At 43.5% G+C, this 72,089-nt stretch overlaps 1 long non-coding RNA gene across 1 annotated transcript; it reads right to left on the reverse strand.

Annotated features, from left to right (window-relative positions):
- Positions 1-49,010: 49,010 nt before the first annotated feature.
- On the reverse strand, positions 49,011-54,388 carry LOC130272587 (uncharacterized). The gene is made up of 3 exons (XR_008843628.1): positions 53,752-54,388; positions 52,974-53,073; positions 49,011-49,613 (listed from the first exon to the last, which is right to left on the reverse strand). It is a non-coding gene; the product is annotated as an uncharacterized LOC130272587 (long non-coding RNA).
- Between the last annotated feature and the right edge of the window lie 17,701 nt (positions 54,389-72,089).

Raw genomic sequence — 72,089 nt, forward strand, 5'->3', positions numbered from 1 at the left:
CACCCTCAGCCGTTCCGAAAACTATTACCATTGCGCCTGCGCCACCGGTCCCTCAACGACATAAATAATGTGTGAAATTCCATTTACACACACTGCACTCAGTATAGCCATCTACTTAGGAACGTTCTCCTCATATTTTTTATGTATATTTCCTATTTATTTTCTCATACCCATTAGTGTCATTTTTCACTTTGGACCGTATGGTTCGGTTCCGGTTCGGCCCCGTTACCGGACCCGGAAGTAAAATACAAGTTTGTTTTAAATGTACATGTGTAATTACCTGTCTTTATTACTGCCTGAGGAAGAGCCCGGTACGGGCTGGAAACGCTGTTTTTATGTTGCGTTGCATATTTTAAAATAAATCATTATTTTAACTCAGCCTTGAGAGGTCTGCGCTCCTTCAGATGTTCCCCCCTTTTTTCTCGTAATCGGATCATCCGTTACATTTCTCTAATAACACTTAATTTAGCACAGAGACAGAAAAAAAGGTAGTATATGGCACGCTATTTGCTTGTATGTAGGCCCTTTGCAATGATAAGGCCACTGAAAAAGCGTATTTGTACGCAGGAAAACCTTTTTTTTTCTTTAATACACCGGCAGGTGTATAACGTGTGGTATAACACTGAATTTAGCACAGAGACAGAGTAACAGGTACAAAATGGTACAAATGCACTACAGTCCACTGAACAATCACGTATTTCTGAACAGCAGCAGGACCCAACAGTGCAGCACCACAAAAAAAAATCCAGGGATTGAACCCTAAATTGCACTCTGTCACACAATTCTGAGCAGCAGAAGATTTGTGGAGCAAATAAAAATAAACTCAATTGGGCTGAAAAATTTGGAGATAAGATGCTTCAGAAAGTTCAGGCATCTTGGAGATCTGTATGAGGCAGCTGACAGCTATCTGCCCCTCTCTGCTGCAATGCTTAATAACGTGAATAGGAGGTTTAGCTATCAATGATCCTTCTCAGTGTAACAGCACAGTACTCTGCACTCCTGCCTTTCCATAATGCTGATGTGACTAGCAGTTGCAGTGTAACGCTGTGGTATGAGCACATATATATATACACACACACAGTCCCGTCCTCTCCATCTGAGTGCATAGATGAAATGAAGAGAGGCAAGATGGCCGCCGATTATATAGGGGCTGTGACATCACAGGGGTCAGTGAACACTGATAGGCTGCATCTCACATGTGGTTCAGGGTCAGCCCGCCTACCTTCATTCCCTCCCCTGTTTCCCGCCCTCCCATAATCCCCTGCCCCATGTACTCACATGTGGATCCGCCATCTTAGGTCTCCAATAGGCTTAAACGCTGTAAAATTGAGTTTAATGAAGCGATTCCTGCAATAGAATCGCGGCGATATTTGTATTCGTTGCAAATCGAATTTTTCATGAAATTCGTAACGAATTCGGGTTCGTCAACTTCGATTCGCTCATCTCTAGTAACTAGAATACTATCGAAACACCAGATGCACAGAATTTCTAATGACAAAGCCAATCTGAAGTTCAAGATTGTAGTCAACATAAAACTTTTTTTAATCTTTCACTCAACATGTAAGTTTATGGGTGCAGGTGGTTGCCCATGACCAAGTTTACATTGTATCTATTCTTTGCTTATTTTTTGTTTGTATTTTTAATTTTTTTCTGTGAAGTATGTAATCAGGTATTTCAAATTCTGCGGAATAGCACTCAACTCATCGCTTTGGTCCCAACATTGAAGACCAATACAATGGCCCATTTTTTTTTTTTGTCCAAAACATTTTTTTTCGAACATTACTATGAAAGTAACTTAAACCAAAAACAAACAAAAAATGCTCTTTGGACAGAAAAGAATTCACAAGTACAGAAAGATTTGGTAATGCAATTTTTTAAGATGTTCACATATATACAGGCACTTAGTCAAAGTTAGCAATGTGTAGTCTAGGGTGTTGAGTGTTATAAAGATATTTTGACACTCAACTATATCTTGTCTGAATTGCTGTCAGATATCAAGCATGTGGCAATAGCACTGTGCGGACTGCATTGCTGTCCCCATAGACAGCAATGCATTTTAATACGGATATTTGTGTATATCTGCTCCAAAATGCTTTAACCTCTATAGGGACGGCAATGCAGTCTGTGCAGTCATAGTGACACCGCCTTGATCTATGACAGAAATTCTAACCAGACATTCAACACTGTGAAGCAAACAGTGTTTTATGCGGAAGGCAAAGGCAAGGAGAGGGTATCACTCCTTTTTGAAATCACACACATACTTCACCTTGTTATCTCACCTCAGTGTATTTAATTTTAGCTATAGTACGTTCCAAACGTATCTCATTATTTATTGTTTGCCATGACAAATTTGTATAATTTTTGCCCCAACACATTATAATGAGACTTTCAAATATGTTGAAAAATCTGATTCAAAATTTCCATGGGTAACATGGCAATGAGCCACATCTAGGTGCACTTTTGAGTTGGGATACACTTTACAAAGTCATGTCAGATAGTATCTTGTCCTAGGTTTTTGGTGAAGATTGTATTTTTTCTTAGTATTTTTACTTGTCATGCTGTTCAAAAGGAGTCTATATGTCAAAAACAAATCATAGATAATGTTTTTGATTTGACATTATGTAACAATGACCATGTTTTCATAATTAGTCATATGCCTTAGGCTATTTTTAAAATAAATAGGAATTGTTATGGCCAACCGCAAAAGTTTGTCTAGAGACATGTTGACTCACATATAAAGCAACATTGCGTTTCAAAACATCACGATACGTTCACACGGGTGGATTTTTTAGCGCCTTTCCCGCTGCGTATTTGAAAGGGGACGGGCTATTCTCGGCAGTCGGGAGCAGATTTTCGGCGGCAGAATTTATGCTGCGTAAAATCCAACGGAAGCCCCATTGAAGTCAGTTGGGACTGTGGCGGATTTTCCGCAGAGTAAATTACGCAGAGTAAAATCTGATGCCGACAGCCGAGAAGAGCCCGCCCCCTTTAAAATACGCAGCAGGAAAGCTGCCCAAAAATCCGGCCGTGTGAACGTACCCTTAGATAGTGTGTCTGAATATTTTAATTTGATATTAGTAGATTCATTATAAAATTTCAAAAACCTGTCCAAAAATATTCTACATGTTTGTGTGGATTTTTCCTTTTGAAACAATCGATCATTGAGGATAATAAGCTTACACTATATTTTACACTATCAACACCATAGATTTTACTTGGTTGGATAGAAAGCATGCCAAGCATTGTTATAATTTCCAACCTTTTACCTTTCCAAACATATTATTGAATCTGCCTAGCCAGAAATAACATGTGTTTGCCACACACAGCAAACGTGATAAATCCTCAAAAATGTATATAGTATAAATAATTACTTTGTTTTGTTAGTTTTTAGTTTTGTTGACACTCGGCTTTGCTGTATCTAGTTTTAGTTTTTTTTGGTCTTGCTCAAAAATATAGCATACAACAGACTATGTTGCTTTTGTAGTATGTGTAGAATTATTCAACATATTTTTATTTATGTTAGTGAACATACACATTATAACAAAACAAAAAATCTTGAAAAAAAAGAAATTGTCAAAAAGAATGCTTGTCCCTTATTGGCCATAATAAAATTATAAATACCTTTCTTGGTGCTAAGGATCTACAATAAAGTCAATATTCAACCGAACATAAATGTCCGTGATTCTTTACCAAAATGAGAAAATTCAACATGAAACAAGTGTATTAGAATGCATACACAATAGCATTTACTGGCTAAAACGTGATATGAAGTTAGCAAGCATTATTTCTTTATTTGGTCTTGGGATGGGAGCCATATTGTTGGGCAAGGTGTTCCTTTGAGACTGCCATGAGGTAGCTTCACCACTTGCACAAATTTGCATCACTGACTTCATGATGTCATATATAAACGTTTGCGAAGTGGGCTCGTATAGGGGCTTCAAGGTCCATGCCCTTCGTCCTTTAAAATACTCAATCCTATGCCTTAGTGTGCCCATGACACCACAAAATGGGTTATCCTGCTTTATTTTTGCTTGTTGACGGCCACTATTATAGTTGTGATCCAATGCAGCCAATTCAGTACGGGCAATCATTGAATCCATAAAATAATGTATCCGTTTGGGACAGTACTTCAAAGTGAGTGTTACGCCTAGCGCTCCGGGTCCCCGCTCCTCCCCGGAGCGCTCACGGCGTCTTTCTTCCTGCAGCTCCCCGGTCACTCCCGCTGACCGGGAGCGCTGCTCTGTCATGGCCGTTGGGGATGCGATTCGCACAGCGGGACGCACCCGCTCGCGAATCGCATCCCAGGTCTCTTACCTGACTCGCTCTCCCTCGGTCCTGTCCCGGCGCGCGCGGCCCCGCTCCCTAGGGCGCGCGCGCGCCGGGTCTCTGCGATTTAAAGGGCCAGTGCACCAATGATGGTGCCTGGCCCAATCTTCCCAATTAGCTTAATTGGCTCCCACCTGTGCACTCCCCTATATCTAGTCACTTCCCCTGCACTCCCTGGCCGGATCTTGATGCACTTGTGCCTAGTGAAAGCGTTCCCTTGTCTGTTCCTAGTCCGTGTTCCTGACCTCCTGCCGTTGCCCCTGACTACGATCCTTGCCGCCTGCCCCCGACCTTCTGCTACGTCCGACCTTGCTTCTGCCTACTCCCTTGTACCGCGCCTATCTTCAGCATCTTCAGCAGCCAGAGAGGTGAGCCGTTGCTAGTGGATACGACCTGGTCACTACCGCCGCAGCAAGACCATCCCGCTTTGCGGCGGGCTCTGGTGAAAACCTGTAGTGGCTTAGAACCGGTCCACTAGCGCGGTCCTCGCCATCCCTCTCTGGCACAGAGGATCCACTACCTGCCAGCCGGCATCGTGACAGTAGATCCGGCCATGGATCCCGCTGAAGTTCCTCTGTCAGTTGTCGCTGACCTCACCACGGTGGCCGCCCAGCAAGCCCGACTGATCGCCCTTCTAACCCGTCAGCTGTCGGAAATGTCCACCATTTCGCACCAACTTCAGTCGCAACTTCTCCAGCAATCTTCTCCTCCGCCAGCTCCTGCACCTCCTCCGCAGCGAGTGGCCACTCCTAGCCTCCGCCTGTCCTTGCCGGACAAATTTAATGGGGACTCTAAGTATTGCCGTGGCTTTCTTTCGCAATGTTCCCAGCACTTGGAGATGATGTCGGACCAGTTTCCTACTGAAAGGTCTAAGGTGGCTTTCGTAGTCAGCCTTCTGTCCGGTAAAGCCCTGTCATGGGCCGCACCGCTTTGGGACCGCAATGACCCCGTCACTGCCTCTGTACACTCCTTCTTCTCGGAAATTCGAAGTGTCTTTGAGGAACCTGCCCGAGCTTCTTCAGCCGAGATTGCCCTGCTGAACCTGGCCCAGGGTGTTTCTTCCGTTGGCGAGTACGCCATTCAGTTCCGTGCTCTTGCTTACGAGTTGTCCTGGAATAGTGAGGTTCTCTGCGCGACCTTTAAAAAAGGCCTATCCAGCAACATTAAAGATGTTCTGGCCGCACGAGAGACTCCTGCTGACCTACATGAACTCATTCATCTAGCCACTCGCATTGACATGCGTTCTTCCGGATGGCGTCTGGAGCTCCGCCTGGATATGGACTTTGTTCGCACGAAGCGTTTTTTCTCTCCGGCTCCTCTCTCCTCTGGTCCTCTGCAATCTGTTCCTGTGCTTCCCGCCGCGGAGGCTATGCAAGTTGACCGGTCTTGCTTGACACCTCAAGAGAGGACACGACGCCGCATGGAGAATCTTTGCCTGTACTATGCCGGTACCGAACACTTCCTGAAGGATTGTCCTATCCGTCCTCCCCGCCTGGAAAGACGTACGCTGACTCCGCACAAAGGTGACACAGTTCTTGATGTCAACTCTGCTTCTCCACGCCTTACTGTGCCTGTGCGGATATCTGCCTCTACCTTCTCCTTCTCTACTATGCTCTTCTTGGATTCCGGATCTGCAGGAAAAAATTTTTTGGCCTCTCTCATCAACAGGTTCTACGTTCCTGTGACCAGTCTCGCCAGACCCCTCTACATCTATTGTTTTTACAATAAAAGATTGGACTGTCTCGTACGTTTCCACACAGAACCCCTCCTAATTTGCATCGGACCTCATCACGGAAAAATTGAGTCTTTTTTCCTCAGGTTCTTTGGCCCCAAGAAGAGGGGGAGACCCAAGGGGGGGGGTACTGTTACGCCTAGCGCTCCGGGTCCCCGCTCCTCCCCGGAGCGCTCACGGCGTCTTTCTTCCTGCAGCTCCCCGGTCACTCCCGCTGACCGGGAGCGCTGCTCTGTCATGGCCGTTGGGGATGCGATTCGCACAGCGGGACGCACCCGCTCGCGAATCGCATCCCAGGTCTCTTACCTGACTCGCTCTCCCTCGGTCCTGTCCCGGCGCGCGCGGCCCCGCTCCCTAGGGCGCGCGCGCGCCGGGTCTCTGCGATTTAAAGGGCCAGTGCACCAATGATGGTGCCTGGCCCAATCTTCCCAATTAGCTTAATTGGCTCCCACCTGTGCACTCCCCTATATCTAGTCACTTCCCCTGCACTCCCTGGCCGGATCTTGATGCACTTGTGCCTAGTGAAAGCGTTCCCTTGTCTGTTCCTAGTCCGTGTTCCTGACCTCCTGCCGTTGCCCCTGACTACGATCCTTGCCGCCTGCCCCCGACCTTCTGCTACGTCCGACCTTGCTTCTGCCTACTCCCTTGTACCGCGCCTATCTTCAGCATCTTCAGCAGCCAGAGAGGTGAGCCGTTGCTAGTGGATACGACCTGGTCACTACCGCCGCAGCAAGACCATCCCGCTTTGCGGCGGGCTCTGGTGAAAACCTGTAGTGGCTTAGAACCGGTCCACTAGCGCGGTCCTCGCCATCCCTCTCTGGCACAGAGGATCCACTACCTGCCAGCCGGCATCGTGACAGTGAGACTATGGAAGTTTTCAAAGTCTCCAGTGTGGCAAAATGCTGACAATTGTTTGATGTCTTTGAGTAGTGAGGGATTAGAAATGATTTTTTGCAGGGCATTGTATGCAGGTGATTTTGGGATAAGCCATTTTGTATTGTTGTCTTTTTATCAGTAAGTTGTGGATGCTCACATTGTTTTTCCTCATCACCATCATGCCAAACATGCACTCATGCTTCATGAGTGATAACCACTTTTGCTGTAACAGGTCAGGATCATTATTGCATGTCCTGGAACTCCACCATAAGTGGTTTTTCACTTGTTGAACCCATAATGCTAGTATTTCTGTTTTTCGAGTTTTTGACGCAGCCAAAATTTTGTTGCCCACAGATTTGGCAACGTGCCATAAATCAAATTGATGATTTATGTCAGGATAGGCCTCTCTAAGAAGTTTTCTAACTGAAACATGGTGGTCTGTGGCTATCATTTCTATGTTTACATTTTTGGCTAAGCACATAATCAATAGTTCTTTGGAAGGCCTTCTTTTCTAGGGCAACTGAAGACATAGTTGGTCTTAGCTGCTCAACAGAGAATGCACATACCTTTTTTGACACCACGTCAAGCAATGTTTATATACAATATTTAGCGGAGTAGCCCGGGGAGTCGCATTGTCCGTCACCACTAACATAGGCAGGTGAACGTCTTAGATCACTGAGGACAGACTGCTGTTCCTGGGTCCATTCCTTATGTATAGCGGGAAAGATATATTTGTTTTGTTGTTCAAAAAACGTGGGTTTTGCAACCGTATGGATGTTCATAACATTTAGGAAGCTGGATATATTTTTAAAACTATTTCCACTTAGCACTATGGCTGCAGAGATTAGAACATTACCTGCAGATGTTTCTGAAATAGTAGGCTGATTATCCTATAATTTACATACGTGTCCCACATCACATTTCACATAAACTCTCAGAAAACTCCCAATACAAATTTTCCAGAAATAAGACAGTTTGGCCTGACAATTAGGGGTGTAAGGGCATGGAATCATAGAGAGTAATTTTTTTAAACAATTCTCAAATACTATATACTTTGAGTCCATTACCAGATGCACATCATGCTCAGGTAACAGTTAAAAACCATCATATTCATCATCCAACATTTCTGAGTGATGTGAGGGAGAGTCAAGGGATACTTGATCACCCTCACTTAGGTGGAAGCTGCAATCTTCTCTATCAGTTATTTGTGAAAAACTTGGTAGAGGACTTTGAAAAGGGCTGATTATGCCTTCAGAAGGATCATTGTTTACTTCAATAATGTTGTTATTTGCATATGTGTTAGGCAACCTACCTAATTGTTTTTTGGCTAGAAACTGTGTGAAAATGTTTTGAAAAAACTGGGATTCTCCAAGGCATTGTTTGCAGCATTACTACTCCATCCACTACATATAGGACTTTCTTCCACAACATTTTCACTGTTTGTTGGCAAAGGTGTTTGTTATTGGTGTTGTTCTTGTCTTTCAGAAAATATTTGGTTTGTTCTATGATGTGGTTGAGTTTGTAAAACTTGAAGTGAATGTCTGTTATATCTTTAGTTTTTGCCCCAAGATAACCTTGTCCTGCGTTGCAAAATATTTTTGACATGCCTGGGGCCCCTTCAGATAGAGAGAGAGAGACAAAATGGAAGGGAAACCTTTGCCTACATGTGTTTGTAAATCTGTTTGACGACTATCCTGTAGTTATCAACATGTTGCACATTGTTTGTTTATTTATTTTTTTAATTTTTACCTGTATTTTATTTTTTAGATGATGCTAACAGTATTAGTTGCAAAATCACGTTTACTAGAAGATGGCACAACATCATCATCATCATCATCATCATCAAGGTTTGTCAAGTCAAATGGTTCAAAAGACAAAAGAACACTTGAAGTCCCTTATGTCCCTGAACCCGTGTGTGTGTGTACTCATGGACAGACTGCTTCTCTGTACCTATTGGATTACTGTTGTTTGGACTTCCAATATTTCCAAGCTCCCTTTGTTGTTCAGATTGAAGATTGTCAACAAAAAAAAGAAAAGGCTGCACCTGCTGATTGTCATCAGTGTTGTTGGACAGCGTGTTTGGGTATGCATGGTTACTGTATGCACTATTTTTAGAATAAGATGATGTGGCAAAGTTGATTGTTGTTGAAGCATTTGTGTATGTTACCACACATGTGGTTGGTGTTTGCACTATTTTTGGGGGTAAATTTTGCAAAGCTATCCCGACTCCAAGAGTGCTTTTTTGGTTGGAGGTTGTGGCATTATCTTGCTGAAAGGATTGTCCTTGTGTGGGGAAGATGGATGGTTTGGCATTTTTCTTAAGATAACGTCTTTCTTCCTCATATGTGTAGCTGTCATTTGTAAAATGTAGGGAACAAATGCGATAATTATCATTGACTGTCCCCAACCACACTTTTTGGGCCATCTCTTCCAGGTTAAAAAAAAATAATAATTAGAGTTTGACACATGTTGGTGTGTGATGCCCTTCACCAAGTACTATTTTTAAAATAACACTAAACACCAATTGTGAAACTCTGTAATTACGTACAAAAAATGAACTATAAAGCAACACTGGGGATTGTTTTTTCAAAACATGATCATAGCTCCAATTTTTTACAAGTTGAATTTTCACATAGCAAACAAAACAATCGCTTGATTCATTTTGAACGAGGACTCTGAAAAAGGAAAGAAGCAATCTGATGAGTCGCTATTGGCAACTCCTAAACTTTACATCTGGACATGGTTTGAAAAATCTCCTCCACTGTTTTGTCAAACAGTGTTAGTAACATAATAATGTGTAACAAGACTCCTACACAAAGGATGAGTGTTTGTGAGAATGACAATGTAGTACATCATCTCCATCATCCATTTGGCTATAATTATTTATTTATTTATTTTTAAACTACATGGCAACTATCATCAACATGTTTGAAACTCGAAGACTGTGCCATAGCTGTACAATTATCTAAGTAATTCTACAAAAAAGCTGCATTACACACGTGTAGGTCTATTTTTACCATGGTGTATGGAGTTCCTGGACCCAGATCATATATACAGTGACCCCCCCCCCCCCGACCTACGATGGCCCCGACATACGATAATTTGAACATGCGATGGCCTCTCAGAGGCCATCGCATGTTGAAGGCAGCATCAACATACAATGCTTTTGTATGTCGGGGCCATCGCATAAATGGCTATCCGGCAGCGCTGACTGCTTCAGCTGCCGCCGGATAGCAGTTTACGGTGCCCTGTGTTTTCCGGTGATGGTCTCCAACCTGTCCTCGGGGCTCCGGAGTGTCCTTTTCGGGATCCCCTCTATCGCCGGTGCTCTCCATCGTCGTCATCACGTCACCACGCACGCCGTCCCATCATGCAATAGGAGCAGCATGGATAGTGACGTGATGACGGCAACGTGAGAGCGACGAGCCAGGGCAGCACAGACGTACCGGAGCAGCGGGGACATTACGGGGACGCGGCAACAGAGATGGAGCGCAACATCCAGGGCAGCGGTGACGGCTCCGGAGCGGCGGGGACAAGTGAGTACAATTTCCTATTCTTTACATTGCACGGATCCCTCAACATACGATGGTTTCACCAAACGATGGTTCATTTGGAACGGATTACCATCGTATGTTGAGGGACCACTGTATTGTAAATGGTCACTTTATTTATTGCATTACCCAAAATAAATCCACACACACAAACAGACCACATGTTGCTTGTCTGTGGCAATTTTTGTACAAAAAAAATAATAGGGCATGTGATCTGTCCTGGAAATTCTTGCATTGTCAGGTTATTTGGAATATGATCCAGGGTGGTTATAGGAGCTTTCAATGTTTACTATTGTCCCATTGAGATTATGTTTTGAAACTGTACTTTGTGGGCATAATAAAAATATGAGTGTACACAAAAATAAAAATTCCAAGGTGCACTTAGCCAACAAACTGAAATACAATTACTGTTTCAAGAGACTTTAGACAAAGTCAAAGCAAAAATGTTATGTTGCTAGGGGCAACTGTCCAAATGTTAAAAAAAAATTACTCCAATGGGATTTATTTTGCAAATCCTGCCCTAAGGTATAGTTGGCACGTTGACCATAGCAACATAGCAGATTACTACTTTCCTTTGTGCATAAAAATGATCCAAATTATAAAATTATTCTGCAGGGTTCATAGGGGGAAATTATGCAATTATAACCAAAATACACTCTCTGCCAAACAAGCCTATCACTTCATTCATTTATCATCATGAAAGAAGAAAAATACTGGGTTGCTAGGGGCAACTTCACCAGTCTTCTAAAATGTTTGAACAAAATAGATATATACTAACCAAAAAGTCTTCAGCGGGTTTGCTAAAAAGGATACAAAACACACAGACACATCCAACAAAATCAAAGTCAGACACAAAAAAAAGGTAAAGCATTTATTATATAAACAATTAACCGTTGATTAACAGGTTAACAGGTTTTAACATGAAAATTAATAACACCGGCTGAAACATCGGCGCTTGCAGACCTTCGGGCATGTGTGCCGACGACTAAAAATAGAAAAAAAGTCTCCAGCATACACAACGCTTCCTAGAAACACAGCGCATGCGCAAGGATTTCCCACACACGTCAGCAGTGACGTACACAATTGCGGATGAACAACCAAACTTAATCGCATTACAAGTGCGGCTGTGTACAGGCTCTGCTGTGATTGGAGTGCTGTAAGGAAAGAAGGTGTCAACAAAACAAAGAAAAAACAAAACAGGAGGAGCAACGAACAAGGGCTGGAAGATTCGGCCACACTGAAAGCCGCCCTAAAGCCTCCCATAAACAAGCCGAAACACGTCATGAGCACAATATGGCGACGGAAAGTGTGATCGCCAGTAAGGAAAGGCTGAAAAAACTACTGAACATCCGGATGATAAATAAGGTAAGATTGGGGGGCGTGGCTTGCCGCAGCCGAAGATGGCCGCCTGATCCCTGAGCTCCGCTCCTCGTGGCCTGGAAATTAGCCTAATTTGCTACCCGCAGTGCTCTTACCCATGAAGAGGGGTCTCCGCAGACGTCGGAAGCCTCAGAGGACCAGTCTCCCTTCGCCCCGAGAGGGATCGACCGCTACTTCAGGGAATCCCCCAGCTCAGCCCCGGCTTCTCCGGCACCTGTGCGCGCTCTGCGCTCCCGCTCAATGGGAGCTGCTACTGCGCAGTGCTCAGAAGATGGGGCCACCTCACCGGATTGTCTCCCCGGACCTCCCGACACCTTGCCTGGTCCTCACCTCTGGCTGACCGCAGGACTCTGTAAGCAGCTGGGCTTCGGCCTACCCCGGGCTCTCCACCTCCTCGAGCTTGAGCCGGCAGCTCAGGCTGGTGCTCAACAGCTGCACCAGTCTTCCCCGACCTCTCTGACCTGTGCACCGCTGCCGGTGCTTGCAGCCTGCTCCCAGTCCTCCCATTCTCACGACACCTCTCCTACTGAAACAGCTGGAGGTACTCCCACATCATCCATAAGGGGATCCCCTGTTACACAGTGCCCTGCTGTCCTTTGCTCCCCCCACTGTGACTGTGGAGCTGAGGGCCCCCCTCACCCAGCCTGTTGCTTCTGCCCTGCTTCCTGCCCTGCTCCCTTCAGCAGACGATTCCTGGTCCCCTGTGGCCCCTAGAGATCCGCAGCCGCAAGGACTCCTGGCCTCACACAGACCTAGAGGGGGAGCCTCTGGGATGGTACCCTTGCCGGGCCCCTCCTCGGCACTTGGATCTCCGGGATCCCCTCGCCTGGGGTCAAGTCGCCATGACTGGGACGGTGGTTCTGATTTAGTGTGCTCTGGAGTCCCTGCCTCTAATTAACTACCTCTGGACTTTAGCCAATTACTCTCTCACCTCCCCTCTAAGGAGGATTTTAAGGCTCTTGTCACTGAAGTCAAGGACGCATGCAGGGTAGAGATTGCCGCTATATGTCAGGATCTCCAGCATGTCTCTAGCAGGGTGGAGGACTTGGAGGGGGCTCATGATTCCACTAGATCCTACATTGTGCAACTCCAAGGTTCAGTGTCTGCCCAGACAGATTTTCTTAATGATATGCATTCTCATCTTGAGGACCTTGACAATAGAGGTCGGCGTAACAACATTCGGGTGCGGGGGCTCCCGGAGGTCACGTGGGCTGAGGATCTCCATGCCACCTTGGAGGGTATTTTCAACATGATCCTGAGGGAGCCCCCATCTCACAAAATCAAATTGGATCGAGCCCACCGAGCCCTCCGACCCTGCCCGACTACTGGCCCTCCCAGGGATGTTATCTGCTGTGTGACAGACTTCCAGCTGAAAGAGAGGATTATGGCCAAGTCTCGTTCTCTCAAGAACTTTGACTTTGATGGTGCTCCTATCCAGCTGTACCAAGACCTCTCGTGGATTACGCTGCGCAAAAGGAGGCTGTTGCAGCCCCTCCTCTCTACTCTGCGTTCTGCACAGATTCAGTATAGGTGGGCCTTTCCGTTTGCTCTGCAAGCTGGAAGGGATGGACGCTCTTCAGTACTGAGGTCCTTTGCTGACTTGCCGGATTGCTTTACGCTAAACAACGATTCTATGAAAAAGGCAACAAAGCACACACTATGTTAGCTAGACACTTGTGGGACCGTGCGGCGGCTCAGACCCCCTCTGCTCTGAGGGACTCGGAAGGCACCATTCATTATCACCCTGATTCCATCTCTCATCTGTTCCAAGACTATTACTCTAAACTGTATTCTCTCCCTTCTCAGCCCCCTCAGAACCCCGGGCCCCGGGGACAGGGCCGAGGTCTTGGACGCCTTTCTTTCTAAATGTAGCTTACCGACTCTCTCGGCGGCTAACCGGGAATCGCTTAAAGACGGTCACCCTTGAGGAACTGTCCGGAGTGCTTCAGTCCTTGCCGGCGGGTCGCTCCAGGGGGCATGATGGCTTTACCTACTTATATTATAAAACATATTCTTCTTCCTAAATTGATCCCTTTGTTTAACTCCTTTCTGAATGGAGATGGCATCCCGCAGTGCTTCCTACACTCTTTGATTACTCTGGTCCCTAAGCCCGGAAAGGACCCCCATGATTGTTCTAGTTATAGGCCTATTGCCCTGTTGAATTCTGATTTGAAGCTATTCTCCAAGGTTCTGGCGACTCGCCTCTGTGCTTTTTTGCCTACACTTATACATAAGGATCAGGTAGGCTTCATCCCCTGCAGGCAGAGTGGTGATATCACGAGACGAGTTGTCAACCTTATCGATCTTGTAAATAGGAGATCGGAACAGGCCTTACTTTTGAGCTTAGATACCGAAAAGGCTTTTGATAGGTTGGGCTGGCCTGGAGTGTGTTTGCCACACTCCAAAAATTTTGAATCACTGGTAATTTCCTCACGGCACTGCGGGGCCTCTATGCCTCTCCTACTGCTTCTCTCAAACTCTCGACTGCTTCTTCCTCGCCCTTCACTCTACATAACGGAACTAGCCAGGGCTGTCCGTTATCCCCCGTGATTTTTGCGCTTTGTATTGAGCCGTTGGCAGCTTTGATCCGGGGGGGATCCGGACATTTCTGGCATCTCTTTACATGATAGGTCCTTCAAGATCTGCCTCTTTGCAGACGATATTTAGCTTACCCTTACTAACCCCCTTGTTTCCCTGCCCTCGTTGTACAAACTGCTGCACATGTATGGTAGTGTCTCGGGGTATAAGGTTAACCTTTCCAAGACTGAGGCTATGCCTATTAATCTTTCTCCTTCTATGGATGCCCTTCTTAGGTCTAATTATTCTTTTCGGTGGTCTACCACAGCTATTCGATACCTATGGGTGTCGCTCTCGCCTACCTACTCCTCTTTATATTCTGCAAATTTTCCCACTCTTTTTAAGGAGCTGCGTGCGCATTGCGGCGGTTAAAATGACCATTCTTCCTAAGTTCCTATATTTTTTTGAAACTTTGCCGGTGCATGTCCCCCCTGGCTGCGCTGCGTTCCTTCCAGTTGGCTATTTTTCGGTTCATCTGGGACGCTAAGAGACATCGGCTCCCCATGTCAGTGATGATGGCGGGCTGACTCTCTGGTGGGCTGGGAGTACCTGATGTGACGAAATATTATTGGGCTACTCACTTGCGTCACCTAGCGGCTTGGTCCTTGTACCACGCATACAGTAAGTGGATGGAACTGGAAAAACTCTGGCTAGCACCCATTCACCCTAACTCTCTACTATGGTCTCTTCCACCTGCCTCCTTCTCTAGTCCTCTCTTGGGTCCCATGTCCTTCTCTAGATATGTATGGAGTTATTGCTCAAGGCGGTTTAGTCTCTCTTCCCCTCTTTCCCCCATGCAGTCTTTTCTATACCACCCTGACTTTCCTCCTGGGGTTACCTCTCTTATGGTTAGGGTCTGGGGTTCTCGGGGTGTTTTTAGCTGGGCTGATGTGGTGGACCCTATCACACGTACCCTCCTATCCTTTGATTGAATGGTGGAGCGTTGGGAGCTCCCTGCCTCTGAACTGGCCCACTATACTCAGCTTCGTCACTTCTTGCTCTCCAGGAAGGGAACCTTGACTGTGTCACTCCCGTCGAGCTTTGAGAGGCTGTGTAGTAGTGGGCCTCAGATGAGGGGTTTGCTCTCAAGTATCTACTCTTTACTCATCTCCCCGCCGGATAGTACCATCTCATCACTATATGACCCGATGGGAGGAAAGTCTCTCCACTACTATTACTACTCCCAGGGCCGGCCTTAGGGGTGTGCGAGCTGTGCAGCTGCACAGGGCGCCATAGCAACAGGGGCGACGGGCGGCCGACACAGCTCGCACCAAGTATATATAATTTGTATTGCCTGACGCCCGGGATTTAGCCCTGCTTCGTGCAAGCAGCGCTAAATCCTGGTGTAATGAAGAAAACTGTGCCCAGTAGCGGAATGTGACCCTCTGCACAGGGACACAGTTTTCTGCTTTGCAGGCAGCTCCCTCTCATTACATTCCCACTACCCTCCCTCAACTGTGTCCCTTTGCGAAGGGTCACATTCTGCTTCAGGGCACAGTTTTCTTCATTACACCGGAAGGCTTCACTTACCCCAACCTCCTCCGCATCTCCGGTTGGCTGGCGGCCCGAGTCTGAAGAGGGACGTTGCACATGTGACGTACCTCCGCAGACCCGCACAGGACGTCAGTGACGTCACTCGTCAGGGCGCCGCCAGAGAGAAGAGAAGCGTAGCGCAGGTCAGGTAAGGTTGTGTATGTGTGGGTGTCTGTGTGTGTGTGCATGTGTGGTTGTCTGTCTGTGTGTTTGTGCATGTGTGGTTGCCTGTGTGTTTGTGAGTCAGTGGGGGGAGGGTGGGGGCAATGGGGGAACGACAATGCTACTGAATTTGGGGAACCTGCTACTACCTAATGTGGGGAAACTGCTTCATCCTAATGTGGGGCTATACTGCACCTAATGTGGGGAGCTAAACTGCACCTAATTTCGGGAACCTGTATCTTCCTAATGTGGGGCTATACTGCACCTAATGTGGGGAGCTATACAGCACCTAATGTTACATAGTTACATAGTTAGTACGGTCGAAAAAAGACATATGTCCATCAAGTTCAACCAGGGAATTAAGGGGTAGGGGTGTGGCGCGATATTGGGGAAGGGATGAGATTTTATATTTCTTCATAAGCATTAATCTTATTTTGTTCCAGGAATGTATCTAATCCTGTTTTAAAGCTGTTAATTGTTCCTGCTGTGACCAGTTCCTGAGGTAGACCATTCCATAAATTCACAGTCCTGACGGTAAAGAAGGCGTGTCGCCCCTTGAGACTAAACTTTTTCTTCTTCAGACGGAGGGAGTGCCCCCTCGTCCTTTGGGGGGGTTTAACCTGGAACAGTTTTTCTCCATATTTTTTGTATGGGCCATTAATATACTTATATACGTTTATCATATCCCCCCTTAAACGTCTCTTCTCAAGACTAAACAATTGTAACTCCTTTAATCGCTCCTCATAGCTAAGATGTTCCATGCCCCATATTAGTTTAGTCGCGCGTCTCTGCACCCTTTCCAACTCCGCAGTGTCCCTTTTATGGACAGGTGCCCAAAACTGAACAGCATATTCCAGGTAAGGCCGTACCAATGCTTTATAAAGGGGGAGAATTATGTCCCTGTCCCTTGAGTCCATGCCTCTTTTGATACATGACAATATCCTGCCGGCTTTGGAAGCAGCAGCCTGACATTGCATGCTATTCTGTAGTCTGTGATCTACAAGTACACCCAGATCCTTCTCTACCAGTGACTCTGCCAGTTTAATCCCCCCTAAGACATACAACACATGCATGTTATTAGTACCCAGATGCATAACTTTACATTTATCCACATTGAACCTCATTTGCCAAGTGGATGCCCAGACACTTAGTCTATCCAAGTCATCTTGTAACTTATGCACATCCTCTATAGACTGTACTGTGCTACAAAGCTTGGTGTCATCTGCAAAGATAGAAACAGAGCTGTTAATGCCATCCCCTATATCATTGATAAATAAATTAAACAACAGCGGTCCCAGTACTGAACCTTGGGGTACACCACTAATAACCGGGGACCAATCAGAGTACGAATCATTGACCACCACTCTCTGGGTACGATCCATGAGCCAGTGTTCAATCCAGTTACAAACTAAAATTTCCAAACCCAAAGACCTTAACTTACCTGTCAGACGTCTATGAGGGACAGTATCAAACGCTTTAGCAAAATCCAGAAACACTATATCCACAGCCATTCCTCTGTCAAGGCTTCTACTCACCTCTTCATAAAAGCAAATTAGATTGGTTTGACAACTTCTATCCTTAGTAAACCCATGCTGGCTATCACTTATAATACAATTATCCCCTATGTATTCCTGTATGTAATCCCTTATAAGTCCTTCAAACAATTTACCCACAATGCACGTTAAACTTACCGGTCTATAGTTTCCTGGGGAAGACCTAGAGCCCTTTTTGAAGATTGGCACCACATTCGCCTTGCGCCAGTCCCTTGGCACAATACCAGACACCAGAGAATCTCTAAATATCATGAACAGGGGTACAGATATTACTGAACTTACCTCTCTAAGAACTCTTGGGTGTAGTCCATCCGGTCCTGGGGATTTGCTTACATTTATATCACTTAACTTACCTTGTACCATCTCTACATTAAGCCAGTTCAGTACATTACATGATGTGTTACCAGCACTGACCTGGCCAATGTCAGCTCCTTCTTCCATAGTGTATACAGAACTAAAGAACCCATTCAGTAGCTCCGCCTTCTCTTGATCGCCTGTGACAACCTCCCCATTATCATTATTAAAGGGTCCTACATGCTCTGTCCTTGTTTTTTTTGTATTTATATATCTAAAAAAATATTTAGGATTAGTTTTGCTTTCTTTGGCCACCTGTCTCTCATTTTGAATTTTTGCTGTTTTTATTACATTTTTACAGATTTTATTAAGCTCCTTGTACTGTTTAAATGTTATAGCTGACCCATCAGATTTGTATTTTTTGAAGGCTATTTTTTTGTTGTTTATTGCTCTTTTAACATCATGTGTCAGCCATGTAGGATTTAGTTTTAATCGTTTATATTTGTTCCCCTTTGGTATATATTTAGCTGTATAGTTATTTAGAGTTGATTTAAAGATGTCCCATTTACCTTCTGTATCAGTATTTGACAACACCTCCCCCCAGTCTATGTCCTGTAGTGCAGCCCTCAGCCCAGGGAAATTTGCCTTTTTAAAGTTATATGTTTTTGCCTTCCCCGCCTGTCTTTGTTTTCTACATTTTAAGTCAAAAGTAACTATATTGTGGTCGCTATTACCAAGGTTTTCCCGCACAGTTACATTACCAACCAGCTCTGCGTTGTTGGAAATGATCAGATCCAACAAGGCATCACTTCTTGTTAGGTCCTCCACAAACTGGCCCATAAAATTATCCTGCAATAAATTTAGGAATTGTTGCCCCGGACCCCAATCTATATCTGGATAGTTAAAATCTCCCATTATTACCACTGTACCTGCCCGGGCGGCCCTCTCTATTTGTTTATGAAGCCGAACTTCTATCTCTTCAGTGATATTAGGGGGTCTGTAGATTACACCAAATACTATTTTTTCAGTATTTCCCTCCTTTTGTAATTTCTACCCACAATGATTCCACATCCTCAGAATCATCACACACTATGGCATCGTTCACACTGACTTTCATACCACTTCTTACATACAGACAGACTCCACCACCTTTTCTGTTCATTCTATCCTTGCAAAACAATGTAAACCCCTGCAGATTGACAGCCCAGTCATGCGAGGAGTCCAGCCATGTCTCAGTGACCCCAACTATATCAATATGTTCCTCCAGTATCAAGGCCTCAAGCTCCCCCATTTTATTTGCTAGGCTTCTGGCATTTGTGAACATACACTTTACATTTCCATCCTTTATGTTATTGGGGTTAATGGGATTCAAGGGTGTAAGTTTTATTTTCCTATGAAGCTTATTCCTATTAACTATTCTAACCCCTCCCTCCGCTCCACCCCCAGGTACATTTATAATTCCCACCTCTCTATCTACACTATCTTCCCCCTCTTTGCTGTAGGTTCCCTCCCCCCAAGTCCCTAGTTTAAACACTCCTCCACCCTTCTAGCCATCTTCTCCCCAAGCAAAGCTGCACCCTCCCCATTGAGGTGCAGCCCGTCCCTACGGTAGAGCCGGTAACCGACAGCGAAGTCAGCCCAGTTCTCCATGAACCCAAACCCTTCCTTCCTACACCAGCTTCTGAGCCACTTGTTTACCTCCCTGATCTCCTGCTGCCTCTCTGGTGCGGCTCGTGGTACTGGTAGTATTTCAGAAAAGACTACCTTGGAGGTCCTTGCCTTAAGCTTGCGGCCTAAGTCCCTGAAATCATTTTTAAGGACACTCCACCTACCTCTTACTTTGTCATTGGTGCCAATATGTACCATGACTGCTGGGTCCTCTCCAGCCCCGCCCAACAACCTGTGAACCCGATCCGCGATGTGCCGAACTCGTGCGCCAGGCAGACAACACACTGTTCGGCGATCCCGGTCTTTGTGACAGATTGCCCTGTCTGTCCCCCTAATAATAGAGTCCCCCACCACTAGTACCTGTCTGGCCTGCCCTGTACTCCTCCCTCCCTCCTTACTGGAGCAGACACCCCCCTGGCGGTCAGAGGCGGTATCCTGCTGCAGTTCTGCTAGCTCTGTAATGGCATCCCCCTCATCTGCCAAGCGGGCAAACTTGTTGGGGTGTGCCAGTTCAGGACTAGCCTCCCTGACACTTTTTCCCCTACCCCTCTTTCTAACTGTAACCCAGCTAACTGCCTGACTGTCCTGCAACTCCGTCCCACTGTCCTCCCCCACCTCTATTCCCGAGAGTGCCTGCTCAGTGAGCAGGAGACTCCTCTCCATGTTGTTAATGCTTCTCATTGTTGCCAGTCGCCCCTCTAGATGCAGGATCTGGGCTTCCAAACGGACAACTAGCACACATCTTGCACAACAATATGCACCCTCAAACTGTTGTTCAAGGATTGCATACATTGAACAGGATGTACATTGGACTGCATTTTCCAACATGGAGGCCATCTAGTTATGGGGATTTCACAAATGTATAGGCAAAAACAGACATTCAAAATTACACTTAAAATTTTTTGTAGACCTTGTGGGTTCAAAAATTAAAACTCACAGCGATCTCAACCTCCTGCTTTCAAACTCCAGTTTTTGAAACTCCTCTTTCACGGCCCCTCTTACACAGCAACACTCAGAAAGAGCAAGCTCTCAATAAGAGTCCCAAGCTAAGATTTATACACCTGTGCCCAATCTACTCCTCCTCCCCCTAGAGGTGGAACAGAGAAAAAAAAAAAAAAATGAAAAAGGGTGTTTAAACTCTAACAGTTATCCCACTATGTGCAAAAGAGAAAAACTTACCCAAAATATGAATGTGGGCTATAGGCAGTCGCACCCACTCCACAGATTCACTCCGCACAACAGATAATGTGGGTAACTGTACTGCACCTAATGTGGGGGAACTATACTGCATCTAATGTGTGGAGCTATACTGCCAACCTAATGTGGGGGAGCTATACTGCACCTAATGTGGGGGAGCTATACTGCACCTAATGTGGGGGAACTATACTGCACCTAATGTGGGGAACTATACTGCACCTAATGTGGGGAACTATACTGAACCTAATGTGGGGAGCTATACTTCACCTAATGTGGGGGAACTATACTGCACCTAATGTGGGGAACTATACTGCACCTAATGTGGGGAACTATACTGCATCTAATGTGGGGAGCTATACTGCACCTAATGTGGGGAGCTATACTGCCAACCTAATGTGGGGGGGGGGGGGCTATACTGCACCTAATGTGGGGAGCTATACTGCACCTAATGTGGGGAGCTATACTGCAACTGATGTAGGGAGCTATACTGCACCTGATGTGGGGAACTATACTGCCAACCTAATGTGGGGGAGCTATACTGCACCTAATGTGGGGGAACTATACTGCGCCTAATGTGGGGAACTATACTGCACCTAATGTGGGGAACTATACTGCATCTAATGTGGGGAGCTATACTGCACCTAATGTGGGGAGCTATACTGCCAACCTAATGTGGGGGGGGGGGCTATACTGCACCTAATGTGGGGAGCTATACTGCACCTAATGTTGGGAACTATTCTGCACCTAATGTGGAGAACTATACTGCACCTAATGTGGGGAGCTATACTGCATCTAATGTGGGGAGCTATACTGCACCTAATGTGGGGAGCTATACTGCCAACCTAATGTGGGGGGGGGGGCTATACTGCACCTAATGTGGGGAGCTATACTGCACCTAATGTGGGGAGCTATACTGCAACTGATGTAGGGAGCTATACTGCACCTGATGTGGGGAACTATACTGCCAACCTAATGTGGGGGAGCTATACTGCACCTAATGTGGGGGAACTATACTGCGCCTAATGTGGGGAACTATACTGCACCTAATGTGGGGAACTATACTGCATCTAATGTGGGGAGCTATACTGCACCTAATGTGGGGAGCTATACTGCCAACCTAATGTGGGGGGGGGGGGGCTATACTGCACCTAATGTGGGGAGCTATACTGCACCTAATGTTGGGAACTATTCTGCACCTAATGTGGAGAACTATACTGCACCTAATGTGGGGAGCTATACTGCACCTAATGTGGGGAGCTATACTGCAACTGATGTGGGGGAGCTATACTGTACCTAATGTGGGGGAACTATACTGCACCTAATGTGGGGAACTATACTGCCAACCTAATGTGGGGGAGCTATACTGCACCTAATGTGGGGGACTATACTGCACCTAATGTGGGGAACTATACTGCACCTAATGTGGGGAGCTATACTGAACCTAATGTTGGGAACTATACTGCACCTAATGTGGAGGAACTATACTGCACCTAATGTGGGGAACTATACTGCACCTAATGTGGGGAGCTATACTGCACCTAATGTGGGGAGCTATACTGCCAACCTAATGTGGGGGAACATACTGGACCTAATATGGGGAACTATACTGCACCTAATGTGGAGAACTATACTGCACCTAATGTGGAGAACTATACTGCACCTAATGTGGGGGAGCTATACTGCACCTAATGTGGGGGAACATACTGCACCTAATGTGAGGGAACTGTACTGCACCTATTGTGGGGGAACTGTACTGCACCTAATGTGGAGGAGCTATACTGTACCTAATGTGGGGAGCTATACTGCCAACCTAATGTGGGGGAGCTATACTGCACCTAATGTGGGGGAGCTATACTGCACCTAATGTGGGGAACTATACTGCACCTAATGTGGGGAGCTATACTGCACCTAATGTGGGGAGCTATACTGCACCTGATGTGGGGAGCTATACTGCACCTGATGTGGGGAACTATACTGCCAACCTAATGTGGGGAGCCATACTGCACCTAATGTTGGGAACTATACTGCACCTAATGTGGGGGAACATTATACTGCACCTAATGTGCAGTATTATACTCCCTAGCTATACTGCACCTAATGTGGGGAGCTATACTGCAACCGATGTGGGGAACTATACTGCCAACCTAATGTGGGGGAACATACTGGACCTAATATGGGGAACTATACTGCACCTAATGTGGAGAACTATACTGCACCTAATGTGGAGAACTATACTGCACCTAATGTGTGGGAGCTATACTGCACCTAATGTGGGGGAACATACTGCACCTAATGTGGGGGAACTGTACTGCACCTATTGTGGGGGAACTGTACTGCACCTATTGTGGGGGAACTGTACTGCACCTAATGTGGAGGAACTATACTACACCTAATGTGGAGAACTATACTGCACCTAATGTGGAGAACTATACTGCACCTAATGTGGGGAACTATACTGCACCTAATGTGGGGAACTATACTGCACCTAATGTGGGGAGCTATACTGCACCTAATGTGGGGAGCTATACTGCACCTAATGTGGAGAACTATACTGCACCTAATGTGGGGAGCTATACTGCACCTGATGTGGGGAGCTATACTGCACCTAATGTGGGGAGCTATACTGCAACTGATGTGGGGAACTATACTTCCAACCTAATGTGGGGGAACATACTGCACCTAATATGGGGAAATATACTGCACCTAATGTGGGGAAATATACTGCACCTAATGTGGAGAACTATACTGCACCTAATGTGGAGGAACTATACTGCACCTAATGTGGGGGAACTATACTGCACCTAATGTGGGGGAACATACTGCACCTAATATGGGGGAACTGTACTGCACCTATTGTGGGGGAACTGTACTGCACCTAATGTGGAGGAACTATACTGCACCTAATGTGGAGGACTATACTGCACCTAATGTGGAGAACTATACTTCACCTAATGTGGGGAACTATACTGCACCTAATGTGGGGAAACTATACTGCACCTAATGTGGGGAACTATACTGCACCTAATGTGGGGAACTATACTGCACCTAATGTGGGGAGCTATTCTGCACCTAATGTGGGGAACTATACTGCACCTACTGTGGGGAGCTATACTGCACCTAATGTGGGGGAACTATACTGCATCTGATTAAGGGGGACATGGGACTGATTAAGGAGGCAGGGGAATGATTAAATATTTAAAAAAAATATTTGTTACAAAGATTTTTTTCCTCTTTGTGTATGTTTATGGGGTAATAGGGGGGGGGGGGGCGCCACAAGGTTAGCTCGCACAGGGCGCCTGAACACCTAAGGCCGGCCCTGACTACTCCCCAGTGGAGAGTCATTTGGGAGCGGGCCTCGCGGGCATCTATCTGCACTGCATACAAAGAGACTCAATATAAGATGCTAATGGGATGGTACCATACCCCGGTCCTGCTAAATAAGCTGAACCCCGATATCCCCCCTCAGTGCTGGAGATGAGGTGTGGGTTTAGGTGATGTCTTCCACATATTTTGGTCGTGTCCACTAATCAGGCCATTTTGGGGGGTGGTCCAACGATTGCTTCACAAGGTCTTGGGGGCGATAGTCCCATTGGACCCCTTGGTATACTTATTACACCTGTCGACTAGAGCGTTGACCAAGAAACCGTTTAAGTTGTTCTTACATGTGATTTTGGCTGCTAAGACACTTATAGCTAAACATTGGAAGCAGTCTCTACCCCCCTCAGAAGCTGAACTGGTCGCCAGGGTGAGAGAGATTCGTTCGCTGGAATCTCCTACAGCCTCCTTGCATAACACCACTCTGCAGTTCTTGTCGGTGTGGGACCCATGGCATAGGTTTACTGATAGGCAGCCTCCCTGATGCTGTCCATCTGACTGGACCATCTCTCCCTCTATCTTTTCTACTTTCTCTGCCTTTTCTTTTCTCTCTGGTATTCCCTTCTTTTTATGTTTCCTGTATGTGTGATCTGTTTGTAAGTTGTCCTGGATAGTTACATAGTTAGTACGGTTGAAAAAAAACATATGTCCATCAAGTTCAACCAGGGAATTGAAGGGTAGGGTGTGGCGCGATATTGGGGAAGGGATGGGATTTTATATTTCTTCATAAGCATTAATGTTATTTTGTTCCAGGAATGTATCTAACCCTGTTTTAAAGCTGTTAATTTTTCCTGCTGTGACCAGTTCCTGAGGTAGACTGTTCCATAAGTTCACAGTTCTTATGGTAAAGAAGGCGTGTCGCCCCTTGAGACTAAACTTTTTCTTCTCCAAACGGAGGGAGTGCCCCCTCGTCCTTTGGGGGGGGGTTTAACCTGGAACAGTTTTTCTCCATATTTTTTGTATGGGCCATTAATATACTTATTTACATTTATTATATCCCCCCTTAAACGTCTCTTCTCAAGACTAAACAATTGTAACTCCTTTAATCACTCCTCATAGCTAAGATGTTCCATGCCCCATATTAGTTTAGTCGCGCATCTCTGCACCCTTTCCAGCTCCACAGTGTCCCTTTTATGGACTGGTGCCCAAAACTGAACAGCATATTCCAGGTGAGGCCGTACCAATGCTTTATAAAGGGGGAGTATTATGTCCCTGTCCCTTGAGTCCATGCCTCTTTTGATACATGACAATATCCTGCCGGCTTTGGAAGCAGCAGCCTGACATTGCATGCTATTCTGTAGTCTGTGATCTACAAGTACACCCAGATCCTTCTCTACCAGTGACTCTGCCAGTTTAATCCCCCCTAAGACATACAACACATGCATGTTATTAGTACCCAGATGCATAACTTTACATTTATCCACATTGAACCTCATTTGCCAAGTGGATGCCCAGACACTTAGTCTATCCAAGTCATCTTGTAACCTATACACATCCTCTATAGACTGTACCGTGCTACAAAGCTTGGTGTCATCTGCAAAGATAGAAACAGAGCTGTTAATGCCATCCTCTTTATCATTGATAAATAAATTAAACAGCAGCGGACCCAGTACAGAACCTTGGGGTACACCACTAATAACCGGGGACCAATCAGAGTACGAATCATTGAGCACCACTCTCTGGGTACGATCCATGAGCCAGTGTTCAATTGAGTTACAAACTAAAGTTTCCAAGCCCAAAGACCTTAACTTACCTGTCAGACGTCTATGAGGGACAGTATCAAACGCTTTAACAAAATCCAGAAACACTATATCCACAGCCATTCCTCTGTCAAGGCTTCTACTCACCTCTTCATAAAAGAAAATTAGATTGGTTTGACAACTTCTATCCTTAGTAAACCCATGCTGGCTATCACTTATAATACAATTATCCCCTATGTATTCCTGTATGTAATCCCTTATAAGTCCTTCAAACAATTTACCCACAATGCACGTTAAACTTACCGATCTATAGTTTCCTGGGGAAGACCTAGAGCCCTTTTTGAAGATTGGCACCACATTCGCCTTGCGCCAGTCCCTTGGCACAATACCAGACACCAGAGAATCTCTAAATATCATGAACAGGGGTACAGATATTACTGAGAACTCTTGGGTGCAATCCATCTGGCCCTGGAGATTTGCTTACATTTAAATTACTTAACTTACCTTGTACCATCTCTACATTAAGCCAGTTCAGTACATTGCATGATGTGTTACCAGCACTGACCTGTCCAATGTCATCTCCTCCTTCTTCCATAGTATATACAGAATTAAAGAACCCATTCAGTAGCTCCGCCTTCTCTTTATCGCCCGTGACAACTTCCCCATTATCATTATTAAGGGGTCCTACATGCTCTGTCCTTGGTTTTTTTGCATTTATATATCTAAAAAAATATTTAGGATTAGTTTTGCTTTTTTTGGCTACCTGTTTCTCATTTAATTTTTGCTGTTTTTATAAAATTTTTACAGATTTTATTAAGCTCTTTGTACTGTTTAAATGTTATAGCTGACCCATCAGATTTGTATTTTTTGAAGGCTATTTTTTTGTTGTTTATTGCTCTTTTAACATCATTTGTCAGCCATGTAGGATTTAGTTTTAATTGTTTATATTTGTCCCTATATTTAGCTGTATAGTTAATTAGAGTTGATTTAAAGATGTCTCATTTACCTTCTGTATCAGTATTTGACAACACCTCCCCCCAGTCTATGTCCTGTAGTGCAGCCCTCAGCCCAGGGAAATTTGCCTTTTTAAAGTTATATGTTTTTGCCTTCCCCGCCTGTCTTTGTTTTCTACATTTTAAGTCAAAAGTAACTATATTGTGGTCACTATTACCAAGGTTTTCCCGCACAGTTACATTACCAACCAGCTCTGCATTGTTGGAAATGATCAGATCCAACAAGGCATCACTTCTTGTTGGGTCCTCCACAAACTGGCCCATAAAATTATCCTGCAATAAATTTAGGAATTGTTGCCCCTTTGTAGTTTTAGCCAACCCCGGACCCCAATCTATATCTGGATAGTTAAAATCTCCCATTATTACCACTGTACCTGCCAGGGCGGCCCTCTCTATTTGTTTATGAAGCCGACCTTCTATCTCTTCAGTGATATTAGGGGGTCTGTAGATTACACCAAATATTATTTTTTCAGTATTTCCCTCCTTTTGTAATTCTACCCACAGTGATTCCACCTCCTCAGAATCATCACACACTATGGCATCGTTCACACTTACTTTCATACCACTTCTTACATACAGACAGACTCCACCACCTTTTCTGTTTATTCTATCTTTGCGAAACAATGTAAACCCCTGCAGATTGACAGCCCAGTCATGCGAGGAGTCCAGCCATGTCTCAGTGACCCCAACTATATCAATATGTTCCTCCAGTATCAGGGCCTCAAGCTCCCCCATTTTATTTGCTAGGCTTCTGGCATTTGTGAACATACACTTTACATTTCCATCCTTTATGTTATTGGGGTTAATGTGATTCAAGGGTGTAAGTTTTATTTTCCTATGAAGCCTATTCCTATTAACTATTCTAACCCCTTCCTCCGCTCCACCCCCAGGTATATTTATAATTCCCACCTCTCTATCTACACTATCTTCCCCCTCTTTGCTGTAGGTTCCCTCCCCCCAAGTCCCTAGTTTAAACACTCCTCCACCCTTCTAGCCATCTTCTCCCCAAGCACAGCTGCACCCTCCCCATTGGATAGATGTTCCCCCTCCCTCCCTTTGTGAAATACTTCTATTTGGTGCTCCTTTTGGATGGCCTGGTCATGCGGGCGGAAATATTGTATATTTAGCTACTTTGGTTTGTTGTGTTTTAATGGCTGTTTTCTTCCTGCGCGAGGATTACTCCCATGACATTCATTTGTGTGATTTCTTTTTGAAAAATCAATAAAATTTTACAGTAAAAAAAAATAAAAATAAGGTAAGATTATAAAGAAAATTACTGCCCCACCACAAAAAAAAAGAATTCACCCGAACAACAATAGGGACGCGGTCATAATGAAAGAAAAAAGCCTTAGCACCGGAGTACCCCTTTAAAGACAATATTTCACAAAGTGACTTGTGCAAAACATAAGACATATTAAAAACAAATTTCAATTCAGCTATTTCATATGAAGACTCCTAATTCGTTGTTATCATTAAAGCCTAGAGGTCCCATAGCATTCAGGCGAATTATCCACCTGGCTTACGCCTGCATTAACGCTTCGTGTATCGCCTCCTCGATCGGGTATATCCACCCGTTCGATGACGGCAAATTTTATACAGGATGGATCGCCTGCATGTACAAGTCTGATGTGTTGAATCAGTTTTTGTACTCCGATCCCTGTTTGGACAGAACAAAGGTGTTCTTTAACTCAGACAATCATCTGTCTTTTTGTCTTGCCAACATAGTAAAAGCCGCAAGGGCAAGTAAGGCAGTAAACTACATTATCGCTTTTACATGTTATAAACTCTTTTACTCTTACATATTCTCCTCCCAATTTTAGGGTATTGTTAGAGATATTAGCTTGGCAAAGAGAGCAGTTTCCACATTTAAAATTACCTATAGGCCGTGAGTCAGTTAACCAATTACTCTTAGATTTGTATGTTCTTTCAGTACTGTTAGTAAAATTGCGGATTGTTTTATTTCTGCGATATGTGACCATTGGTGTCTGGGAGAAAATATTCTTTAGATCCTCATCTTGTTCTCATATAAACCAATTCCTTTTTATGGTGTTTCTAATAATGTCATTCATGGGTGAATTATTGAAAGAGAATGTAAATCTTTCATCTTGTCTGTTTTGATTTTTATTTTTATTGTAATTTTGTAGTAATTCTTCCCTTGTTTTAAGTTCTATTTTTCTAAAAGCATTATTAATTATAGTTGGGGGATACCCCCGTTCTAGAAAGCGAATAGATAGTTCTTGTGCTTGTTTTATAAACGTTTCCCTGTCATTGTTAATCCTTTTGATTCTAACAAATTGTCTGTAGGGGGATGCTTTGAGGAGGAAAAAGATACAAAGATAGCCCATAGCAGTCCAGCCACTATCACCGGTGTTGAGCAATTATGGCAGAGAGGAGAGCAACCCCGATCCGGTCCCTTGGTGAAAGTATAATAAAACTGTCAAAAAGCTGGTGGTGTAAAGTTTTCTGTGAGTCCGTAGTAAACTACAAACGCATGCGCAGTTAACTATGGACTTTGGAGCATAGTTATTGTAGTGGAGCAGGCGGGAGGGAGAGAGACAAGTGTAGGCAGCATAGTTTAACTTCAATGTAGCGTAGTTAGCTTAGAGTGTAGCATAGTTGGCGTAGTTTAGGTTTAAAGTTAAAGGCCATAGTTTAGGTTTTAAAGGGAAGGGACTACAACTCCCAGCATGCAGGATGGTAGTTGTAGATTTGCTTCTTTTACAGCACAAGGACTACAACTCCCAGCATGCCCAGACAACCAAAGGCTGTCCAGGCAAGATGGAAGTTGTAGTTCTGCAAGTTTTACAGAGAAGGGACTACAATTCCCAACATGCCCAGGCAGCCAAAGGCTGTCCAGGCAGGATGGAAGTTGTAATTTTACACCAGTGTAGTGTAGTTAGCCTTGAGTAGGATTAGCATAGTCTTTCACCAGTGTAGTGTAGTTAGCGTAGAATTAGCGTAGTGTTACACAGGTGTAGCGTAGTGTATGGTCAGTTTTACGTTAGCATGGTTTTAAACAGGTGTAGTATAGTTAGCGTAGGGTTAGGGTAGTTTTATACAGGTGTAGTGTAGTTATCGTTTAGCTTAATTTTATACCAGTGTAGCGTAGCTAGCTTAGTTTTACAGGCAAATGGAGCATAGCTTAGGGAGCGTAGCATAGGGTGTAGCATAGCTTAGTCTGACAAGGCTGTCCAGGCAGGATGGGGGTTGTAGTTTTGCAACAGTAGCAGAAGCAATAGCACTCTTCTACATCAATGTAGCATAGACCATTGCGCTCTTCTATGGTAATGTAGCAGAAGCGAGTATGCCCTTCTATTGTATGTAAATGCAGTAGAGGCAATTGTGCTCTACTACATTAACATAACAGAGATGACTGCGCTGTGCCACGTTTATGTAGCAGAGGCCATTACGCTCTGCTACATTAGCAGAGGTGAGTGTGCCCTGTGCTGCGAGAGTTAACTCATTAGGGGTATACAGCCATCTATATACAGGGTGGGCCATTTATATGGATACACCTTAATAAAATGGGAATGGTTGGTGATATTAACTTCCTGTTTGTGGCACATTAGTATATGTGAGGGGGGAAACTTTTCAAGATGGGTGGGGACCATGGCGGCCATTTTGAAGTCGGCCATTTTGAATCCAACTTTAGTTTTTTCAATAGGAAGAGGGTCATGTGACACATCAAACTTACTGGGAATTTCACAAGAAAAATAATGATGTGCTTGGTTTTAACATAACGTTATTCTTTCATGAGTTATTTACAAGTTTCTGACCACTTATAAAATGTGTTCAATGTGCTGCCCATTGTGTTTGATTATCAATGCAACCCTCTTCACACACTCTTCACACACTGATAACAACACTGCAGGAGAAATGCTAGCACAGGCTTCCAGTATCCATAGTTTCAGGAGCTGCAGAATGGGCAAAACAAAAATTGGAACAGGGCCCTCAGTTTACGCAGAAGATTTTGTTCAGTGATGAGGCAAACTTTTATGTGAATGGTGAAGTTAACAAACAAAATGACCGCTATTGGTCTGACACTAACCCACATTGGATAGATCCCTCCAAGACTGTTGGAACACAAAAAATTATGGTATGGTGTGGTATATGGGGTACAAAGATAGTGGGGCCATTCTTCTTCAATGGAAACCTCAAGGCCACTGGATATGCGAATTTGCTACATGATGATGTGTTTCCCTCTTTATGCACTGAAGCTAGCATGTTCCCTGAGTTTTTCTAGCAAGATGGTGCACCACTACATTATGGGTGTCCGGTCCGAGCATTCCCAGATGAACAGTTTCCTGGAAAGTGGATTGGTCATAGGTCTCCCGATCTGAGCCCCTTAGACTTTTATCTTTGGGGTCCTCTGAAGGCAAATATCTATGCTGTGAAGATACGAGATGTGCAGCACCTGAAACTACGGAAACTACTGGAAGCCTGTGCTAGCATTTCTCCTGTGGTGTTGCTATCAGTGAGTGAAGAGTGGGAGAAGAGGGTTGCATTGACAATCCAACACAATGGGCAGCACATTGAACACATTTTAGAAGTGGTCAGAAACTTGTAAATAACTCATGAAAGAATAAAGTTACGTTAAAACCAAGCACATCATTTTTTTTCTTGTGAAATTCCCAATATGTTTGATGTGTCACATGACCCTCTTCCTATTGAAAAAACAAAAGTTGTATTCAAAATAGCTGACTTCAAAATGGCCGCCATGGTCGCCACCCATCTTGAAAAGTTTCCCCCCTCACATATACTAATGTGCCACAAACAGTAAGTTAATATCACCCACCATTCCCATTTTATTAAGGTGTATCCATATAAATGGCCCACCCTGTAGATGGCTGTATACAGTGATCAGAAACCCACCTCCATTCCAGCTCCATCACTAGACATGGAGCTACAGAAGGAAGATGACAAAGCTGGGAAGGGGGTGGTAAGTTTGTCTCTACAGGGGAAGAAACTCCCAAAAATGTACTAACCCATTTTTATGTGTTTTCTTTTCTTCTCCTTTCAAATACGTGAGGAGGACTCCTTTGAAGTGATTTTTCATTAAAAAAAACGTTTTAATGTGTGTTATTTACATTTTTTTTTCCCTTTCAGGGTTAGTAGTGGAAGTCGTCTTATAGACGGAATCCACTACTAAGTTGTGGCTTAGTGTTAGTCCCCAAAACAGCTAGTGATAACCTCCAATTATTACCTTGGTACACGCCGTCACAGGGGTACTGGGAAGAGCCGATACAAACAGGCCCAGAGCACCAAATATGGCACTCTTGGGCCTCGGTGGCAACAGCCTGGTGTTATTTAGGCTGGGGAGGGCCAGTAACAATAGTCCTCGCCCACCCTGGTACAGTCAAGCTGTTGCTGCTTGGTTGATATCTGGTTGATATTGGCACCAAGCCAAGTCCGCTAGCAGAAAACTGTGAATACAGTGTTTCAATGACACAAAGTAAACCTGATAGTTATAAATGTAGTAAGAAACAATTTTTATGCTGCAATCAAATTAACCATGGAGCGACAACTGTCCCATCTAAAAAAAAACTGGAGAAACTTTTAATATCAGGGGTCATCTCACATGTCAGTCAGATTTTGTTATCTATGTTATACAGTACACTACACAATCCCTGCATTGCCATCTAAATAAACATAGGCATAATATTAAAAATAAATTCCAACTCCACGGTCTAGCTAGACACTGTGCTGCTGTTCACCCAGATTCCGATCGGCCTATTATTATTACACCTATAGAATCCATACCAGTAAATGTTTACAACAGATTTGAACAACAAATTTTGGATCTATAAATTAGGCACATTGGTCCCGGAAGGACTGAATGAACTCACAGATGTTATACTTTAACAGGGCACCCAGAGGGAACTAATCTCTCATATCATAGTAACATGGTAACATAGTTCATAAGGTTGAAAAAAGACCAGAGTCCAAAAAGTTCAACCTATAACCCTAATAAGTCCCTACTGAGTTGATCCAGAGGAAGGCAAAACCCCCTCATACTAGAGGTAAAAATTCCTTCCTGACTCCAAATATGGCAGTCTGAATAAATCCCTGGATCAACGTTCTGTCCCTATAAATCTAGAATTTATAATCAGCGATGTTATTATTCTCCAAAAATGCATCCAGACCCCTTTTATATTCTTTTACAGAGTTTACCATGACCACCTCCTCCGGGAGAGAATTCCACAGTCTCACTGCTCTTACAGTAAAGAACCCCAGTCTGTCCTGGTGTAGAAACTTTCTTTCCTCTAAACATAGAGGATCCCCTCTTGTAATAGATACAGTCCTGGGTATAAATAGATCATGGGAAATATCTCTGTACTGTCCCCTGATATATTTATACATAGTTATTAGGTCTCCCCTAAGCCTTCTTTTTTTCTAAACTAAATAACCCTAATTCTGATAATCTTTCTGGGTACTGTAGTCCTCCCATTCCCTGTATTACCCTGGTTGCCCGTCTTTGAACCCTCTCCAGCTCCACTATATCTTTCTTGTACACTGGTGCCCAGTACTGTACACAGTATTCTATGTGTGGTCTGACCAGTGATTTGTACAATGGTAGAATTATTTCCTTGTCGTGGGCATCTATGCCCCTATTGATGCACCCCAGGATTTTATTTGCCTTGGCAGCAGCTGCCCGACACTGGTCACTACAGCTAAATCTACTGTTAACTAAGACGCCTAAGTCCTTTTCCACATCAGTCATCCCAAATGTGCTCCCATTTAATACATAATCCCAGCCCGGATTTTTCTTCCCCATGGGCATTACCTTACATTTATCAGTGTTGAACCTCATCTGTCACTTCCCAGCCCAAACCTCCAACCATCCAGATCCATTTGTAACAGTGTATTGTCCTCTATTGTGTTTGCCCCTTTACAGAGTTTAGTATCATTTGCAAAGATTGCTACTTTACTATTCAACCCCTCTACAAGGTCATTAATAAATATATTAAATAGGACAGGACCTAATACTGACCCCTGTGGTACCCCACTAGTAACAGTCACCCAATCAGAATAAGTACCATTAATAACCACCCTCTGTTTCCTATCACTGAGCCAGTTACTTACCCACTTACACACATTCTCCCCCAGCCCAATCCCTCTCATTTTATGCACCAACCTTTTATGTGGAACCGTATCAAATGCTTTGGTAAAATCCAGATATACAACATCATAGTTACATAGTTACATAGTTAGTATGGTTGAAAAAAAACATACGTCCATCAAGTCCAACCAGGGAATTGAAGTGAAGGGTGTAAGGGGATAAGGGAAAGGGATGTAGTTTTATAATTCTGCATAAGCATTAATGTTATTTTGTTCCAGGAATGTATCTAATCCTGTTTTAAAGCTGTTAATTGTTCCTGCTGTGACCAGTTCCTGAGGTAGACTGTTCCATAAATTCACAGTTCTCATGGTAAAGAAGGCGTGTCACCCCTTTAGACTAAACCTTTTCTTCTCCACACGGAGGGAGTGCCCCCTGTCCTTTGGGGGGGGTTTAACCTGGAACAGTTTTTCTCCATATTTTTTGTATGGGCCATTTATATACTTATATACGTTTATCATATCCCCCCTTAAACGTCTCTTCTCAAGACTAAACAATTGTAACTCCTTTAATCGCTCCTCATAGCTAAGATGTTCCATGCCCCATATTAGTTTAGTCGCGCGTCTCTGCACCCTTTCCAACTCCGCAGTGTCCCTTTTATGAACAGACGACCAAAACTGAACAGCATATTCCAGGTGAGGCCGTACCAATGCTTTATAAAGGGGGAGTATTATGTCCCTGTCCCTTGAGTCCATGCCTCTTTTTATCCAACGATTGCCCCTGGTCCAGTCTGGAGCTCACCTCCTCATAAAAGCTGATCAGGTTAGTTTGACACAACCGATCCCTCATAAATCCATGCTGATACAGAGTCATACATTTATTTTTATCAAGATATTCCAAAATAGAATTTCTTAGAAAACCTCAAACAATTTACATACAACCAAGGTTAAACTAACAGGTCTATAATTCTTGAGGTCACCTTTTGACCCCTTTTTAAATATTGGCACCACATTTGTCATGCCCCAGTCCTGGGGAACAGTCCCAGTCACTATAGAGTCCCTGAATATTAAAAATAGGGGTCTGTCTATTACATTACTTAATTCCTTTAGAACATGGGGGTGAATGCCATCTGGACCTGGTGATTTGTCTGTATTGATTTTTTGTAGGCGGCACCGCACTTCTTCCTGGGTTAGACAGGTGACCTGTACTGCGGAGTTTACCTTATCTCACTGTATTTCACCTGGCATTTCATTTTCCTCAGTGAATACAGTGGAGAAGAATTTGTTCAATATATTTGCTTTTTCCTGATCCCTGTTTATAATTTCTTCCTCATCATTTTTTAAAGGGCATACACTTTCATTTTTGACCTTTTTGCTATTTATATAGTTAAAGAACATTTTGGGGTTAGTTTTACTCTCTTTAGCAATTAATCTTTTTGTCTGTATTTTTGCGACTTTTATTTGTTTTGTTTTTTTTTACATATTTTACATTTTTCTCTATAGCTTTTTAATGCTTCTTCACTGCTGTCCTGTTTTAGTAGTTTAAATGCTTTATTTTTGTCATTTATTGGTCCCCTAACCTCTTCAGGACATAGGGCGTATGGATACGCCCTGCATCCCGAGTCCTTAAGGACCGAGGGCGTATCCATACGCCCGTGGGAATTCCGGCCCCCACCGCTAGCCGGTTGGGGACCGGAGCCGGATGCCTGCTGAAATCGTTCAGCAGGCATCCCGGCATATCGCCCAGGGGGGTCATTATGCCCCCCCATGTCGGCGATCGCCGCAGATCGCTGGACAATTCAGTTCAGCGATCTGCGGCGATTCCGGGTCAATCGGGTCTCCAGTGACCCGATGACCCGGAATTACTGGCTGTTCGGGGCCGTCTCTGACGGCCCCGAACAGCCAGAGCCTGCAGGGGTGAGGTGGCACTGGTGCCACCTCACGATCGCCCTGATTCGTCGGCCGGATTACCGGCAGACCAATCAGGGCGCCTGCTGCGGGTGTCACTCCCGCACCCGCTCCGCCCCTCTTCTGGAGGACGTGATCGGGTGCGGGACGTGCACCCCGGGTGCTGGGGACCCCGATCCCCGGCGTTAATGTTGGGATCGGGGCCCCAGGAGCAGCTGCGGCGGCGGGACTGACCTGCAGCGTCTGGATCGTTGGAGGTGAGTGACAGCCTCCTGCTGTTGCTTAGCAACAGCTCCCAGCATGCAAAAAGGGCATGCTGGGAGCTGTAGTTATGCAACAGCAGGAGGCAGACCACCACAACTCCCAGCATTCCCTTATGGGCATGCTGGGACTTATGGTTTTGCAACAGCTGGAGGCACATTCTTTCTATGGAAAAGTGTACCTTCAGCTGTTGTATAACTACAACTCCCAGCTTGCACAAACAGCTAAAGTGCATGCTGGGAGTTGTAGTGGTGCATCTGCTGGTTGCATAACTACAACTCCCAGCATGCCCGTTGGCTGTCGGTGACTGCTGAGAGTTGTAGTTTTGCAACAGCTGAAGGCACAATGGTTGTGAAACTCAGAGTTTTTTTTTACCTAACTCAGTGTTTCACGACCGGTGTGCCTCCAGCTGTTGCAAACTACAACTCTCAGCAGTCACCGTACACCATGCACCGTACATGCTGGGAGTTGTAGTTTTGCAACAGCTGGAGGCACACTGGTTGTGAAACACTGAGTTAGGTCACAAACTCAGTGATACATAACCAGTGTGCCTACAGTTGTTGCAAAACTGCAACTCTCAGCAGTCACCGACAGCCAACGGGCATGTTGGGAGTTGTAGTTATGCAACAGCTGGATGTCCCCCCCAATGTGAACGTACAGGGTACACTCACATGGGCGGAGGATTACAGTAAGTATCTGGCTGCAAATTTGAGCTGCCGCAAACTTTCTGCTGCAGCTCAAATTGCCAGCGAGAAACTACTGTGAACCCCCCGCCCGTGTGACTGTACCCTAAAAACACTACACTACACTAACACAAAAAATAAAATAAAAAGTAAAAAACACTACGTATACACATACCCCTACACAGCCCCCCTCCCCTCCCCAATAAAAATGAAAAACGTCTGGTACGCCACTGTTTCCAGAACGGAGCCTCCAGCTGTTGCAAAACAACTCCCAGTATTGTCGGACAGCCGTTGACTGTCCAGGCATGCTGGGAGTTTAGCAACAGCTGGAGGCACCCTGTTTGGGAATCACTGGCGTAGAATACCCCTATGTCCACCCCTATGCAATCCCTAATTTAGGCCTCAAATGCGCATGGCGCTCTCACTTTGGAGCCCTGTCGTATTTCAAGGCAACAGTTTAGGGTCACATATGGGGTATCGCCGTACTCGGGAGAAATTGTGTTACAAATTTTGGGGGGTATTTTCTGCTTTTACCCTTTTTTAAAATGTTACATTTTTGGGAAAACAAGCATTTTAGGTAAAAAAAAAATTTTTTTTTACATATGCAAAAGTCGTGAAACACCTGTGGGGTATAAAGGTTCACTTAACCCCTTGTTACGTTCCCCGAGGGGTCTAGTTTCCAAAATGGTATGCCATGTGTTTTTTTTTTTTTGCTGTCCTGGCACCATAGGGGCTTCCTAAATGCGGCATGCCCCCAGAGAGAAATTTGCGTTCAAAAAGCCAAATGTGACTCCTTCTCTTCCGAGACCTGTAGTGCGCCAGCAGAGCACTTTTCACCCCCATATGGGGTGTTTTCTGAATTGGGAGAAATTGGGCTTCAAATTTTTAGGGGTATTTTCTGCTATTACCCTTTTTAAAAATAAAATTTTGGGGGGAAAACAAGCATTTTAGGTAAAATTTCTTTTTTTTTTTTTACATTTGCAAAAGTCGTGAAACATCTGTGGGGTATTAAGGTTCACTTTATCCCATGTTACATTCCCCGAGGGGTCTAGTTTCCAAAATGGTATGCCATGTGTTTTTTTTTTTGCTGTTCTGGCACCATAAGGGCTTCCTAAAGGTAACATGCCCCCCAAAAACCATTTCAGAAAAACGTACTCTCCAAAATCCCCTTGTCGCTCCTTCCCTTCTGAGCCCTCTACTGCGCCCGCCGAACACTTTACATAGACATATGAGGTATGTCCTTACTCGAGAGAAATTGGGCTACAAATACAAGTAAAAATTTTGTCCTTTTACCCCTTGTAAAAATTCAAAAATTGGGTCTACAAGAACATGTGAGTGTAAAAAATGAAGATTGTGAATTTTCTCCTTCACTTTGCTGCTATTCGTGTGAAACACCTAAAGGGTTAAAACGCTGGCTGAATGTCATTTTGAATACTTTGGGGGGTGTAGTTTTTATAATGGGGTCATTTATGGGGTATTTCTAATATGAAGACCCTTCAAATCCACTTCAAACCTGAACTGGTCCCTGAAAAATACTGAGTTTGAAAATTTTGTGAAAAATCGGAAAATTGCTGCTGACCGTTGAAGCCCTCTGGTGTCTTCCAAAAGTAAAAACACGTCAATTTTATGATGCAAACATAAAGTAGACATATTGTATATGTGAACCCAAAAAAAATGTATTCGTAATATCCATTTTCCTTACAAGCAGAGAGCTTCAAAGTTAGAAAAATGCAAAATTTTCAAATTTTTCATCAAATTTACGGATTTTTCACCAAGAAAGGATGCAAGTATCGACAAAAATTTACCACTATGTTAAAGTAGAATATGTCACGAAAAAACAATTTCGGAATCAGAATGATAACTAAAAGCATTCCAGAGTTATTAATGTTTAAAGTGACAGTGGTCAGATGTGCAAAAAACGCTCCGGTCCTTAAGGCCAAAATGGGCTCCGTCCTGAAGGGGTTAAAGGGGTACTCCGGTGCTTACACATCTTATCCCCTATACAAAGGATAGGGGATAAGATGCCTGATCGCGGGAGTCCCGCCTCTGGGGACGCCCGGGATCATGCACGCGGCACCCCATTTGTAATCAGTCCCCGGAGCTCCGGGTCTGATTACCGGCGACCGCAGGGCCGGCGGTGTGTGACGTCACGCCTCCTCCCCCGTGTGACGTCACGCTCCGCCCCTCAATGCAAGCCTACGGGAGGGGGCGTGATAGCTATCATGCCCCCTCCCGTAAGCTTGCATTGAGGGGCGGAGCATGACGTCACACGGGGGCGGAGGCGTGACGTCACATGCCACTGGCCCTGCGGTCGACCGTAATCAGACCCAGAGCGAACACGCTCCAGGCGCTGATTACAAACGGGGTGCCCCGTGCATGATCCCGAGCGTCCCCAGCTGCGGGAATCCCGCGATCAGGCATCTTATCCCCTATCCTTTGGATAGGGGATAAGATGTGTAAGCACCAGAGACCCCTTTAACATTTTTATTCATCAATATTGGTTTTCTTTTATTTCTGACCCTTTTATTCCCATAAAGTATATACATCTTACAGTGAGAATTTAAGATATTTTTAAAAGTCTCCCATTTAGTGTCAGTATTGTTCTTTTTGAGGACATTATCCCATTTTATATTGTTAAGGGCTTCTCTGAGTTGATCGCGAGTTGATTTGCCTTCCTAAAGTTCATTGTTTTTGTGGCCCCTCGAGTTATTTCCTTAATGAAGAACAAGTTATAATGTATTATATTATGATCACTTTTTCCTAGGTGTCCTTATACTTGCACATTAGTTACTCTGTCAGGTCTGTTGGTTAATATTAAGTCTAGTACGGCACCCCCTCTGGTCGGGCCCTGCACTATTTGGGACAGATAATTGTCTTTAGTTATAGTCAGAAACCTGTTTCCTTTTTTAGATTGACAGGTCTCAGTCTCCCAGTTTATATCAGGATAGTTAAAGTCCCCCATTATTATCATCTCATTTTGATTTACTGCCTTGCTTATTTGCCTCAATAATTGACCTTCTGGCTCTTCCATTATGTTTGGGGGCTTATAGCAAACCCCTATCAGAATTTTTTTTTATTTTTATCTCCATATATTTCTACCCATAATGACTCTACATTATCGTTTCCCTCCCATATATCCTCCCGCAGTGCGGCCTTCAGACTCGATTTCACATAAAGACCAACTCCTCCCCCTTTCTGTTTTGTCCAATCCTTCCTGAATAGACTATAACCCTGTATGTTGACCGCCCAGTCACAGCTATTATCCAGCCAAGTCTCTGTTATACCCTCTATGTCATAATCCTCCTCATGTTCTTTTAACTTTTCTGTCCTCCATGTCCATTTCATATTCCCAACATTGATAACTACAATAGTGAAATTCCACCACATAGACTAGTTACATTAGGTCAATCTGATTATTCATCCTCAATAATAGGTTCTTTCCAATACCGGATTTTACTATTCATTTATACGAGTACGTTTCATCTCACGGTACTTCCCCTATTGCACACTACATTCATACTAATGTTTTTATTTAATAATTTTTTTTTTCATTATATTATTGTATCTAAGGTTAATTTTCCTAACATTCTCATCTTCATGTTTTATATTTACATTTTATATGCACTTATTCTTTTCCAATAACCCTGCTTGGAGACACTATTTTTTTTTTTATTGTCATGTTAAGTTAAGGGAATATACCTGAATAATGCTTGACTTTGTAATGCTCATATATACTGGATGCATAGATGTGCATTCTGTAACCTATTTACGCAACTGGCGTAATCATGCTTTACTTAGTATTTCTTATGTCGTTTTCATGTTCCAGTTTTTAGTATGCATTTTTGCTAAGGACCACGTTATTATTAGTGTTGCTCGCGAATATTCGCAATTCGAATATTATTCGCGAATATCGCATATTCGCGAATTCGCGAATTTCGCGAATATAGCGCTATATATTCGTAATTACGAATATTCGTTTTTTTTTTTTTTCACAGTCCACATCACAGTGATCACCCCTCTCTGCTTCCAGCTTGTGTGGTGTAAAGAAGGCTGTAATACTACTGTGTGAGACTGGCGTGCGAAAATTCGCATATGCGAAAATTAACATATGCTAATTTTCGCGTATGCGAATTTCCACATATGCTAATTTTCGCATGCACGTATTTTCGCATACGCGAAAATAAAACGAGAATATAACGAATATGCGAATATTCGCGAATATATGACGAATATTCGTCCATATATTCGCGAATATTCGCGAATTCGAATATGGCCTATGCCGCTCAACACTAGTTATTATTACATTGTTACTTTCATTCATAATTTTATACCATTTTACCTTTAAACTGGGAGTATTTTGCATTACCTGTATAAACATCAGTGTTGCGCGTTTGTATACCATACCTGATGAAGATTCCGGTCGGGGATCGAAATACGTTGTTCTATTCATACCAGACTCTTTGTCCTGAAAGAAGTGCCATCATGGTCTTTGCTCCAGTTCTGTTCTTCAGGCATGTGCTGAACTCACTGGAACAACCTTGAGGCTGCTGACCTGATGATATTTAATTTACATGTCAGCTTAGTGCCCTGAACGCAATGCCGTTTGTTAAAGAGGCGCTGTCATTGTTAAAACTTTTGATATATTGCAGGACTCATAATATGCAATTTCACAATATACAACTGTTAAAAAATTTAAAATTTTCACCCAAAATTAAAACTCAAAATAGCCCCCACTAGGGTCACCTGTCTTTTAGCCAGACAGACTAGTCTAGATTTTGCAACATCCTGGATACCGGACATAGAGCATGCCGGTATCCAGTATAGGCAATCCCTACAGTGACATGTAGAGTGTATGCAGGGGCACGCACTGCCGGTGAACAAGCACAGGGAGCGCGCACACACAGGCAGTGCAGAAAACACTCACAGGCTCTATTGGAGTTTTTGTCTAGACCTCCCCCCTCCCCCGCTGCCTCCAGGACACGCACCACGGTTAGTTTCATAGTAATTCAGTGGAGGGGTCTGCAGCCGAGCTCTATGCTGTTTGTCCCTTGTGCGGCAGCAGTATAGGGTTCTGTACTAGAGGGCTGCATTAGGATTGTGCCCCTACTATGTCTCCTCAACCCTGCCATTGTTGCCCCCCTTGCCATTTTGTGGAGCCCAGGTAGCCTGCCCTGGAGGATCATGACTGTACCTGTACTGCTTGTGCTGCGGCCGCAGCCCTGGCTGGGTCTGTAAGTGTCTGCATCTCAGCAATCCTCCCAGCCAGGGCCTCTGCACATGGGGCTAAGTATACTGCAGAGCACTGCACCCTAGTGTCTTCCACAGACCCTAGGGTGCAATGCTCTGCAGTCTGCACATACCCTCCCCCCCATGTGTATAGCAGTGTGTGTGTCTGTATATGTACATTCCTATACAGGTGGGAGTATGTGCAGAGCATTGCACCCTAGTCTGTACTACTGACAAGGGTGCAATCCTCTGCACATACGCATACCTGTATAGGAATGTACATACACCCAGAAAGGAAAGGGTTACAGAGTAGTGAGGAGTGATTTGCTGACTGCCCAGGCTCGCTGCAGAGACTCAGATCAGATTCACCACTGTGAGGGAGACAGATAGACACGCCCCCTCCAGCCAGCAATGTGAAAAAGTAACTGAACAGCAGATATATGCTTTTTTCACTGGATATATAGGTCCTAGACACATAAAAATTATATGTACATGATCCAGTACCAGGATTAGGTACTGAGTAACATATAACAGGTACGTTTTAAGAAGTAAAGCTACTGACCTGAGACATTCCATCTGATGATCCTCACGAGGGGTGCAGTTGTTCTTCTTTTTCTTGATACATTTTCTCCAGAGATGATTGAGCTGAATCTGGCAAGCCCGGATTTGACCCAAACTTTTGGATTTTTCAGTGAACACTCGAGCTTTTACTGGTTCGGCTTGCGTGAGTCGGTAAATAGTGCGAAAAAACGGAAAGCATTTTTTTGCGGGTGGAACAAGCAGGGCGGTTAGGGGGCGGTGAAATGACATAGAGAAAGCAGCAGATCACATGATAACCCATGTCTATCATGTGATATGCTGTTTACTGTGTCAATCAAGTACAAAGGCCAATAGAACACAGCCAGGGACACAGATAAAAAGGCACTGATGTCACCCAAAGTGTTCAGAGAGCTCAGGAACTTCTGCAGAGAGAAGACAGCGAGAGGCAGAGAGCCAGACATAGGGACAGTTAGTGGTTAGAAAGATAAAGACTAAGATAGGGATTAAATTGTATGTAAATTGTTTGAGGGTTTTCTAAGAGATGCTATTTTGGAATATCTTGATACAAAATAAATGTATGACTCCATATCAGCATGGCTTTATGAGGGATCGGTCCTGTCAAACTAACCTCATCAGCTTCTATGAGGAGGTGAGCTCCAGATTGGACCAGGGGGAATCTCTGGATGTCGTATATCTGGATTTTTCCAAAGCATTTGACACGGTGCCACATAAAAGGTTGGTGCATAAAATAAAAAGGATCGGGCTGGGGGGACAGTGTGTGTAAGTGGGTAAGTAACTGGCTCAGTGATAGGAAACAGAGGGTGGTTATTAATGGTACTTATTCTGATTGGGTGACTGTTACTAGTGGGCTACCACAGGGGTCCGTCTTGGGTCCTGTTCTGTTTAATATATTTATTAATGACCTTGTAGAGGGGATGAATAGTAAAGTAACAATCTTTGCAGATGATACTAAACTCTGTAAAGCGGTAAACACAATAGAGGACAGTGCACTGTTACAACTGGATCTGGATAGGTTAGAGGTTTGGGCTGGGAAGTGGCAAATGAGGTTCAACACTGATAAATGTAAGGTAATGCACATGGGGAGGAAAAATCTGGGCTGGGATTATGTATTAAATGGGAGCACACCTGGGACGACTGACGTGGAAAAGAACTTTGGAGTCTTAGTTAACAGTAAATTTAGCTGTAGAGACCAGTGTCGGGCAGCTGTTGCCAAGGCTAATAAAATCATGGGGTGCATCAATAGGGGCATAGATGCCCACGACAAGGAAATAATTGTACCGCTGTACAAATCACTAGTCAGACCACACATGGAATACTGTGTACAGTACTGGGCACCAGTGTACAAGAAAGATATAGTGGAGTTGGAGAGGGTTCAAAGACGGGCAACCAGCGTAATACGGGGAATGGGGGGACTACAGTACCCAGAAAGATTATCAGAATTAGGGTTATTTAGTTTAGAAAAAAGAAGGCTTAAGGGAGACCTAATAACTATGTATAAATTTATCAGGGGGCCATACAGAGATCTCTCCCATGATCTATTTATACCCAGGACTGTATCTATAACAAGGGGGCATTCTCTACGTTTAGAGGAAAGAAGGTTTCTACACCAGCACAGACGGGGGTTCTTTACTGTAAGAGCAGTGAGACTGTGGAATTCTCTCCCGGAGGAGGTAGTCATGGTGAACTCTGTAAAAGAGTTCAAAATGGGTCTGGATGCATTTTTGGAGAGTAATAACATCGCTGGTTATGTATACCAGATTTATAGGGACAGAACGTTGATCGTGGGATTTATTCTGACTGCCATATTTGGAGTCGGGAAGGAATTTTTACCTCTAGTATGAGGTTTTTTTTCCTTCCTCTGGATCAACTCAGTAGGGACTCATTAGGGATATAGGTTGAACTTGATGGACTCTGGTCTTTTTTCAACCTCATGAACTATGTTACTATGTTACTAAAGAGAGAGAAAAATAGATAGATACAGATTAGAAAGAGAGACTTTGTTTGTGTGGGGCTCCTATAGAGCAGATAAGGGGATAACCCTGTGAGTTAAGGACCCGGGGCATACCTGTACACCCTGAATGGAAATTGGGTTGTGAATGGAACGGGATGCCTGCTGAAATCTCTCAGCAGGCATCCAGTGCAAACCCCTGGGGGGTCCTTTTGGGCTATGTCGGCGATTGACGCAAATCGCCGGTCAATTCAGACCGACAATTTGCAACGATTCCTTGTCAATTGGGTCTCCAGTGACCCAGAAAAAAAGGGGGATTGATGCTGTCCGAGACAATATCAATCACCCTTTACCAGCAGGAGTGAGGTGACACTAGTGCCTCCTCATGATCATCCTGATTCGAATCAGAACTCCTGCTTTGGGTGTCACTAACCGCAACAGCTCCGCCCCTAGTCCGGAGGGCAAGAGCTGGTTCCAGGAGTGGACACCAGCAGCTGGGCCCCCTGATCCCCGGCGGCGGTGGGATCGGGGCCCCAGGACTGGCGGTGGTGGAACAGGACAACAGCAGGAGGTAAGGCTGTGCCTCCTGCTGTTGCTTAGCAACAACTCCAAGCATGCACAGCCAAAGGGCATGCTGGGAGTTGTAGTTATACAACAGCTGGAGGCACAACTACAACTCCCAGCATGCCCTTTGGCTGTGTGTGAATTTGACTCCAGCTGTCTGTTGCATAACTACAACTCCCAGCATGCACAGACAGCCAAATGGCATGTTGGGAGTTTTCGTTGCACCTCCAGCTGTTGCATAACTACAACTCCCAGCATGGCCTTTGGCTGTGCATGCTGGGAATTGTTTTATACAACAGCAGGAGGCGAGTGCTGTGTAACTCCAACTGTTATATAATACAACTCTCAGCATGCACAGCCAAAGGACATGCTGGAAGTTGTAGTTATGCAACAGCTGGAGGCAAAACTACAACTCCCAGCATGCCCTTTGGCAGTCTGTGAATGCTCAGAGTTGTAGTTATACAATAGCTGGAGGCACATTTTTTCTATGAAAAAGTGTGCCTCCAGCTGTTGCATAACTACAACTCCCACATGCCCTTCGGCTGTCAGTGCATGCTGAGAGTTTTAGTTTTGCAACAGTTGAAGGCACACTGGTTGCGAAACACTGAGTTAGGATTTGTTACCTTATTCAGTGTTTTGCAACCAGTGTGCCTCCAGTTGCTGCAAAACTACAACTTCCAACATGCACTGACAGATTGCGCATGCTGGGAGTTGTAGGTTTGCAACATCTGGAGGTACACTGGTGTGAAAACAATGCTGTAGTCTGTTACCTAACTCAGTGTTTCTGCACCAGTGTGCCTCCAGCTGTTGCATAAATACAACTCCCAGCATCCACCGTTTGTTGCTGTAAACCCAACCATGTGAATGTACCCTAAAAACACTGCACTACACTAACACAAATACACTAACACAAAATAAAGGGTAAAACACTACATTTACACCCCCCCCCCCCCCCAATTAAAAAGGAAAAACGTCTCTTACATCACTGTTTCCAAAACGGAGCCTCCAGCTGTTGCAAAACAACAACTTCCAGCCATTGACTGTCCAGGCATGCTGGGAGTTTTGCATTTGTACAGAAATACCCCATGTGTGGACGTAAAGTGCTCTGCGGGTGCACAACAGGGCTCAGGAGTCCACTATGTACATTTGAGGCCTAAATTGGTGATTTGCACAGGGGTGGCTGATTTTACAGCGGTTTTGACATAAACACAAAAAAAGAAAAAACACTCACGTGACCCATTTTGACAACGACACCCCTCATGGGACGTAACTAAGGGTATAGTGAGCCTTAACACCCCACAGGTGTTTAAAAATTTTTGGGGGTAAAGTTGGACAGGAAAATGAAAAATTAGATTTCTTTCAACTAAAATGGTGGTGTTACCCCAAATTTTTCATTTTCACAAAGGGTAATAGGAATTTGGCTGGAATTGAAGGCCATGTGCTTTTACAAAGCCCCCATGGTGCCAGAACAGTGCCCCCCCCCCCCCCACATGTGACCATATTTTGGAAACTACACCCCTCAAGGAATGTAATAAGGGGTACAGTGAGCATTTACACCCCACAGATGTTTGACAGATTTTATGAACAGTGGTCCGTGAAAATGAATTTTTTTTTAAATTTGCACAGCCCACTGTTCCAAAGATCTGTCAAACGCCAGTGGGGTGTAGATGCTCACTGCCCCCCTTAGAAATGGTGTTACAAATTTTGGGGGGCTTTTTTCCTATTACGCCTTGTGAAAATGAAAAATTTGGGGTAACACCAGCATTTTAGTGAAAGAAATATAATTTTTAATTTTCATGTCAAATTCGTCAAACACCTTTGGGGTGTAAAGGCTCAGTGTATACCTTGTTACATTCCTTGAGGGGTGTAGTTTCCCAAATAGCATGCCATGTTTTTTTTTCTGTTCTGGCACCATGGGGGCTTCCTAAATGTGACATGCCCCCATAAACCATTTCAACAAAATTCGCTCTCCAAAATCCCTTTGTCACTCCTTCCCTTCTGAGCCCTCTAGTGCACCCACAGAGCACTTTACATCCACACATGAGGTATTTCCTTACTCGAGAGAAATGGTGTTAAAAATTTTAATTAAAAAAAGTGAAAATAAAAAAATTGGGGTAACACCAGCATTTTAGTGAAGAAAATAGAAAAATGTATTTTCACGTCCCATTTTAACGAAAGTTCATCAATCATCTGTAGGGTGTTAAGGCTCACTGTACCCCTTGTTACATTCCTTGAGGGGTGTAGTTTTCCAAATAATGTGCCATGTGGGTCTTTTTGCTGCTCTGGCACCATAGGGGCTTCCTAAATGCGAAATGCCCCCAAAAACCATTTCGCAGAGCACTTTACATCCATATATGAGGTGTTTCCTTACTCCTGAGAAATTAGGTTACAAATTTTGGTGGGCTTTTTCTCCTTTTACCCGTTGTAAAAATGAAAAAAAAAAATGGGTCTACAAGAACATGTCAGTGTAAAAAAAATGAAGATTTTTAATTTTGTCCTCCATTTTGCTGCTGTTCCTGTAAAACACATAAAGGGTTAACAAACTTGCTGAATGTAATTTTGAAAACTTTGAGGGGTGTATTTTTCATAATGGGGTATTTCTTACATAAAGACCCTCAAATTCTCTTCAAAACTGAACTGGTTCCAGAAAAATTCCGATTTTAAAATTTTTGTTAAAAATTGGAAAATTGCTGCTATACTTTGAAGCCATTTGATGTCTTCAAAAATGTAAAAACATGTCAACTTTATGATGCCAACATTAAGTAGACATATTGTATAGGTAAGTCAATATATAATTTATTTGGCATGTTCCATGTCAATGATGTGAGTATCGACAAAAATTTTACAATATGTTATGAAAAAAACTATCTTGGAATTAAATTCATAAGTAAAAGCATCCCAGAGTTATTAATGCTTAAAGTGACAGTGGTCAGATTTGCAAAAAACTGCTCTTGTCCTTAAGGTCAAAATCTTTTCGGTCCTTAAGGGGTTAAAAGGAAAGACTTGTAAACACAGTCAGCAGCACACATTGTATAACACAGCATGCACAGAGACAGAGCTGCGCAGAGCTGAAATGACAGCTGGGAGTTGTAGTCTGGGCTTCAAGCAAGGAAAAATAATATTAACCCTTTAACGACCAAGGACGTATATTTACGTCCTTGGCCGGCTCCCGCGATATGATGGGGTCGTTCCCTGGATGTATCGGATGCCGTGACCCGGGGCTAATAGCGCGCGGCAGCGATCGCAGTACCGCACGCTATTAACCCTTTAGACGCAGCGTTCAAAGTTGAACGCCGCGTCTAAACCGAAAGTGAAAGCTGCCCGGCTGCTCAGCGGGGCTGATCGGGACCAACGCAGTGAAAATGCGGTGTCCTGATCAGCTGGGACACGAGCGGAGGTCCTCCTACCTGCCTCTGGCGTGTCCCCTTGGCGATTGATTGCTACAAGCCTGAGATTCAGGCTTGAGCAATCGACCGCCGATAACCCTGATCACTGCAAAGCTATGGGAGCATATAGGTAGAAGGGAACAGAAAAAGAAAGGCGCTCTCTAAATGCAGCAGTTTCCCAGTAAATAAAATAAAAGGGTATATAGAAAACACAGGTGGGATTGCTCACTCACCTTTCAGTGTTGCGCAGCAGGCACAACACTGTGAAGCACATGTGTGAGTATGTATACTCAAAAACGATCCTTGTAGCACCCTTGCGTCCTGGTCCCGAACATCAGTGATGGCGGTCGTGCAGATTCAAGTAATGGAGAGGTATGTACCTTTCCTTGGTGAGGATCGCACAGCGGCGCTAGCAGGAGGCTGTCTTGTTAATTATGCACAGGAACAGCAGTAGTAAAACCAATCAGGTTTATTGGTAGGTATAAAATGAAATAAAAACAGGTACAGAGACAACGCGTTTCGCAAGGATCCCCTTGCTTCGTCAGGTCTGGGGGGTCATAGGAGTGAGGGGATTTAAATATACATAGCGCGCGGGAAACTTAACAGGACGGAGGTGACGTCACTGATACATCTTGAGACATGCGCATTGCAACAATGGGATAAACACGTGTATTGGTTAAAGTTTGAAAACAGATATAATAACAGCTAGCTGACATTAAGGGAGTGTGCTTATATTCCGTTCCTTGTAGAAATAAGTAGTTAGTACTATTATTCATTCAGCTCCGATACTCTGAGTCTGTACAGCGCTTCATAGCAGACAGCAGTGGTGATTAGCTTATATATATATCTCCGGGATGACCGGCAAGGAGATGGACTGCGCGGCCGTAGATAATGTCAGCAGAAAGAGGAAATGTTTACACAGTGAGTTCTCTTTGTTATTTTTCTTCCGAGGAGTAATGTAATTGTTCTTGTTCACAGAGGGCTCTGATGTGTTCGATGTCCGGAGTTCTTCTGCTGCATGGTGCAAAGCTATTAGTTTCATCCTTATCAAAGCAGTGATAGTGCACTGCATAGCTGTGGTTGCTGTGGGCAACAGGGAGTGACATTTGTTCAGATTCATTTGTTCCATTTTTAGAGAAGGAGAAGGAGAATACTGCTTCTATTGCATAGGGCTCAGATACTCAAGGCTCTGCACTGTATAGCAAAAGAATGGGATGGAGTAATAAATTGATAAAAATATTATGACTTTATTAATAATTCATTACATTATAAGAACAAGAAAAAACATTATAAAAGGGGAAAAGCCAACTTGTGGTGGAAAGAGGGCATCACTCCAGAAGTGCAAATAGAAGAGGGACCGCTGGAGAGACGCCACCCCAACGTACGTTTCGGGTTGTCCTTCGTCCTGGGGCCCCCAGGACGAAGGACAACCCGAAACGTACGTTGGGGTGGCGTCTCTCCAGCGGTCCCTCTTCTATTTGCACTTTGATTTTATTTATTGGTATGTATACTGTCTCTAAGCACTTTATAGTTGTTGAGGTATATCCTCTATGGGATTGTGCAATAGAATGAGCAGTAGTGCAACTTATGAAATGTGTCTAATACTGTAATTTACATTGTGGACCTCCTGGAGTGACGCCCTCTTTCCACCACAAGTTGGCTTTTCCCCTTTTATGATGTTTTTTCTTGTTCTTATAATGTAATGAATTATTAATAAAGTCATAATATTTTTATCAATTTATAACTCCATCCCATTCTTTTGTATATATTCTTAGTATAAGGAGTGTATAGCAGGGCCATATGTAATAATTGTATATAGGAATCATAAATCCCTAATTATAATATATTATACTGTGCCATAACTTTGGTTATGTATAGCACATAGCTATAGTTAGTTTCATTATTGTCATAATTGTATCTCTAGAGTATCAGTACCAGTAAACTGTGTGGCAATGATTTACATTGGACCTTTGATGCATTCTCTGCTTCGGAGTGTCGGTGGCATTGACAGTGGAATGTGTGGCCGGGGTTTGTGACGGCAGTAGAGGGGACTGCTCATGATGTAAGTTCCTCTTTGTTGTTGTTCCATTTATGGGAGAAGTGTTTCAATATTATTAGTATTAATATTATGCTATGCATGTGTCAATATCATCAATATTAATGTTATAATCTGCATGCCTTGTAGTGCATGTGTCCTGAGGGGATAGTATTACCGGATAAGTGTATATTTGTAATTATAATGGAGCCGTATCTTTATGTCACAGTCATCAATCTATCCACATACAAACTAACTCCATATGAAATCCTTCTGTTGGAGAAAGGACTCTCTTTTTGTCCCTCCAACAAACCTGATGACTTTACATTATTCATAGATCTCCACCAATTCACTAGGAAGCTTACTCTTCAGAGGCATTTTCAACTGAAGGCACCTAATACAGTCACTTCCAACGAAGCCTCAAAAACCATCTCCAGTGAGGTCATCACTCCACCTGGAACCCACCCCACAGTGAAAAATAAATCTACTTTTTACCCCATCCAAAATCAAGGACATTTAATAAGAACATTCCATGATTTAGTTGCAGCAGATCTAAAGAAGCTCCCTAAAAAAACGAAAAAACATCTGGAAGGCAAACTTACTAAAAAAGAAAAAATGGCACTAAACAACCTCAAAAACAACCGAGATATTACCATCAGACCTGCCGATAAGGGCGGAGGTATTGTTATCCAAAACTTTTCAGATTATCAAGAGGAAGCTATGAACATTCTTAAGGATCTTAACTACTACAAGAAATTATGCTATGATCCATATCCTGCCCTAAAAGTTAAAATACATCAGCTTACGGAGGAAGCATATAAGAACAACATCATCAGCAAAGAAGAAAATAAATTCCTGACTGTACAAAACCCAACCAGACCATTCTATTATCATCTTCCCAAGATCCACAAAAAACAGGCCAATCCTCCAGGCCGGCCTATTATATCAGGAATAAACAGTCATACATCACACCTTTCGCAATATCTAGATCTCATTTTACAAAAACATGTTCAAGCCCTCCCCAGTTTTCTTAAAAATTCTGATGATCTAATTTCTCTCTTGCATAATATTGAATGGAACGAAGGTTACACTCTAATTACCATGGACGTAGCAGCACTATACAGCAATATCAAACATGATATTTTCCTAAGCTGTATCAATGAAGCCCTGACGGGGGATCCAGACATACCTGACACCCAAAGAACCTTCCTTTTACAATGCCTTGAAACCATTCTAACGAATAATTTCTTCAGATATGATGGCGCCACGTACCATCAAACCCGTGGTACCGCTATGGGTACCACGGTGGCACCTTCTTATGCCAACCTAGAGATGGGGTGTTTTGAAAAAAAAATTCATTACCACCAATGATTTATACAAACATGTAATCATCTATAGGAGATATATAGATGATCTCTTTTTTCTGTGGAATGGTCCGGAAACTTTCATCCAACAATTTGCTGACGAAATAAATGGAAACAACTGGGGTATCACACTCCCCTCACAATCCTCATCGTTGAAAATTGAATACTTGGACCTGGAAATATATCATGACGCTAACAAAATCTTGACAGCCACCCATTTTAAAAAGGTTGACGCCAATGGCTACCTTTATTTCACCAGCAGACACCTGAAAAAATGGTGTACGATTATATACCGTTCAGCCAGTTCAAAAGAATACGGAAAAATTGCACCAGAGATGAAACCTACAAATCACAAACAGAAATACTAACTAGTTGTTTCAAAGATAAGTGCTATCCGGAAGAACTAATCAAGGAAGCAATAAGAAGAACTGACAACCTTACCTAGGAACAATGCCTAACAAAGAAAACAACAGATGGAATTAAGAAGATACCACCCCGACTCAACTTCATAACCACTTACAATTCTGCTCATAATCAAATCAACAAACATTGGCATATACTACAGAATGATCAAGTACTCAAAGATTCACTTCCGAAACATCCATGTATCACCTATAGGAGGGCACCCACCCTGAAGTCTATACTGGCACCCAGTGTATTAAAACAACATAAACCCAAACGCATAAAAGAGAGCAATCCTGGTGTATACAGATGTGGAGGAAACCGCTGTCTGTGTTGCAAATCCGTCAAGGCTGGGTCCAAAAAACGTAAAAAGCAACAACACAGGAGAAACATTTCCGATCAAATATTTTTTGAACTGTCACTCAAAATTCGTCATATACATTTTGGAATGCATATGCGGCCAACCACACAAGAATTGCATCAACGACTCAACGGACATAGACGGAACATCAAAAAAGGCTTTCTCCTACACAGTGTTTCCCGACATTGCCTGCAGAAACACATGCATATAGATAACCCGGTCACCATCTGTCCTATTGATTATATAGATGAACACATCTCCAAAAGACATGAAGAACTCACCAGGAGGGAGATGTACTGGATCTTCAGGTTGGGCACTTTAACACCAAGAGGTCTGAACGAAGCCATGGAACTAATAAGATGAGATCCGGATAAGGGAGACCTGAACGAAGCCATAGAAATATTAAAATGATAACCAAACACATTTTTCTATACACTATCCCTTCCCACCTAGTGTATATACGTCTGTATATATATATATATATATATATATATATATATATATATGTGTATACATATATCTTTGTTTAATATACACAAAATTCCCTCCCTATCCGTCCATTAACACAGTATGGTACCCATAATCGGACTTCTATATCTATCTGAACAAATCACTATGAATATATCCCACATTTTTGGTCTATAGACTGGCCTGGGCCCAAAGCCAGAGACCCACCCCCATCCCAAACCACAAATCTCCTCTCCTCCCCCCCCCCCCTCCCTCTTCCCCCTAGTTTTCTATGCAGTACATCTGACAGCAAAACCTAATTTCCCATAATGAAATATTTATTATGGAATATAATTCAATTGGTGTTATTGACCAGCAATGTGGGGGTTTACAACTTCCACACACCAGGACGACTGTGACATAAAGATACGGCTCCATTATAATTACAAATATACACTTATCCGGTAATACTATCCCCTCAGGACACATGCACTACAAGGCATGCAGATTATAACATTAATATTGATGATATTGAGACATGCATAGCATAATATTAATACTAATAATATTGAAACATTTCTCCCATAAATGGAACAACAAAGAGGAACTTACATCATGAGCAGTCCCCTCTACTGCCGTCACAAACCCCGGCCACACATTCCACTGTCAATGCCACCGACACTCCGGAGCAGAGAATGCATCAAAGGTCCAATGTAAATCATTGCCACACAGTTTACTGGTACTGATACTCTAGAGATACAATTATGACAATAATGAAATTAACTATAGCTATGTGCTATACAGTGCAGAGCCTTGAGTATCTGAGCCCTATGCAACAGTATTCTCCTTCTCACTGCTTTGATAAGGATGAAACTAATAGCTTTGCACCATGCAGCAGAAGAACTCCGGACATCGAACACATCAGAGCCCTCTGTGAACAAGAACAATTACATTACTCCTCGGAAGAAAAATAACAAAGAGAACTCACTGTGTAAACATTTCCTCTTTCTGCTGACATTATCTATGGCCGCGCAGTCCATCTCCTTGCCGGTCATCCCGGAGATATATATATATAAGCTAATCACCACTGCTGTCTGCTATGAAGCACTGTACAGACTCCGAGTATCGGAGCTGAATGAATAATAGTACTAACTACTCTATTTCTACAAGGAACGGAATATAAGCACACTCCCTTAATGTCAGCTAGCTGTTATTATATCTGTTTTCAAACTTTAACAAATACACATGTGTTTAACCCATTGTTGCAATGCGCATGTCTCAAGATGTATCAGTGACGTCACCTCCGTCCTGTTAAAGGACAACTGCAGTGCTAATGAAGTAGTGCTCTAATGTCATTAACCTCTTAAGGACGCAGGGCGTATGGATACGCCCTGCATTCCGAGTCCTTAAGGACGCAGGGCGTATCCATACGCCGGTGGGAATTCCGGTCCCCACCGCTAGCCGGTTGGGGACCGGAGCCGGATGCCTGCTGAAATCGTTCAGCAGGCATCCCGGCATATCGCCCAGGGGGGTCATTATGCCCCCCCATGTTGGCGATCTGCGGCGATTCCGGGTCAATCGGGTCTCCAGTGACCCGGAATTACTGGCTGTTCGGGGCCGTCTCTGACAGCCCCGAACAGCCAGAGCCTGCAGGGGTGAGGTGGCACTGGTGCCACCTCACGATCGCCCTGATTCGTCGGCCGGATTACCGGCCGACCAATCAGGGCGCCTGCTGCGGGTGTCACTCCCACACCCGCTCCGCCCCTCTTCCGGAGGGCGTGAGCGGGTGCGGGAAGATGACCCCGGGTGCTGGGGACCCCGATTCCCGGCGTCCATGTTGGGATCGGGGCCCCAGGAGCGACGGCGGCGGTGAGGGACAGTCCTGCGATGGAGCAGCAGCAGGAGGTGAGTTACAGCCTCCTGCTGTTGCTTAGCAACAGCTCCCAGCATGCAAAAAGGTCATGCTGGGAGCTATAGTTATGCAACAGCAGGAGGCAGACCACCACAACTCCCAGCATTCCCTTATGGGCATGCTGGGACTTATGGTTTTGCAACAGCTGGAGGCACATTTTTTCTATGGAAAAGTGTACCTTCAGCTGTTGTATAACTACAACTCCCAGCTTGCACAAACAGCTAAAGTGCATGCTGGGAGTTGTAGTGGTGCATCTGCTGGTTGCATAACTACAATTCCCAGCATGCCCGTTGGCTGTCGGTGACTGCTGAGAGTTGTAGTTTTGCAACAGTTTTGATACATAACCAGTGTGCCTACAGCTGTTGCAAAACTAAAACTCTCAGCATGTACAGTCTGTCAGCGCATGTTGGGAGTTGTAGTTTTGCAACAGCTGGATGTCCCCCCCCAATGTGAATGTACAGGGTACACTCACATGGGCGGAGGCTTACAATAAGTATCGGGCTGCAAGTTTGAGCTGCAGCAAATTTTCTGCAACAGCTCAAACTGCCAGCGAGAAACTACTGAAAGGAAGGAAGGCGCCTCATATGCGGGATCAGTAGATCTTGCAGGTGGGGGTAGGGGACGGTGATTCCCAAGCCGCTTACCAAAGTTGGTTGTGCGCCCACACACAACAAGGTTAAGAGCAGAAGAGATATGGAAGAAGGTCCTCCTGGGTAAGAGTAAAATCAAAACCGAATGACCAGGGAGTCAGGAGTTTGTCTGGCGCAGAGAGGAACCATCAGGCAGCCAAGTAAAATCAATGGATTTATTAGATGCAACGCGTTTCGCTGCGCATGCGCAGCTTCATCAGGCATGACAAGGGAAGGCTGGTAACAGATATATATACCTCCAGGAATTAACCATTAGAGTGCTTTTTGAAGGAGTTGTTACATAGAATTACATATCCACATATAAATGTGACAATGTATGAAAAATATATAAATAGATATAAATAAATATAAATAGACAAACAAAAATCACAAAAATAATAATAAAACAGCAATATAAAAGCACAATGCAATCTTATAAACATATATATATATATATATATATATATATATATATATATATATATATATATATATAATATAATTATCGCATGTGGTGTGAATATAACACCACAAGCGACTCAAGGAGTCACACCGCTTAGTCACCGGTGCGGCATTCAACAACGCAAGTTGGATATTATTTCGAAAAATGTATATGATATAAAGAGTTATGTATGTTAATTCAAAGGATAAAAAATTTTTTTATTGTATATCGCTGCCTTATTAAAATAAAAAAGAAATAAATAATAAACAGTGCGGTAAACCAAATCGCAACTGACCAGAAGGGGATGTATAAACACTACTTGGAAAAAAGATGAACTAGAATGACTAGTGCGGTATTGAATACAGCACCCGGCGAAAATGCAGGGTGTGAATATTCGTACAAAGATCCAAATTTACAAACAAATAATTAAATAAAAAATACAAAAGTATCTATATGCAGAAAGGAAGGGAAAAACAAACGGAACTTAGATAATAAAACATAAAGAATAATAAATACACAGTGGGGCGCTCCAGGGTGAACAGCACAGAAGGAACGAAGAAAAAATAGATCAAGGTATAATATTTTGGAGATTAATCCATAAGAAAAAATGGGAAATTTTTAAACCCTAAATTATCAAATTATTTAACTGTATCGATACATTCATTAAAACCTTGAGGGTGCAAAGTATGTAGTTTGTGAATCCAGAAGGATTCACGATTATTTAATCTTTGTATTCTGTTAGGTAAATGAATGGGGATAGTTTCTAGAATAATTAATTTCAAGCGAGAAACTACTGTGAACCCCCGCCCGTGCGACTGTACCCTAAAAACACTACACTACACTACACTACCACAAAATAAAATAAAAAGTAAAAAACACTACATATACACATACCCCTACACAGCCCCCCTCCCCAATAAAAATGAAAAATGTCTGGTACGCCACGGTTTCCAAAACGGAGCCTCCAGCTGTTGCAAAACAACAACTCCCAGTATTGTCGGACAGCCGTTGACTGTCCAGGCATGCTGGGAGTTTTACAACAGCTGGATGCACCCTGTTTGGGAATCACTGGCGTAGAATTCCCCTATGTCCACCCCTATGCAAACCCTAATTTAGGCCTCAAATGCGCATCTCGCTCTCACTTTGGAGCCCTGTCGTATTTCAAGGCAACAGTTAAGGGTCACATATGGGGTATCGCCGTACTCGGGAGAAATTGTGATACAAATTTTGGGGGGTATTTTCTACTTTTACCCTTTTTAAAAATGTCAAATTTTTGGGAAAAGAAGCATTTTAGGTAAAATTATTTTTTTTTTTTTACATATGCAATAGTCGTGAAACGCCTGTGGGGTATAAAGGTTCACTTAACCCCTTGTTACATTCCCCGAGGGCTCTAGTTTCCAAAATGGTATGACATGTGTTTTTTTTTTTTTTGCTGTCCTGGCACCATAGGGGCTTCCTAAATGCGGCATGCCCCCATAGCAAAATTTGTTTTCAAAATGCCAAATGTGACTCCTTCTCTTCTGAGACCTGTAGTGCGCCAACAGAGCACTTTTCACCCCCATATGGGGTGTTTTCTGAATCGGGAGAAATTGGGCTTCAAATTTTGGGGGGTATTTTCTGCTTTAACCCTTTGTATAAATGTAAATTTTTGGGGAAACCAAGCATTTTAGGTACATTTTTTTTTACATATGCAAAAGTCGTGAAACACCTGTAGGGTAATAAGGTTCACTTTACCCCTTGTTACGTTCCCCGAGGGGTCTAGTTTCCAAAATGGTATGCCATGTGGGGTTTTTTGCTGTTCTGGCACCATAGGGGCTTCCTAAAGGTGACATGCCCCCCAAAAACCATTTGACGCTCCTTCCCTTCTGAGCCCTCTACTGGGCCCGCCGAACAATTAACATAGGCATATGAGGTATGTGCTTACTCGAGAGAAATTGGGTTTCAAATACAAGTAAACATTTTCTCCTTTTTACCCCTTGCAAAAATTCTAAAATTGGGTCTACAAGAACATGCGAGTGTAAAAAATGAAGATTGTGAATTTTCTCCTTCACTTTGCTGCTATTCCTGTGAAACGCCTAAAGGTTTAAAACGCTTACTGAATGTCATTTTGAATACTTTGGGGGGTGCAGTTTTTATAATGGGGTAATTTATGGGGTATTTCTAATATGAAGACCCTTCAAATCCACTTTAACCCCTTAAGGACCAAGGACGTACCGGTACGTCATTGGTCCTGCTCTTCTGATATAACGCGGGGTTACACAGTAACCCCGCGTCATATCGCGGCGGGCCCGACATCATAGTGAAGCCGGGACCCGCCTCTAATAGCGCGCAGCGCCGATCGCGGCGCCGCGCGCTATTAACCCTTTAGCCGCGCGCTCAAAGCTGAGCCGCGCGGCTAAAAGTGAAAGTAAAAGTTCCCGGCTAGCTCAGTCGGGCTGTTCGGGATAGCCGCGGCTAATCGCGGCATCCCGAACAGCTGACAGGACAGCGGGAGGGCCCCTTCCTGCCTCCTCGCTGTCCGATCGCCGAATGACTGCTCAGTGCCTGAGATCCAGGCATGAGCAGTCATCCGGCAGAATCGTTGATCACTGGTTTCTTATGAGAAACCAGTGATCAATGATAAAGATCAGTGTGTGCAGTGTTATAGGTCCCTATGGGACCTATAACACTGCAAAAAAAAAGTGAATAAAGATCATTTAACTCCTCCCCTATTAAAAGTTTGAATCACCCCCCTTTTCCAATAAAAAAAAAAACACAGTGTAAATAAAAATAAACATATGTGGTATCACCGCGTGCGGAAATGTCCGAATTATAAAAATATATCATTAATTAAACCGCTCGGTCAATGGCGTGCGCGCAAAAAAATTCCAAAGTCCAAAATAGTGCATTTTTGGTCACTTTTTATATCATTTAAAAATGAATAAAAAGTGATCAATAAGTCCTATCAATGCAAAAATGGTACCGTTAAAAACTTCAGATCACGGCGCAAAAAATGAACACTCATACCGCCCCATACACGGAAAAATAAAAAAGTTATAGGGGTCAGAAGATGACAATTTTAAACGTATTAATTTTCCTGCATGTAGTTATGATTTTTTCCAGAAGTCCGACAAAATCAAACCTATATAAGTAGGGTATCATTTTAATCGTATGGACCTACAGAATACATATCAGCTGTCATTTTTACCGAAAAATGTACTACGTAGAAACGGAAGCCCCCAAAATTTACAAAACAGCGTTTTTTTTTCAATTTTGTCGCACAATGATTTTTTTTCCCGCTTCACCATAGATTTTTGGGCAAAATGACTGACGTCGTTACAAAGTAGAATTGGTGGCGCAAAAAATAAGCCATCATATGGATTTTTAGGTGTAAATTTGAAAGAGTTATGATTTTTTAAAGGCAAGGAGCAAAAAACGAAAATGCAAAAACGGAAAAACCTCCGGTCCTTAAGGGGTTAAACCTGAACTGGTCCCTAAAAAAAAGCGAGTTTCAAAATTTTGTGAAAAATTGGAAAATTGCTGCGGAACTTTGAAGCCCTTTGGTGTCTTCCAAAAGTAAAAACTCATCAATTTTATGATGCAAACATAAAGTAGACATATTGCATATGTGAATAAAAAAAAAATTTGGAATATCCATTTTCCTTACAAGCAGAGAGCTTCAAAGTTAGAAAAATGCAAAATTTTCTAATTTTTCATCAAATTTTGGGATTTTTCACCAAGAAAGGATGCAAGTTACCAAAAATTTTTACCCCTAAGTTAAAGTAAAATATGTCACGAAAAAACAATCTCGGAATCAGAATGATAACTAAAAGCATTCCAGAGTTATTAATGTTTAAAGTGACAGTGGTCAGATTTGCAAAAAATGTCCTTAAGGGGAAAAAGGGCTCAGTCCTTAAGGGGTTAAATAATAAGTTATGCAACTTACTAATTGTGCTCCATTACCTTCTCTGCACAGTTTAGCTGCTTTGCTGTCACAGGAAGTTGCTGCCTGGGGCTCTAATGTGAGTAGCGTCTACCTGTTATTCCCTATGGGGCTGTCAGCTAGGTCGACGCTACGTCACAAACTCCCAGGATCCTTCACTCCCCCTGCAGCTCCTCCAACCTCATACATATTCATTAGGCTGTTATGTGCTCTGCTCAGAGTGCACAGTAGGGGCGTTTCAGGGCTGTAAGCTGTGTCTGCAATCAGCATCAGCACAGCCTGCGCCTCCCTCCTCCCCCCTCGGTCTCCGTGGTGACATCTGCCCAGGTGCTGCTGTCAGTGAAGGCAGTAACCCTTTATGTGCCTGCCTCTCACAACCATGTTAGCTATTGTACTGTGTCCCTTTTCTCACTGGCCTCCAGGAATAAAGTTTACAGCAGTGTGCTGCTGAGAGAAAGCATAGCATTCCTGTGGGTCACTGCTGCTGAGAGGTCCATAAGTCCACATTGTCCCCCTGTCCTCAGTGTCCCCTAAATGTTGCACTATAATCTATAACAGTGTTTCCTAACCAGAGCACCTCCAGCTGTTGCAAAACTACAACTCCCAGCATGCCCTGACAGCCATTGGCTGTCCAGACATGCTGGAAATTGTAGTTTTGCAACAGCTGGAGGCACCCCTGCAACTCCACACTGTACATTATAGCTATGTAAGCTGTTTTCCAGGCAGCCGCAGCCGGCTCTCCTATTGGACAGGGGAGAACATGTGGTGAGGATGGGAGGGGATAACCACAAGAGAAGGAGCTGTGGGCGTCACTTTATTATAATTTATTATAATTTCCTTGGGGGGAGAGCAGCAGCTAACAGGAAGCAGGTGCAGGGGGTCATGGGAAATGTAGTCTTTATGACATGGCTGCTTACTTCGTTGGGTGACAATTACCAGAGAATGGCTGGACCGTTTTGGACAAATGAGGTATCTTTGGAAAGGTCTTTTAATGAGCTATCAGGTGAGGTAAACTTTTTTTTTTTAAGTACCAGTGCTGCAGATGTCCTTTAAGCTATGTATATTTAAATCCCCTCACTCCTATGACCCCCCAGACCTGACAAAGCAAGGGGATCCTTGCGAAACGCGTTGTCTCTGTACCTGTTTTTATTTTATTTTATACCTACCAATAAACCTGTTTGGTTTTACTACTGCTGTTCCTGTGCATAATTGACAAGACAGCCTCCTGCTAGCCCGCTATGCGATCCTCACCAAGGAAAGGTACATACCTCTCCATTACTTGACACTACAAAACTATGGCTTTGCAGTGAACAGGGTATCAGATCAGTGTGTGCAGTGTTATAGGTCCCTATGGGAGCTATAACACTGCAAAAAAAAGTGTAAAAAAAAAGTTAATAAATGTAATTTAACCCTTTCCTTAATAAAAGTTCAAATCACCCCTCTTTTCCCATAAAAAAACACCATGTAAATAAAAATGAATATAAACATATGTGGCATCGCCACGTGCGTAAATGTCCGAACTATAAAAATATATCATTAATTAAACCACACGGTCAATGGCGTACGCGCAAAAAAAATCCAAAGTCCAAAATAACATATTTTTGGTCGCTTTTTATATCATGAAAAAATGAATAAAAGCCGACCAAAAAGTCCGATCAATACAAAAATGGTACCGCTAAAAACTTCAGAATACGGCACAAAAAATGAGCCCTCATACCGCCCCATACGCGGGAAAATAAAAAAGTTATAGGGGTCAGAAAATGACAATTTTAAACGTATACATTTTTCTGCATGTAGTTATGATTTTTTACAGAAGTACGACAAAATCAAACCTGTATAAGTAGGGTATCATTTTAACCGTATGGGACTACAGAATAAAGATCAGGTGTCATTTATACCGAAAAATGGACTGGGTAGAAACGGAAGCCCCCAAAAGTTACAAAATGGCGTTTTTTCTTCAATTTCGTCACACAATGATTTTTTTTCCGTTTCGCCGTAGATTTTTGGCTAATATGACTGATGTCACTGCAAAGTAGAATTGGTGGCGCAAAAAATAAGCCATCATATGAATTTTTAGGTGCAAAATTGAAAGGGTTATGATTTTTAAAAGGTGAGGAGGAAAAAACGAAAGTGCAAAAACGGAAAACCCTTTGGTCGTTAAGGGGTTAAAGGGGTACTCCCATGGAAAACTTTTTTATTTTAAATCAACTGGTGCCGCAAAGTTAAACAGATTTGTAAATTACTTCTATTAAAAAATCTTTATCCTTCCAGTACTTTTTAAGGGTTGTATACTACAGAGGAAAAACTTTTCTCTTTGGATTTCTCTTATGTCACTACCACAGTGCTCTCTGCTGACCTCTGTTGTCCATTTTAGGAACAGTCCAGAGCAGGAGAAAATCCCCATAGCAAACATATGCTGCTCTGGACAGTTCCTAAAATGGACAGCAGAGGTCAGCAGAGAGCAATGTGGTCGTGACATAAGAGACATCCAAAAAGGAAAGCATTTCTTCTGTAGTATACAGCCCCTAAAAAGTACTGGAAGGATTAAGATATTTTAATAGAAGTAATTTCCAAATCTGTTTAACTTTCTGGCACCAGTTAAAAAAAGTTTTCCACGGGAGTACCCCTTTAACTCCTTGGGGACGAAGTGCGTATGCATATGCCCTCACGTCCCGTCACTTAAGGACGGAGGGCGTATCCATACGCCCTCTGCATTTCCGATCAGAGTGGCTCGCCGGGCGGTGATCGGACCGGGAGGACTGCTGATATCTATCAGCAGGCATCCCGTGGCAGTGCCTAGGGGGGTCCTGAGACCCCCCCCATGTCAGAGATCACGGCAAATCATTGGCCAATTCAGACCAGCGATTTGCCCACGATCCGGGCTAATCGGGTAACTGGTGACCCGATCGCCCGGAAAATAATAATGATCGGAGCTGTCAGAGACAGCTCCGACCATCCTAAAGGATAGGAGCGAGATGGCAGTGTTGCCACCCCCTCCTATCCCCTGCCATTGGTCGGTCAGGCTGACGACCAATGGCAGGAGGGGGGCGGGGGTTTAGAGTTCATTTCCCCCGCTCTGCCATCGAAGTCGGGGCAGAGCGGGGGGAAACACGGGTGGCGAGGTGGGAACATGGCCCGACTTACCCGGACCGACGGAGGCGGAATCCTGGAGGATCAGCGACAGCAGGAGGAGTGCGTCCGGAAAGTGCGGTGGAGAAGGCTGCAGTGAAGATCACGGTAAGTGATCTTTTCTGTGGCCTTCTAAAAGCTGCAAAACTACAACTCCCAGCATGCCCACACATCCAAAGGCTGTCATGGCATGCTGGAAGTTTTAGTTTTGCAACATCTGGAGGGTCACAGTTTGGAGACCACTGTGTAGTGGTCTCTAAACTGTGGTCCTCCAGATGTTGCAAAACTACAACTTTCAGCATGCACTGACTGTCTGGGCACGCGGGGAGTTGTAGTTTTGCAACATCTGAAGTGGCACAGTTTGGAGACCACTATATGGTTGTCTCTAAACTGTAGCCCTCCAGATGTTGCAAAACTACAATTGCCAGCATGGCCAGACAGTCAGGGATGCTGGGCATGTAGTTCTGCAATATCTAGCCCTTCATATGTTTCAGAACTAGAACTCCCAGAATGCCTGGACAGTCTGGGCATGCTTGGAGTTGTAGTTTTGCAACATTTGGAGGGCTACAGTTTGGAGGCCACTACTTAGCGGTCTCCAAACTGTTCTTCCCCAGTTGTTGCATAACTACAATTCCTAGCATGCCCAGACTGTCCAGGCATGCTTGGAGTTGTAGTTCTGCAATATCTGAAGGGCCAGATATTGCAGAACTACACGCCCAGCATCCCTGACTGACCGTGTGCCTCCAGCTGTTGCAAAACTACAACTCCCAGAATGCACTGACAGACCGTACATGCTGGGAGTTGTAGTTTTGCAACAGCTGGAGGCACATTGGTTGGAATCACTGAGCTAGAGTCTGTTTTCTAACTCAGTGGTTCCCCACCCACCACCACAATACTGGGAGTTGTGGTTTTGCAACAGCTGGAGGCTCCCTTTAGGAAACACTGCCATATGAGACGTTTTTCATTTTTATTGGGGGGGGGGGGGGGGAGGACGTGTAAGGGGGTGTATATGTAGTATTTTACTTTTTATTATTCGTTAGTGTAGTGTAGTGTAGTGTTTTTAGGGTACATTCACACAGGCGGGGTTCACAGTAAGTTTTCCGCTGGGAGTTTGAGCTGCGGCGGCAAGTTTGCGACAGCTAAACAGACTCTAGCTCAGTGATTCCAACCAATGTGCCTACAGCTGTTGTAAAACTACAACTCCCAGCATGTATGGTCTGTCAGTGCATTCTGGGAGTTGTCATTTTGCCACAGCTGAAGGTTTGGGGCGCCCCCCCATGTGAATGTACAGGGTACATTCACACGGGCGAGGGTTTACAGTGGGTTTCCTTCTACAAGTTTAGCTGCCGCAAACTTGCCGCCGCAGCTCAAACTCCCAGCGGAAAACTTACTGTGAACCCTGCATGTGTGAATGTACCCTAAAAACACTACACTACACTACACTAACGAATAATAAAAATTAAAACACTACATATACACCCCCTTACACGTCCCCGCCCCCCCCCCCCCAATAAAAATGAAAAACGTCTCATATGTGTGTTTACAAAGCCCCATTGGTGCCAAAACAGTGGATCCCCTCCACATGTGACCCCATTTTGGAAACTACACCCCCCACGGAATGTAACAAGGCGTACACCTTTACGCCCCACAGGTGTCTGACAGATTTTTTGAACAGTCCTCCGTAAAAATGAAAAATGTAATTTTTCATTTGCACAGCCCACTGTTCCAAAGATCTGTCAAATGCCAGTGGGGTATAAATGCTCACTGCACCCCTTATTAAGTTCTGTGAGGGGTGTAGTTTCCAAAATAGTATGCCATGTGTTTTTTTTTTACTGTTCTGAAATCATGGGAACTTCCTAAATGTGACATGCCCCCAAAAACCATTTCAGCAAAATTCGCTCTCCAAAAGCCCAATGTTGCTCCTTCCCTTCTGAGCCCTCTAGTGCACCCACAGATCACTTTACATCCACATATGATATGTTTCCTTACTCGAGAGAAATGGGGTTACAAATTTTGTGGGGCATATTCTCCTATTACTCCTTGTGAAAATGAAAAGTTTTGGGTAACACCAGCATTTCAGTGTTAAAAATCAAATTTTTCATTTTCACGTCCTACTTTAATGAAAGTTTGTCAATCACCTGTGGGGTGTTAAGGCTCACTGTACCCCCTTGTTATGTGCCTTGAGGGGTGCAGTTTCCAAAATAGTATGCCATGTGGGTATTTTGTGCTGTTCTGGCACCATAGGGGCTTCCTAAATGCGACATGCCCTCCAAAAACCATTTCAGCAAAATTTGCTTTCCTAAAGCCAAATTTGACTGCTTCTCTTCTGAGCATTGTAGTTCGCCCGCAGAGCATTTTATGCCCTAACATGGGGTATTTACATACTCAGAAGCGATGGGGTTCCAAATTTTGCAGGGAATTTTCTCCGTTACCCTTTGTAAAAATGGTAAATTTGGGGAAAAAACTTCACTTTAGTGAAAAAAAAATTATTTTCATTTACACATCCGAGTTTAACGAAAAGCCGTCAAACATCTGTGGGGTGTTAAGGCTCACTGGACCCCTTGTTACGTGCCGTTGGGGTGTAGTTTCCAAAATAGTATGCCATGTGTTTTTTTTTTTTTTTTGCTGTTCTGGCACCATAGGCACTTCCTAAATGCGACATGCCCCCCAAAAACCATTTCAGCAAAATTTGTTTTCCAAAAGCCAAATATGACCCCTTCTCTTCTGAGCATTGTAGTGCACCAGCAGAGCACTTGACGTATTTCCATACTCAGAAAAGATGGGTTACACATTTTAGGGGGCATTTTCACCTATTACCCTTGTAAAACTTAAAAATTTGGGGGAAAACTAGCATTTTAGTGTGAAAAAAATCATTTACACACCCTAATTTAATGAAAAGTCGTCAAACACCTGTGCGATGTTAAGGCTCACGGTACCCCTTGTTACATTACTTGAGGGATGTCGTTTCCAAAATAGTATGCCATGTTTTTTTTTTTTTTTTGCTGTTCTAGCACCATAGAGGCTTCTTAAATGTGACAAAAACCATTTCAGAAAAACTCACTCTCCAAAATCCCACTCTCGCTTCTTCCCTTCTGAGCCCTCTACTGCGCCCGCCGAACACTTGACATACACATATGAGGTATTTCCTTACTCGAGAGAAATTGGGTTACACATTTTAGGAAAATTTCTCTCCTTTTACCCCTTGTCAAAATTAAAAAATTGGGTCTACAAGAACATGCCAGTGTAAAATGAAGATGCAGTTTTTATAAATGGGTAATTTATGGGGTATTTCTAACACGAAGGCCCTTCAAATTCACTTCAAAACTGAATTGGTCCCTGAAAAATTTCGATACTTTGAAGCCCTCTTATGTCTTCCAAAAGTAAAAATATGTCAACTTTATGATGCAAACATAAAGTAGACATATTGTATATGTTAATTGATATATAATTTATTTGGAATATTCATTTTTCTTATAAGCAGAGAGCTTTAAAGGTAAAAAAATGCATAATTTTAAATTTTTTCATCACATTTTGGAATTTTTCACCAAGAAAGGATGCAACTATCGACAACATTTTACCACTAACATAAAGTAGAATATGTCACGAAAAAACACTCTCGGAATCAGAATAAAAGGTAAAAGCATCCCAGAGTTATTAATGCTCAAAGGGACAGTGGTCAGATGTGCAAAAAATGGCCGGGTCCTACACTGAAAATTGGCTGGGTCCTTAAGGGGTTAAGGAGACAACGGGGGCCACAGGACCTGGCAAAATCACATGGGTAACTACAGGGGGACACGGAATAGTTATTGTGGTGGCATTTTTCTTTTTACAACACCCAATAAGTAAATTGTACAAAAATATGCAAAACTTTATTAGAAAGATCAAATGCATAAGCACTGTGCACAGGACTGAAAGGATACAGGAGGTATAGGCAAAAACACTGGAGTAAAGCAAATACAAGTGCATACATGTAGTCATATGAGATATATTTCTGAGGGTACATATAAACCCTAATCAGAACAATTCAGACAATAAACATGCACAGGAAAAAAAGAAGAGAAATTGGTAAACCAATGTAGAGCCATATGCCACCTGCACTTACCCCAATGTACGTTTCGCGCTACTATGCGTCGTCAGGGGGCATGGCTAAAAGTGACTCAGAGTGCTCATTATATAGTATGGGAGAACCAATCTGCTGCGAGTATTACATTGATTGACACTTCAGTGAATAAATGGTTAGCAAATGATTGATTGGCATCTAGTGTGCTTGATCCTACCTACTTGGTAACAGCCGCTGCATTCACTGATGCCGTCAGCGTATCGGCGTCATAACACAGAAGTGAGCACGGGCATGTGACCGGCTGTGTCTCTGAGAAGGAGGCCGTGCTGCGTGGGAGCTGAATGAGACATGTTGCCATGGAGCCGGCAACTACACCCTGTGGGCGGAGATCACGGCATGCTCAGGGACGCTTGACTTGGAGACAGGGATCGCGCATAACACAGAAAGACAAAGGTGAGTTAGCTCCGATCTAGAGGTACTGTTTTCCACTATTATGGATTTTGCTACAGGAGAAGCAACCTGGCGGACCCAGGTTAATAACCTATTCAGCACTAGTGATACAGCACTGATGGGAGCAGACCAGATGAATATACGCACCCTTAAAACAACATTACGGTATTTGTTACACAGAAGAGTTATGGTATAGTAGAATAGATCTTCACTAGAACAATATGTCAATAATATGTAAATATTTCCATCATAAGGCCAAGATGATTAAATATTTAGTAAGCAATGTTTAAGCAAGGGTTCCATGATGTTTCTACAGCTAATCATAGAATTGAACATACGGACCCTAGAAAAAATTACGACAGAGATTGATATTAACAAACAATTGTTTGATCTTCTTACTCATGAGGACATAGAGATGTTTCAGAAGGAAATGGATGAGGCATATAAGATTTGGGAAAAACAGAGACAGACAGAGAAAACTAGGAAGTTCCAGAAGGACACCCAGGACTTCCAGTATGAGCGGATCTACAAATGGAAATTTGGGGGCATAACATCCTGCTCCAGATCCCAATCCATTTCCTCTATGACATCTGTTGAAGCAGAATCAAATACATCATCTACATCTACCAGGAGTTCCAGAAATCAAACATACAAGAGGAAAAAGGATCATGTAGGAGGTCCATCTGGCAGACGTCGATATGACAGGACCAACACCACGGACACCTCACGCCCTAATCTCAAGATAATTAATCTCTCTGATAAGACCTTGACATCTGCACAATTAGAGGTTCTCAACTTAGGTTTAACATTTTCTCCTTCATCTAGAATTAATCACCATCAAAGATTTGCATCTATTTGCACAGAAATTGGTATTCAAAAAAAATGTTCCACAATCATTCCTCAGCATCATTTTGCATGTCAAGGATGACTATCTAGCTTTACAAGCCTTGGAAAACCTAGCAGATGAACAGATCGACCAACTCCCAGATTGGTTCCCTAGGATGCTCACCCCTAAATCACGTAAGTTCCCTCCACTTTCTTTGTTCTCAAATGTCGATTTATTTGTGCAATTAGCTACTAAGGAAATTGAGAATATTAGTGGAGACCACTTAAAACAAAACTGCTCTGTGAGTCAGCATATGGCAATTAGGGAACTACAACAGATGTCAGATGTAGTGATGAAACCATCTGACAAGGGTGGGAATGTGGTAATCTGGCCAACCTCTTCATAGGAAAAAGGAGTGATGAGGCAACTAAGGGATACAACTTGCTCTCATAAGATTGCATTTAATCCCACCTCTAAATTTCAGGTTGAATTAAAAAGGATTCTACTTCAAGTGACATTTAAAGGCATCATCTCACAACAACAAATGGGATATCTCATAGTGGACAACCCTACAGTGGCGACACTATACTTATTGCCTAAGGTGCACAAGCACCCTACCTGTCCCCCTGGCCGACTCATTGTATCAGGTAGAAACAATCTTTGTGAACCTATTTGCAAATTGATCGATTCAGTCCTAGAAGGTATAGTAGAAACACTACCTTCGTATCTCAAAGATACCACAGATGTACTCCGCAGGATGCAAGATCTACACCTGGAGGAAGATATGATGATTGTCACTAGAGATGAGCAAATTACAGTAAATTTGATTCGTCACGAACTTCTCGGCTCGGCAGTTGATGACTTTGTCAATTTGTCACAGTGCAGTGAAGTCTTTTTTGAGAATGTCGGACATCGATTCAGACGTTGGTGAGTTTATTACTGAACTTTTGCAGTTCGCACAAACATATTCATTTTTTATGTTTCAAAATAATTTCTATCTTCAGGCCCAAGGTACAGCAATGGGGGCAGCCTATGCACCCTCATATGCTAATTTATTCCTATTCTGGGCTAGAGTTATAGATGACATTATATTCATCTGGAAGGCATTCAAAGCTGAACTTTGCAAATTTATTGAGCACTTGAATTACAACAATCTTAACATTAAGTTGACCTTCAAACATGGTAGGACCAACATTGATTTCCTCGATGTGACATTCCAAGTAGATATGAATGGCATCATTCAATCAGATTTGTATAGAAAGAGCACAGCAACTAACTCACTCTTGCATGCCACCTCATCCCACCCTCGCAAACGTATTCAGAGTATATCTGTGGGTCATTATCTACGCATAAGACGCATTTGTTCCACAGAGGAATCTTTTGAGAGAAGAGCTGGGGAATTGAGTCAGAAATTCAGAGAACGCAGATACAGAGAGCATACCATTCAAAGAGCATACCACAGAGCCAAGTTTACAAATAGGAATGCTTTACTCCAGACATGTCCAAGGGATAAAAGTGAGGTGAGGTTCCATTTTCCATTTGCAGGCCAATGAAGTAAGGTATGCACTGGCTAAATATTGGGATCTTCTTACATTGGATACTACCTTTAGTCTATATATCCAGAAATTTCCTTCAATTACATATAGAAGGTCAACCAACTTACGGGATAAGTTGGTTCATAGTCAGTACTCTGGACCACAGATGGGCAATATGTTTGGGAGTAGCGGGCCTCGATGGGGCTGTAAACCATGTGGTATATGTGTGGCATGCCGAAATGTGGTTGATGACACCTCTTTTTCTGATTCTAGCGGAAACATTTACAAGATCACTCACAACATCAAGTGCAATACAGTGGGAATCATATATCACACCACTTGTCCGTGCGGCCTCATTTACGTGGGAATGACGACTCACGAATTCAAATGCAGGATCAGGGAGCATGTCCTTGGCATCCAGGCAGCAACAAATCAGGATGACACATCTTGTCTAAGGGTGATCCCTCGACACTTTAAAACACACCATGATTGTGATGCCGCGGGATTAACATAGTAACACAGTAACATAGTAACATAGTTCATAAGGTTGATAAAAGACCAGAGTCCATCAAGTTCAACCTATATCCCTAATGAGTCCCTACTGAGTTGAGTTGATCCAGAGGAAGGCAAAAACCCCTCATACTAGAGGTAAAAATTCCTTCCCGACTCCAAATATGGCCGTCAGAATAAATCCCTGGATCAGCGTTCTGTCCCTATAAATCTAGTATACATAACCAGTAATGTTATTATTCTCCAAAAATGCATCCAGACCCCTTTTGAACTCTTTTACAGAGTTCACCATGACCACCTCCTCAGGCAGAGAATTCCACAGTCTCACTGCTTTTACAGTAAAGAACCCCCATCTGAGCTGGTGTAGAAACCTTCTTTCCTCTAAACGTAGAGGATGCTCCCTTGTTATAGATACAGTCCTGGGTATAAATAGATCATGGGAGAGATCTCTATACTGGCCCCTGATATTTTTATACATAGTTATTAGGTCGCCCCTAAGCCTTCTTTTTTCTAAACTAAATAACATTAATTCTGATAATCTTTCTGGGTACTGTAGTCCTCCCATTCCCAGTATTACCCTGGTTGCCCGTCTTTGAACCCTCTCCACTATATCTTTCTTGTACACTGGTGCCCAGTACTGTACACAGTATTCTATGTGTGGTCTGACTAGTGATTTGTACAGTGGTAGAATTATTTCCTTGTCGTGGGCATCTATGCCCCTATTGATACACCCCAGGATTTTATTTGCCTTGGCAGCAGCTGCCCGACACTGGTCACTACAGCTAAATTTACTGTTAACTAAGACATCTAAGTCCTTTTCCACATCAGTCGTCCCAAGTGTGCTCCCATTTAATACATAATCCCAGCCTGGATTTTTCTTCCCCATGTGCATTACCTTACATTTATCAGTGTTGAACCTTATCTGCCACTTCCCAGCCCAAGCCTCCAATCTATCCAGATACATTTGTAACAGTTCACTGTCCTCTATTGTGTTTACCCCTTTACAGAGTTTAGTATCATCTGCAAAGATTGCTACTTTACTATTCAACCCCTCTACAAGGCCATTAATAAATATATTAAATAGGAAAGGACCCAATACTGACCCCTGTGGTACCCCACTAGTAACAGTCACCCAATCAGAATAAGTACCATTAATAACCACCCTCTGTTTCCTATCACTTAGCCAGATACTTACCGACGTACACACATTCTCCCTCACCCCAATCCCTCTCATTTTATGCACCAACCTTTTATCTGGAACCGTATCAAATGCTTTGGAAAAAATCCAGATATACGACATCCAGCGATTGCCCCTGGTCCAGTCTGGAGCTCACCTCCTCATAAAAGCTGATCAGGTTAGTTTGACAGGACCGATCCCTCATAAATCCATGCTGCTACGGAGTCATCCATTTATTTTTATCAAGATATTCCAAAATAACATCTCTTAGAAAACCCTCAAACAATTTACATACAACCGAGGTTAAACTAACAGGTCTATAATTCCCGGGGTCACCTTTTGACCCCTTTTTAAATAT

Source organism: Hyla sarda, chromosome 5, assembly GCF_029499605.1.
Source record: "Hyla sarda isolate aHylSar1 chromosome 5, aHylSar1.hap1, whole genome shotgun sequence".
In the NCBI taxonomy this organism is placed as follows: domain Eukaryota; kingdom Metazoa; phylum Chordata; class Amphibia; order Anura; family Hylidae; genus Hyla; species Hyla sarda.